We start from the raw sequence: 72,089 nt of genomic DNA, 5'->3' as shown, positions 1-72,089 counted from the left end.
GCCATGCTCCTCCCCTCACTACCCAGAGTAAACACTATGATCTCTACTGCTGGGCCTGTGTGGACAGACAAAGCACAGGGGTGATTCCTCATGAAACTAGAACCAAAAAAGTTCAGAAGTTTTGGGGATTTTCACAACGACATCGATGCACTTATTGATGAAGCCAATGACAGATGTGGGGTACTCCTCAATGCCATTGGAGCAGTCCCGAAACATATTCTAGTCTGTGCTAGCAAAACAGTCCTGTAGCTTGGCATCTGCTTCATCTGACCACTTTTTTATTGATCTAGTCACTGGTGCTTCTTGCTTTAATTTTTGCTTGTAAGCAGAAATCAGGAGGATAGAATTATGGTCAGATCCGCCAAATGGAGGGCGAGGGAGAGCTTTGCATTTCTGTGTGTGGAGTATGGCGGAATACAGCTCATTCAATGCTATCTTAGTCCCAGCCTCTTTGTCACACCCTGGCCATAGAGAGGCTTTTATTATCTATTTTGGTTAGGCCAGGGTGTGGCTAGGGTGGGCATTCTAGTTTCTTTATTTCTATGTTTTCTGTTTCTATGTTTTGGCCGGGTATGGTTCTCAATCAGTGACAACTGTCTATCGTTGTCTCTGATTGGGAATCATACTTAGGCAGCCTCTTTTGCCACCTTAGTTGTGGGTAGTTGTCTGTGTTAGTGGCCTGTATAGCACTAGTCAGCTTCATGGTCGGGTTGTTGTTTCTTGTTTTGTTGGTGACATTGATAACATTAAAAGAAAATGTACGCTCACCACTCTGCACCTTGGTCCGGTCATTTCCCTGACGACGTTCGTGACACTCTGACTGTAGTGTTATGTAAACAGCTACAAAAATATATTTGAGAACTCTCTCGGTAGGTAATGTGGTCTGCAGCTTATCATGAGAAACTCTACCTCAGGCGAGCAGTAGCTCGAGACTTCCTTAGATATCGTGCACAGCTGTTTACAAAAATAGATAGACCGTCGCCCCTTGTCTTACCAGATGTGCTGTTCTATCCTGCCGGTACATCGTATAACCAGCCAGCTGTATTTTGATATTGTAGTTGTTCAGCCATGACTGTGTTTAGTTTTTAATGTCCCGTTGTTAGTTTAATCTTCCCAATAACTTGCCCATTTTATTGTCCAATGATTGCATGTTTGCGAGCAGAATTGAGGGAAGTGGGGGTTTATTCGATCGCCTCCTACTCCTCAGAAGGCAGCCCGCTCTGGCCTCTTTCTCCGCCTCCTCTTCACACAGATCATGGGGGTCGGGGCCTGTTCCCGAGGGAGCCGTCTATCCTCCGCCTCGGGCTCGTCAGAGTCGTGAAAGAAGAAAAAAGATTCTGCTAGTCCATGGTGAGTAATCGCAGTCCTGATGTCTAGAAGCTAATTTCGGTCATAAGAGACGGTAGCAACAACATTATGTACATAAATAGTACAAAAATAAGTAACAAACAATGCAGATAAATAAACAAAAAAACACTTGGTTGGGGGCACGTAAAATGTCTGCCTTCTGCTCCGATGCCATTTGATTAATATTATGCTGTTTCTATTCAATGAAAAACTAAAAACCCTCTGGGTTTCTGTTAGGATGGAACGGAAAATATGGCGCTGTACAATGTGACGGTGTACAGTACTGGGCATACCTGAACCACACCTTTATTTGCCATGGAAGTACATGATTAGTGAATATATTCAATGTACAGGCTACAATGTGGGGAACTCATGCGTGGTAATAACTACAGTACATGCATATAGGACTTGTATCATTGGCACAAAGTTATTATATTCTACTCAATCCATAGGCTTCATTAATGCCATTCAGACTTGAAATTGATACAGCAACTATGATAGTTGAGGTTCATAGATTGGTATGAATATTAGTTCAGAAACTAACGTTTTAGGGTTCATACACAGATCGGCTATATACTATAGCGAGCTACACCTGAATAGGCATAGTGATTTTATCCTCCACTACACAATAAACAAGTAAATAGTTAGCTAGCTATGTTACTTCAGCTGCATTGCATGGCAAGACAAGCTTACACAAATGTACATTCAATTTACATTCATGTCATACCATGTAATTACACCAGCTGGCTAATGTTAGCTAGTCAGCTAACTTGCTAAATAGCCATTTGTGCCAATTATTTTGTCATAAAGTTAATTTACAAAATCATTTGTCGCTACATTTAACTAACATATTCCACTCAATAGTACGTTTTTTGCTTGACTCATTATGACGTTACAACTACTTACTTTTGCTTCCACCGTAATGTTTTGTCATCTTTGCTCAAGAAAGTCACCAGGGACCCGTTGCTTGCTTCAAATTCGTCATTGGAACCCAAATGCATAACGAGTGCTCTAACTCCCCCTTGTGGTGGTCTGGAGCAATGAAGCCGTGATGCTGGGTACCTCTAATTTTTTTATGTTTGTTTATATTTTTCAATATTCATAAATGTATGTAAGAAATGTGTTAATGAAATCAAAATACTACTCATTTCATAGAACAAGCGATAAAGGTCCATGTGAAACCAACTTTTACTTTGTAGCACCTACATACTTTGTCAACCAAGCATTTCGCTACACTCGCATTAACATCTGCTAACCATGTGTATGTGACAAATAAAATTTGATTTGATTATGGCGTCTTAAAGGAAGCCTTGGTAAGGCCAAAATACAAAACATATTCCAACTTCAGGTAATTATTTCTCAATCCTACTTTAAGGTACAAATCTCAAATACTGTATATTTTAACAATCCTTCCTCCAAAGGAACCTATGAATGAACTTTTTTTTTTTTTAACTAACAAAAAAAAACATGATCTGTTTTGTGAGGATCATCCACGGACTGACATCAATGACTAATATAAAACTACATTGGATTTATAAAGGAACATGCTAATGTTGTTGTGCTAGATCACTCCGTTATCTCAATTTAGAGCTCATTTTGTCACGCCCTGACCATAGTTTGCTTTGCATGTTTATATGTTTTGTTTGGTCAGGGTGTGATCTTGAGTGGGCATTCTATGTTGTGTGTCTGGTTTGTCTAGTTCTATGTTTGGCCTGATATGGTTCTCAATCAGAAGCAGGTGTTAGTCATTGTCTCTGATTGGGAACCATATTTAGGTAGCCTGTTTTGGTGGGTGATTGTCCTTAGTGTCCTTGTTCCTGTCTCTGTGTTAGTTTACACAAGTATAGGCTGTTTTCGTTACGTTCTTTGTTTTGTAGTGTTTATAATTGATTTGTGTTTTACGTTTGTTTATTTAACATGGATCGAAATCTACACGCTGCATTTTGGTCCGACTCTCCTACAACTAAAGAGAACCGTTAGTGTGAATGAAATGGCTTGTAAGACCAGGTTAGAGTAGAGTTGCAGTGTACCAAGACTAAAAAAATAATATATTTTAATTAGAATACAGTTGTAGACAGAAGTCAAATAACACTGATGTCTCTCCTGAGTTCTGCCCCGAACAATAGAAAGACAGCATCTTATATACCCGAGATCACACCTTATCCTATGTCAAACCCTGCATGTGCAGCTTAAAGAACAAGTTATTCTTAACACAAGGTTTCTGAGAACCTGTCTCAGCGGTATGCAAATCTGCCCTTGTTTCTGAGAAAAACAGAAGCTGTCTCTGTGTCTCGCTATCACCCTCAGTCCCTTTTCTCACAGACAGAGGCCTCAATATTCAGCTATACCGTGAGCGTAAGTACAATGGTACATAAGCAAATTAATAACAACATAATCAATGGTGGGGGCCTTTTAGAAGACCCCCAAAATCAACTTTAACCCTACAAGTCCATGAAAAGTGTGCAACATTTCTCATTATGAAGAATTTTACACTGCAAATCCCTCACTAAAACGTGTTATATACATGTTTAAACTACAAACATCAAATCACAAATGTCCCTTTTATTCCTCCTCTCTTCACTAATCGAATTGCCCTGTACAACACACTATTACATTCATACACCAACAAATCATAGATTATCATTCGATGTTTAAAAAAACCTTTGAACAAAAACATAACTTGCATTTGAAAATCATTGCCTGTGAACTAAAATAATGTTATTTATATAATATGTTATGAGGTACTAGGGTTACAGTAAGCTTGACTATTTTAGTATTCCTAGACCTTCCATCCATGTCCTGTTGCACTTTCATGACTCGTCCTCTGCATACACTGACCTGCTGTAAGAAAACACACACTACTTCATTTCCATACTGTCAATGGGATGCAAAACCTAACACTATACAAGGGAATCTAAAGAACAGACTAAACATTAGGAGGGTCATTTTCATGACTGTGACACAAAAAAAAGTGCTTAGAGGGCTTCTAAGTTTAACTGTTTTGCATTAAACGTCTCCATTCAGCAGTTCTCTCCGGCGTAGGATTTGGATTATGTTCCCATTCTTCATAAACTCCTTTCTGATCTGTGAGATGTGATCAAGCCAGCAGCCCTCCTATTTTAATCAAGCATCAGAGTTTAATAATGTGATTCATAGGAATATAAACTTGAGATCATATGAGAAGAGTGAAATGAGTGAGCATGACGTTGATTTCTGATGTGGGAGATGTAGGACTACTGTACCTGCTCCAACATCTGTTCCTTTACCACTGGGTCATTGAGGTCAGCTCCTGAGTTAGATTTCAGAGAGATCCTTACAATGGTCTGCTTCATTCTCTTCTAGAAGGACATAGGAATGATAAGATGAGACAGCCACTCAAATGATATTCAGCTTATTTACAATTAATAAGTTACTTTTCTTCCACTGTCCTTTTAAAGGCTGTAAATTATTTTTGGAACTGTAGTTCAAGCCTCTGTATTCTATGTTTACCAGTATGGAACTATTATCTCATAATAGAAATCACATGACCACATATCTGAAAGGTGGGGAGAGAAATGTGACTCGAGTAGTCTACATGTAGCAGTCAATCAATAATTGTAAACAAATACTGTATCATTTTGATCTCATGCATAGTCAGTCCATGAGAGAGGTGACATTTCTCTAGCCTTCAACTATTTATCCTTCAACTATTTACAGAAAGAAGTGGTGCGACCACCACCCAAACAGGCAACCCAAATACTCAAATAGATTATACTCTTTAACCACGTAGCTGAAGTAGGAACACCCAGGGTTCTGAGTGCAGGCAAGCAGGCAATGATGGTGGTCCCATTCATATGCCATCAGAATGTCGTTCCCACCAGAGTCTTTGTCAACCAGGAATCCCCGTGAGCAGTGAGCTGTTGAATAGGGGCACGTGGTTAATTTGGATAACATAAACTACCACAAGTGACAAATGGCTTTGTCCATGCTCAATATTAGATTGATTTACACTAAACGATGAAGGACACGTCACAAATGGCCACCGGACTACTACATTGACACCCCCTCCTCCATTTGTTTTGTATACTGCTGCTACTACTGGCTGACTATCTATGCATAAATCAAATCAATTTATATAGCCCTTCGTACATCAGCTGATATCACAAAGTGCTGTACAGAAACCCAGCCTAAAACCCCAAAAAGCAAGCAATGCATGAGTTGAAGCACATTGGCTAGGAAAAACTCCCTAGGAAGAAACCTAACGGAACCAGGCTATGAGGGGTGGCCAGTCCTTCTGGTTGTGCCAGGTGGAGATTACAACAGAACATGGCCAAGATGTTCAAATGTTCATAAATGACCAGCATGGTCAAATAATAGGTCTGGGACAGATAGCACGTTCGGTGAACAGGTCAGGATTCCACAGCCGCAGGCAGAACAGTTGAAACTGGAGCAGCAGCACGGCCAGGTGGACTGGGGACAGCAAGGAGTCATCATGCCAGGTAGTCCTGAGGCATGGTCCTAGGGCTCAGGTCCTCCGAGAGAGAGCGCATACTTAAATTCACACAGGACACCGGATAAGACAGGAGAAGTACTCCAGATATAACAAACTGACCCTAGCCACCCGACACAAACTAATGCAGCATAAATACTGGATGCTGAGACAGGAGGGGTCAGGAGACACTGTGGCCCCATCCGATGATACCCCCGGACAGGGCCAAACAGGAAGGATAACCCCACCCAGTTTGCCAAAGCACAGCCCCCACACCACTAGAGGGATATCTTCAACCACCAACTTACCATCCTGAGACAAGGCCGAGTATAGCCCACAAAGATCTCCGCCACGGCATAGCCCAAGGGGGGGGGACCAACCCAGACAGGAAGATCACATCAGTGACTCAACCCACTCAAGTGACGCACCACTCCTAGGGACGGCATGAAAGAGCACCAGTAAGCCAGTGACTCAGCCCCTGTAATAGGGTTAGAGGTAGAGAATCCCAGTGGAAAGAGGGGAACCGGCCAGGCAGAGACAGCAAGGGCGGTTCGTTGGTCCAGAGCCTTTCCGTTCACCTTCACACTCCTGGGCCAGACTACAGTCAATCATATGACCCACTGAAGAGATGAGTCTTCAGTAAAGACTTAAAGGTTGAGACCGAGTTTGCGTCTCTCACATGGGTAGGCAGACCATTCCATAAATGTAGGTTAGCAGTAAAACCTTGAAATCAGCCCTTTCCTTGACAGGAAGCCAGTGTAGGGAGGCTAGCACTGGAGTAATATGATCACATTTTTTGGTTCTAGTCAGGATTCTAGCAGCCGTATTTAGCACTAACTGAAGTTCATTCCTGTCAAGGAAGGGGCTTTATCTGGGTAGCCGGAAAGTAGAGCATTGCAGTAGTCTAACCTAGAAGTAACAAAAGCATGGATTAATTTTTCTGCATCATTTTTGGACAGAAATGTCTGATTTTTGCATTGTGACGTAGATGGAAAAAAGCTGTCCTTGAAAGAGATCAGGGTCCAGAGTAACGCCGAGGTCCTTCAGTTTTATTTGAGACGACGGTACAACCATTAAGATTAATTGTCAGATTCAACAGAAGATCTCTTTGTTTCTTGGGACCTAGAACAAGCATCTCTGTTTTGTCCGAGTTTAAAAGTAGAAAGTTTGCAGCCATCCACTTCCTTATGTCTGAAACACAGGCTTCTAGCGAGGGCAATTTTGGGGCTTCACCATGTTTCATTGAAATGTTCAGCTCTGTGTCATCCGCATAGCAGTGAAAGTTAACATTATGTTTTCGAATGACATCCCCAAGAGGTAAAATATATAGTGAAAACAATAGTGATCCTAAAACGGAACCTTGAGGAACACAAATTTACAGTTGATTTGACAGAAGACAAGCCATTCACAGAGAAACTGATATCTTTCCGACAGATAAGATCTAAACCAGGCAAGAACGTGTCCATGTAGACCAATTTGGGTTTCCAATCTTTCCAAAAGAATGTGGTGATCGATCGATCAAAAGCAGCACTAAGGTCTAAGAGCACGAGGACAGATGCACAGCCTCGGTCTGATGCCATTAAAAGGTAATTTACCACCTTCACAAGTGCAGTTTCAGTGCTATGATGGGGTCTAAAACCAGACTGAAGCATTTCGTATACATTGTTTGTCTTCAGGAAGACAGTGAGTTGCTGCGCAACAGCCTTTTCTAAAAATGTTGAGAGGAATGGAAGATTCGATATAGGCCGATAGTTTTTAAAATATTTTATGGGTCAAGGTTTGGCTTTATTACTGCCACTTTTAGTGAGCTTGGTACACATCCGGTGGATAGAGAGCCATTTATGTTCAACATAGGAGGGCCAAGCATAGGAAGCAGCTCTTTCAGTAGTTTAGTTGGAATAGGGTCCAGTATGCATCTTGAAGGTTTAGAGGCCATGATTATTTTCATCATTGTGTCAAGAGATATAGTACTAAAAGACTTGTGTCTCTCTTGATCCTAGGTCCTGGCAGAGTTGTGCAGACTCAGGTCTGAGCTTTGAAGGAATACCTAGATTTAAAGAAGAGTCCGTAATTTGCTTTCTGATAATCATGATCTTTTCCTCAAGTTCATGAATTTATTACTGCTGAAGTGAAAGCCATCCTCACTTGGGGAATGCTGCTTTTTAGTTAGCTTTGCGACAGTATCAATAATACATTTCGTATTGTACCTCAATTAAGTTGGAAAAAATAGGAAGATCGAGCAGCAGTAAGGGCTCTTCGGTACTGTCTTTCCAAGCTAGTCGGAAGACTTCCAGTTTGGTGTGGCGCCATTTCCGTTCCAATTTTCTGGAAGCTTGCTTCAGAGCTCGGGTATTTTCTGTATAGCATAGTCAATTCACCCCTACCTACATGTACAAATTACCTCAAACCTATGCCCCCCAACACTGACTCGGTAACGGTACCCCCTATATATAGCCTCGTTATTGTTATGTTATTGTGTTACTTTTTATATTTGTTTTACTTTTGTTAATTTGGTAAATATTTTCTTAACTCTTCTTGAACTGCACTGTTGGTTAAGGGCTTGTAAGTAAGGTCTACACTTGCTGTATTCCTCATATGTGACAAATAAAGTTTGATTTGATGTAGCATATACACTCACATGGTTCAACTGTTCTTGTGTCACTGAAGGACTCATCCAAGGACTGCTGGCTGAAGAAGAGGTCAGGGGCTGCACCTGGGCAAAGAAAAGTCTAAACATTCCCATACTGTACATTTCACAAGAAAGACCTGAAAAGGTATTGTTTGTTGTATCTGTTACACATGTATAACTTGTACATACATTGTCTTCAGAAAGTGTCTCTGGCAGCGCCGGACAGGCGGGCGACTCTGGAGGGAGGAGACTGAGAGACAGCCTGGTCCTTGGAAGCACAGGATAGACCGGGCCGTGGAGGCGCACTGGAGGTCTCGAACTAAGGGCCTGCACAACCCGTCCTGGCTGGATGGTGATTTTAGCCGGGCACGTGCAGGGCGCAGGCACAGGACTCACTGGGCTGTGCAGACACACGGGAGACACAGTGCGCAGCCCCGACGCAGGATATCCTGGCCCGAGGAGACGCACTAGAGGTCTGGAGAGCAGGGCTGGCACCATCCATCCTGGCTGAATCCTCACCCTAGCCCGGCAGATGCGGGGAGCTGGGATTTAGCGCACTGGGCTAAGAATGCTTACTGGAGACACTGTGTGCTCCACCGCATAACACGGTGCCTGACCAGTACGTTGCCCACCATGGGAGGCATGTCTTGGAGAGCTGTAGCGCCGAGCTGGCACAGGACGTGCAGGGCTAGGGAGGAGCACAGGAGGCCTGGTGCGTGGGGCTGGCACAGTCTTCACCAAAAGGCTAGCACGCACCTCAGGACAAGTATGGAGAGCTGACTCAGGTGACATCAAATCCCGGACACGCTCCGTCGGGCGGATGTTGTGCCTCATGTACCAACACAGCAACTACCTCATTACTCTCTCCTCCAATCTCCCCATTAACTCCTTCACTCTCTCTGCTTCGCTCCCTTCGCTCACCTCCAATTCCACCCCGACTGGCTCTGGTTCCATCCTCGGCTCCTTACGGTAAGCACGGGAAGTTGGCTCAGGTCTGAATCATGACTCTGCCGCATTCCCCGTGTGCCTCCCCCAATACATTTTTTGGGGATGCCTCTCGGGCTTCCTTGCCAGCCGTGCCAACTCCTTGTAGTATTGCCGCTCAGCCTTAGCTGCCTCCAGTTCCTCCCGTGGACGACGATACTCCCCAGTCTGTGCCCAGGGTCCCTTGCCTTCCAGTATCTCCTTCCATGTCCATTTCTCCAGATAGCGCTGCTCCTCCTTACCATGCTGTTTGGTGCTTTGGTGGTGGGTAGTTCTGTAACGGCCGTTGGTGGAAGAAGGTGAGGACCAAGGTGCAGCGTGGTACGTGTTCATGTTATTTATTAAACTGAACACTAAATACAACAAGTAACAAAATAACAACCGAAACAGCTCCGTCAGGGGCAAAACACACTAAACAGAAAATAACTACCCACACCGGTGGGAAAAGGCTACCTAAGTATGGTTCTCAATCAGAGACAACGATAGACAGCTGACTCTGAGAACCACACCGGCCAAACAACACAGAAATTCAGCAAATAGAAAATGAACATAGAATGCCCACCCTAGTCACACCCTGGCCTAACCAAAATAGAGAATAAAAACCTCTCTATGGCCAGGGCATGACAGAGAGGAAGTAAACAGCTCAGGGATTTCACCATTAAGCCAATGGTGACTTTAAAGCACTTACAGAGTTCAATGGCTGTGATCTGAGAGAACTGAGGATGGATCAACAACATTGTTGTTACTCCACAATACCAACCTAATTGGCGGAGTGAAAGAAGAATGCCTGCACGGAATAAAACATATTCCAAAACATGCATCCAGTTTGCAACAAGGCGTTAACGTAATACTGCAAGAAATGTGGCAAGCAATTAACTTTTGGTCCTGAATACAAAGTGTTATGTTTGGGGCAAATCCATTACAACACATTCCTGAGAAGCACTATGCATATTTTCAAGAATAGTGGTGGCTTCCTCATGTTATTGGTGTACTTGTAATCATTAAAGACTAAGACTAAAATAAATGGAATAGAGCTAAGCATGGGCAAAATCATAGAGGAAAACCTGGTTCAGTTTGCTTGGTTTTTCTAACAATGATCAACAAGAAATGTGACAGAACTTGAAGAATTTTGAAAATAATAATGGGCAAGAGTTGCACAGTCCAGGTGTGGTAAGCTCTTAGAGACTTACCCAGAAAGACTCACAGTTGTAATCGCTGCCAATGGAGAAGCACCTAATTATTGACTCAAGGGTGTGAATTCCTGTGTAAATGAAATATTTCTGTATTTCATTTAAAAAAAAATTCTCTACAATTTCTAAAGACCTTGAATTTCAAAATATTTTATGAAGATGTATAAGTAATAAGATGATATTAGGAATTTGTGATTGAGAAAAGAGATACTGAATGCAAACTGTTATGGAAAAGAAGTCTCTTGTGACAGCCTTAACATTGAGCAGCTGATTTAGTTCTGGGTGCTGAAATTAATGTAAAAGCTACGGTATGTAAAATAGCCAGTGTTTTAAATATATATATATATATATGCGTTGTTGTTTGTTGTTTTCTTCTGTCTTTTCCTTTTTTCTCTTTAGTTCATTCTCTTGGTTGTTGGTGCATTGGGTGCTTCTTGGGGGTGGGGAATGGAATTAATAGTATTTTCTATTTCTTATTTTTCTTCCTGGGGGGGGGACTGTGGGAGGGGTCTCGAATGGTTGAGGGACATCTATTGGGGAACTGTGGGGGGGATATTGGAGGGTTCGGGTTTACTTTTGTTGGCGTGGTGGTAGATCGGTCATCATGCCCTTGAGCAGGGCATTGGCCCTGGATGCTTCTGTGTGTCACTCTGAATGGGAATCTGTTGGATGACTGGTATGATGTAGTTGTTGAGCGGCTTCACTGCAAGTATTTTGTATGTTTCGAATATTCAATAAATACATTTTTAAAAATATATTTAATAAAATAGCCTGTGGATTTAACTAGGCAAATAGAGGATGTTATTCTGGCTCATTTGACAGGGAAAGAGTGACTGAAGTGGATGAATTCAACCTTTCTCCTCCCACTTCTCTTCTCCCAAAAATATGAAAAGTTTGTAGCGCTTTGATGCTTATAAATATTAATGTTATATAAAATCGTGGTTTGGATGATTTTCTGTGATTTCAGGACTAACTTGGCCATTGCTTGTCACATTTAACAGGAACATTCTTCCTCAGCTTGTTTTTTTTCTTGATTAATATCCCATTGTGAGAGCTACTGTGATCCAAACTAGACATATTTACTAGATAACAAATAATGCTTTTTGACACAAATATTGGTCATGATGTAAGATGTTATACAGTGAGAAAGGGCTTGAAATATCCCAGTAGTAAAATTAAATTAAAACATACTGTACCTTATTGGCTCCTCCTCTCTTTCTCTCCAAGGCTTGTTTGGTTTTGATGAGCAGACAGGTGGAGAAGTACTGTAGCTGGAGTGTTTATAAAGAGGATCTGCTCTCCTCCTTTGAACACACCCTTATGTCAGTCAACATCATCAAGCCTCCTCCCTGTTGCCTTGCTGAAAGATCCTTCTAGAAAGAGTGGACCCAGCAAGACTGTGTTAATGTCACTATATTGTAAATCAAACAACCTGAAAGGGAGACACCACTTATCCACATTGAGTAAATTATATGAAATAAATGTGTTGTAGTATAGTAAGTTATAATAATTTGATATATTGTTAGTTTAAAATTCTTAAGCATCTAAGTTGGAGAGGGGGGGTTCTAAACTGGGATGCTCTGGTTCGATGTGTACGACAACGTGTTCCAATTCCTGCCAATATCCAGCAACTACGCACAGCCATTAAAGAGGAGTAGGGACGACATTCCACAGGCAACACAGGCACTGCATGAGGCAAATGGTGGTCACACCAGATACTGACTGGTTTTATGATCCATATGCCTTGCCCTTTTTTTTAAGGTATCTGTGACCAACAGATGAATATTTGTATTCCCAGTCATGTGATTTCTTTATATGGATTTCTTTATATGGACTGTAACTCAGTAAAATCTTTGAAATTGGTGCATGTTGCGCTTTTTCAGTTCAGTAGATTGCAGCCCAAATGGTTTGGAATGTACAGACAAAAGTTGGCACATCAGTATTGCCAACTTCAGATGGGTCCTGTGGGGCTTGTGTGGGTTGTAGAGCAAAACAACATTGTGTTTGTGAGAGTGTCTCCTTTCTATGAAGTATTTAGTAAATGTTGATCTTAGGACGTTTTGATCCTATATGATCTTAACAATTATTTTATAATACATTATACCCCTAGAGCACAGGTGCGTCAAGTTAAGCTACATAATTTAAAAAATCCCATTCAAATATGTCAGTTTCAGCTAGAGATATCTGTTTATTTACATGTTCTGCATCTTAATCCACCTCATCCGCCTATGTCACACTTCCGTATCTGCGGTCATATTAGTTGTAGGCCTAACCGTTCAGATGCTACAGACATTTTTCATGAGAAAACAGATTTTCAGGATGTCTCCTGGACTGACAAACAGGGCTGTAGCTCTGCCACTTTCCACCACAGATATGGAAGTGTGACATAGGCGTGTGTGTGACACATAAACAGACATCTCTAAATTAAATACATATTTTGATGGTGATTTTTTTTGATTATGTTGCTTAACTTCATGCACCAGGGCTCTAGGTGGTATAATATCTTATAAAATAATTGTTAAGATCATGTAGGATCAACATAACCTAAGATCAACATTTCCCAAATACTGTACATAAACATAACAACTTATGCTTGGAATAATCCAATTACAATTAGCTATTCTTTGGATGGAATATGACCAAGACTAGAGTTCAAATCACCGTGGTGTTATACACTGAGTGTACAAAACAATAGGAACACCTGCTATTTCCATGACATACAGTAGACTGACGCGGTGAATCCAGGTGAATTCTATGTGCCCTTATTGATCTCACTTGTTAAATCCACTTCAGTGTAAATAAAGGGGAGAAGACTGGTTACAGAAGGATTTTTAAGCCTTGAGACAATTGAGACATGGATTGTATGTGTGTGCATTCAGTGGGTAAATATGCAGCGCAAAACATTTAAGGGTCTTTGAACAGTGTCATTAATTGTCACGCTGCTGGGTTTTTCATGCTCAACAGTTTCCTGTGTGTATCAAGAATGGTCCACCACCCAGAGGACATCCAGCCAACTTGGCACAACTGTGGGAAGCATTGGAGTCAACATGGGCCAGCATCCCCTGCTTTCAACACCTTGTAGAGTTGAGGCTGTTCTGAGGGGAAAAGGGGGGGTGGGAAATCAATATTAGAAAGTTGTTTCTAATGTTTTGTACACTCAATGTAGACAACTTGATATGTCCTGCTCCTCGTTTGATTGGTAAATCAAGGCTTTGGCTCAGGGAAATGATAGGTAAATCTCAATTGACAATTTTCATGCCAGTTCTCCCCCTGTAATGGAATTAACCCTAAACCTGTCTTTCTGGGAGAGGTACACTGTTTGTGGGCCCTCTTGGCTAATTTTCCTTTGGAGACTCTATTGAATAACTTAGCAAGCATTCATAGCCATTTTCATTTGCCTTTTAAGACCATGGACACTCATATTGAACAACATGATAACCACATATTGCATTACAATCATAACTCAAACCTCAGTGTTTAGAGAAGCTAGGTGAGGTGAAGCATGGGCCCCAGCCAGAGCAATCAATCAGAGTAGATATCTTCGGTCTGAAAAATATTTACCAGTATTTTGAATATAAAAGAGAGGGAGTTCAAGATCAGAGGTCAGTTGATCAAGATATTTCATAATTAGACAGCAGTAGCCTGTACATAGTACAATAAGAGCATACTGCATAGCATAATGCAGTATAATTACAACTACCCCTGTCTATGCATTTGGCTAGAAACATGCTGTTTGAATATAGGAGTATCATAGTATCCAGTGATCATAAGTAAAGTCCTGTTTTCTATGCGGTACCTGCAGAGCTATGGCAGCCTAATACCCAACTGTGTTAACAAAGTGAAATGTCATTCTGGACGTACAAAAGCCTATAGTTCCTGATATCCTATTTAGTTGGAGTTTAGTGTCATAAGTAGTTAGGATGTGCTTTTACTTCCCTGTCTTTATGTCAATTTAGATAAATGCTAAATAACAACATGATACATTAAATGTAGGTTGTCAAATCTTAGTGAAGGTACAAACTGATCTGTGGTGTTTGGTTTATCAAGGTGATTAATGTATAACAGCCATCAACTACATGAATAAGGGCAAGAACCCCACACCTCTCCCCTGCTATCCATGAGCCAGTGTTTATGACTGTAATAGCTGACACAGTCAACAAACCATGACAAAAGGGAAAATTATGATATACAAACGTTGATTAGCTTGATAACATGGATAGTGTCATTCTGTCACACCCACAACATTCTCTCTGTCTCCTTCTTTACAGTTCTCTGAACCATGCCACCTGGAAGTGGGCACATAATTCTACATTGTTGTGATTTGTGTCCCCATCTCACCATTCTTGCTGGAGGGTGAAAATAATGGTAATACTGATGCCACTAATTAAAACATATTTTATTTAAGAATGTCGGCAGTTACATCCATGAGTGAGTGTGTAACATCATTATGAAGAATTATACAATGCAGATCCCTCACTAAAAGGTGTTACTATGCATGTTTAAACTACAAACTTCTCTTCATTAATCAAATTGACCTCATGTACAACAAACATTATTACATTAAATTCATACACCAACAAGTCTAATTTGATTTTACAATAGTAAAACATTGTAGAGTTTAAAACTAGCCTAACATAACTTGACATCTTATTTCTAAGACAATGTTATTGACATACGGTCATATATTATGAGGTACTAGGATTATTTACAGAGAGCTTGACTATTTTAGTTTTCTTGGACCTTCCATCCCTCTCCTGTTGCATCATCATGGCTGGTCCTCTTCATCCAGACCCACACTGACCTAAGAAAACAAACACAACAGTACAAAGACCCTCACTGGTATTAGTTCATGAACATCTTGCTTGATTTCCATACTGTCAATGGGATGCAAAACCTAACACACTGTACAAGGGACTCTGAACAGCATACTAATCTTAAAGAGGGTCATTTTCATAACTGACAAAAAAAAGTGTTTACCTTCTTCAGGGCTTCCAAGTTCAACTATTTTGTGAAAAACTTCTCCATTCGGCAGTTCTCTCCAGCGCAGGTCTTTGAGGAAGTTCCCGTTCTTGGCAAACTCCTTTCTGATCTGTGAGATATGATCAAACCAGATAATGTCAGCAGCCCTCATTTTAATACAGCATCCTAAATGTAATTCTATGTGATTTTAGTTTTATTCCTAATCATGAGAAGAGTGAAATGAGTGAGGATGACGTTGATTTCTGATGTTGGAGATGTAGGACTACTGTACCTGCTCCAACATCTGTTCCTTTACCACTGGGTCATTGAGGTCAGCTCCTGAGTTAGATTTCAGAGACATCCTTACAATGGTCTGCTTGATTCTCTTTTCTAGAAGGACATAGGAATGATAAGATGAGAAAGCCACTCAAATGAGATTCATCTTATTTGTCAATAAATAATTAACTTTTCTTCCAATGTTCTTTAAAGGCTGTAAATTACTTTGTAACTGTGTAGTAGCAATCCTCTGTGTTCTATGTTTACCGGTATGGAACTATCATATCATATTAGAAACCACATGAACAAACATTTGCATTTGTTCCTAGTGAGAGTGGGGAGAGAGAGGTGGCTGGAATAGGCTACATGTAGCATCTCAATGTCCCATGTGACAGTGTTTACTGCAGTGGGACCCTACTGGGGCAAAAATGCCATGAGATGGCAGTCTTGTGGTCTGTCTGGTCTAGTGGTAATGCCACAGCCTCTGGAACACATGTTTATGGTGTCAGAATAGGTTTGAATCCAGTCTAGTGCCCTTTGACTCAACCTCTGCCTGTATTATCCTCTCTCTATCTGTTCAATAAAAGATGTCAGTCTTACTTCCAGTGCAAAGGAACGGCCTCTTCAGAGAGCAGTCTATCTTGTCCAGGGAAGCGTGTTCAGTCTGTCCATGGCCCTGACGGGTCAGGGAGCAGCAGTTACTAGCACCCAGTTGAGGCTCAGACACACAGTATGGGAAGAGGTCCCCATTGGACCACTGCCACATTCTGGTAGAAGTCTTCCAGTAGAGTCCAATCCACATATCATACTGCTGTGTCTCTTTTATGCTTTGGAATGCTGTGTAATCCTCTTGGGTGAGGATGCTCGCTAAGTCATCTCCATTGTCTCGGCAAGCCGTCTGTGCCCGTTCCCACGTCAATGAACCTTGACCCATGTAATATTTAAGCTCTGAGGAATTTTTTGATTGTGTGCCTAAGGACAGAATATACACAATTGTCCTAAAAATGTCTGAAAGACACAGACATTGATGTTAAATAAATGTACCTAAACAGTTGTCAAAGGATACATTATTTGAAATGTACTATGTACCTTACCAAGGTGTTCTGAATGAATAACCCCCTTCAAGTAAAGTGTTTACATTACTTTGGAGTAATAGTTTACAAATATCAGACAAGGGAGAGAATGGATGCAAAATCAACTTACTTTTCTGGCACACAAATTGACATGGATTTGTGCAATCTCTCAAACCCCATACTTTTGCACTTTGTTCATGAACAACACACTTTGCATATGGTGGATTCCAATAGCCCACTCTGGGACAAAAAGCATTGTATTGGGAGTGGACCCAGACAGCGTCAGTGAGACTCTGTGCTGACACTGCTCTCAGAGCTGCTATCTGGTCCTCAGCATTGAAGATGGTGGCCAGTTCCTCGTAGTACTCCCTGCAGAACTTCTGGGCTTCCGCCATGCTCCTCCCCTCACTAACCAGAGTAAACAATGGTATCTCTACTGCTGGACCTGTGTGGACAGACAAAGCACAGGAGTGATTCCTCATCAAACTAGAACCAAATAAATACTGAACCTTTGGGGATTATCACTAAATATAATCCATAGAATGGTCCGTTAGAGGAAGGATTTGTTGCCATAAACTGAGTGTGCAAAACATGCTCTTTCCATGACAGACTGACCAGGTGAATTCAGGTGAAGCTATGTTCCCTCAGTGATATCACCTGTTAAATCCACTTCAATCAGTGTAGATGAAGGGGAGGAAGTTAAAGAAGGATGTTAAAGCCTTGAGACAATTGAAACATGGATTGTTTGTGTGCAATTTAGAGGGTGAATGAATGGGCAAGACAAAATATTAAAGAAGGATGTTAAAGCCTTGAGACAATTGCAACATGGATTGTTTATGTGTGCCATTTAGAGGGTGAATGGGCAAAACAAAATATTGAAGTGCCTTTGAACGGGGTATGGTTGTAGTTGCCAGGCACACCTGTTTGAGTATGTCAAGAACAGCAAAGCTGCTGGGTTTTTCAAGCTCAACAGTTTCCATGTGTATCAACATTGTTTATCACCCAAAGGACATCCAGCCAACCTGACACAACTGCGGGAAGCATTGGAGTTAACATGGGCCAGCATCCCTGTGGATCGCATTCGACACCTTGTAGATTCCACAACGAATTGTACCGACGAATTGAGGCTGTTCTGAGGGCAAAATGGGGTGCAACTCATAATATACTCTACGTCCACATCAAAGTTCCAGACTGGGGTCTCTGTTACTTTTAGCGTTATGGGATTCTTAAATTTTGTTAAACTATATTATTGCACAAAGAGTGAGTCCATGTAATTTATTATGTGACTTGTTAAAGACATTTTTGCTCCTAAATTTATTTAGGCTTGCCATAACAAAGTGTTTGAATACTTATTGACTGAAGACATTTCAGCTATTCATTTTTGATTAATGTAAAAAAAAAATCTATAAACATATTTCCACTTGGAGTCTTAAAGGAAGACTGAGTAAGGTTAGAATGTCACAAATATTCCAACTTCAGAAAGATACTTCTCAACTCTGCTTCAAGGTACAAATGCCAAATACTGTTCAATTCAACAAACCTTCCTCTAAAGGACACCTCTATGGATGAAACTTTTGTTTGGGTTTTGGTAGGAATCACCCACGACCTGACATCAATGTTAATATAAAACTACTTTGGATTTAAAATGGAGCTGAAGTTATTTGAAGCTCAATAAACCTCATTTCATACTAATGTTGTTGAGCTAGATCACTCCATCATCTCAATTTAGAGCTAATTTACAACTCATCGACAATGTGAATGCTGAAAACATGTTTAAGAATTGTAAGTAATATGTGTACAGTTTGTTATATTGGTCCATACCTTCACTGCAGTCCTTCCTAGTGTAACCAGATATGATTCCTGGATTGTTTGTCATAGTTGGTTGACCAAAGGAATACTTTTGATAGCAATGGAATCTGTTTTGAAAGTAAAAGACAAAACTGATGCACTTCCTATGTCATTTCTATTTTACATTTAAAAAAAGTTGTAATCAATGTAGCTGTAAACAAATACTGTATATCATTTTCATCTCATGCATAGTCGGTGCACGAGAGAGGTGACATTTCTCTAGCCTTCAACTAATTTATCCTTCAACTATTTACAGAAAGAAGTGGTGCGACCACCACCCAAACAGGCAACCCAAATACTCAAATAGATTATACTCTTTAACAACGTAGCTGAAGTAGGAACACCCAGGGTTCTGAGTGCAGGCAAGCTGGCAATGATGGTGGTCCCGTTCATACACCATCAGAATGTCGTTCCCACCAGAGTCTTTGTCAACCAGGAATCCCCGTGAGCAGTGAGCTGTTGAATAGGGGCAAATGTGGTTTTCAATTAGATTACAAGTAAATTAAAAAGACTACCACAATAGTGACAGAAATGGCTTTGTCCATGCTCAATATTACAATTGTAGATTGATTTACACTAAACCATGAAGGATATGTCTTATCTTATAAAGCATATTAGCATGTTCACTCACATGGTTCAAATGCTCTTGTGTCACTGAAGGACTCATCCAAGGACTGCTGGCTGAAGAAGAGGTCAGGGGCTGCACCTGGGCAAAGAAAACATTCCCACACTGTAAATTTAACAAGAAAGATCACAAAAAGTAATGTGTATGTTGTATCTGTTACACATGTATAACATGTACGTAGATAGTGAGATCTAAAACCATGGATATGTATCACAGTAGAGCAAATAAGGTAACTATATCAGCATACTGTGGTCAGTGTACATGTTCTAAATGATGTTTTTAGTTTAAAGATGTTGGAGAAAAGGGAAGACAATTCTTACCCAGAAACACTGCCAACACTGTTGGGAGCCACATAGCTACTGAAAAGATGTAAAAGGGGCAAGAAGGTGTTTGCCTGTTTTAGAAAATATTTTATAAATATGTAAAAGAAACAAGATGATAAATAAGGATTTTGTGATAGAGAAAAGAGATGCCGAATGCAAACTGTTATGGAAGAGAAGTCTCTCGTGACAGCCTGAACATTGAGCAGCTGATTTGTTTCTGGATGAACAAGATGAATGTAAAAACTACAGTATGTAAAATAGCCAGTGGATTTAACTAGGCAAATAGAGTATGATACTCTGACTAATTTGACAGGGAAAGAGTGACTAAAGTGACTTGATTCAACCTTTCTCCTCCCCCTTCTGTCCTCAAGAAATATGAAATGTTTGTTGTGTTGTGATGCTTTTAAATATTCATATTATGACATAAAATGTACTGTTTTGGATGATTTTGAGTGAAATCAGGAGTAACTGTACCTTTGCCTTTCACCTTTAACAGGAAAATGTCTGTTTTGCTCAAATTTTACCTCTGAATCTTTTGGAAAAAAGTATTCTGTAATGAGGCATCAATCTATTAATGCCAATATTTGACAAAGTGACACATAATCTTGTGTGTCATTGTAGTGGGTTTAGCTGCAGACTGTGTGAGCCAAATTGTATGTAGGACTAAGTGCTGACCCCTGATATATGAGTTCAATTCCACCCAAGCTGGCTAGGTGTCACGTCCTGACCTTAGTTCCTTTTGTATGTCTCTATTTTAGTTTGGTCAGGGCGTGAGTTGGGGTGGGCATTCTATGTTTTGTGTTCTATGTTTTCTATTTCTATGCGTTTGGCCTGGTATGGTTCCCAATCAGAGGCAGCTGGCAATCGTTGTCTCTGATTGGGACCCAAAGTTAGGCAGCCTGTTTTTCCCACTTGAGTTGTGGGTAGTTGTTTTCTGTCTCTGTGTCTCTACCAGACAGGACTGTTTCGGTTGTTCTTTTGTTTACTTTGTTGTTTCAGTGTTCAGTTATCAAATAAATCTAACATGGACACTTACCACGCTGCATCTTGGTCCTCTCCTTCCAACAGCCGTTACACTAGGGATCATAAATTAATGCTCTGTTAACTATTTAAGTAAAACAATACATTTTGCGGACAGAATCCCTTTTTTTTAACTTGAGCTATATAGATTAGAAACAAACAGTACTGTATGTCATTGATCAAGTTAAGTGATATGATAAAATTATAGCTGGCATGCTGGTGCAGTATTACATGCCATTACATAATTCTTTTTAAACAACAAATTTTCTGACTTACTCTCTGCTTGATAAATATTCCATTATGAGAGTCACTGTGATCCGACCTAGGCATATTTACTAGATAACAACTTTAAAAGAATGCTTTTTGACGCCAAAATATCGGTCATGAGGTGAGATGTTATAGTGAGAAAGGGCTTGTAATATCCCATTAGTTAAAGTCAAATAAAACATACCTCTATGGCTCCTCCTCTCTCTGCAAGGCTTGTTTGGTTTTGATGAGCAGACAGGTGGAGAAGTACTGTAGCTGGTGTTTATGAAGAGGATCTGCTCTCCTCCTCCTTTGAACACACCCTTGTGTCAGTCAACATCATCAAGTCTCCTCCCTGTTGTCTTGCTGAAAGATCCTTCTAGAAAGAGTGGACCCACCAAGACTGTGTTAATGTCCCTATATTGTAAATCAAATGACCTAAAAGGGAGACTCCACTTATGCACATTGAGTAAATTGTATTTAATAAATATTTTGTAGTCTGTAATAGATTGATTTTTTATTTTTTGTGTCACTTTATACAATTTTTAAGTTCTGGTAGGAGCCAAAACATTTGAAAAATTCCAACATTTACATGAAGATAACAATTTATTTTTGGTTGGCATATGACCAAGACAAGAGTTCCAATCCCCAAGGAGATATACACCGAGGGCACAAAACATTAGGAACACCTGCTTTTTCCATGACATAGACTGACCAGGTAAATCCAGGTGAAAGCTATGATCCCCTTATTGACATCACTTGTAAATCCACTTCAATCTGTGTAGATAAAGTGGAGGAGACAGGTTACAGAATTATTTTTAAGCATTGAGACAGTTGAGACATGGATTGTGTGCCTGCCATTCAAAGGGTGAATGGGCAAGACAAAATATTTAATTGCCTTTGAAAGGGGTACGGTAATAAGTGCCAGGCACACCGGTTTGAGTGTGTCAAGAACTGCAACTCAATATTAGGAAGGTGTTCCTAATAATTTGTCCACTCAGTTCAGATAACCTGATATGTTCTGCTCTTCATTTGATTGGGAAATCAAGACTTTGCGCTTGGGGAAATGATGGGTAAATCTCAGTAGAAAGTGTTCATGTCAGTTCTTCCCCTGTAATGGTATTAACCCTAAATCTGTCTTTCTGGAAGAGGTATACTATTTTTTGGGCCCTCTTGACTAGGTTAGGTTTCCTTTAGTGACTTTAAATAACATATCAAGCATGCATGGCCATTGCCATTTGCCTTTTAAGGCCATGGACAAACATATTGAACAATATGATAACCACATATTACATTACAATAATAACGCACACCTCAGTGTTCAGAGCGTCTAGGTGAGGGAAAGCATTGGGGCCCCAGCCAGATCAATCAATCAGATTTATTTACTAGAGGGAGGGAGTTCAAGATCAGAGGTCTGTTGATCAAAATTAGACAGCAGTAGCCTGTACATGCTACAATAAGAGCATACTGCATAGCATACTGCAGTATAATTACAATTACCCCTGTCTATGCCAATAGCTAGAAACTTGCTGTTTGAATACATGAGTATCATAGACCTTCCAGTGAGTGTATATTAAGTCCTGTTTTATTTGTGGTACCTGCAGGGCTATGGCAGCCTAATACCCAATTGTGTTAACAAAGTGCTATGTAATTCTGTATTTTCCAAAGCCCATAGTTCCTGATAGCTTACTTAGTTGGAGTTTAGTGTTACAAGTAGTTAGTATATGGTTTTACTTCCCTGTCTTGTTGTCAATTTGGATATATGCTAAATGACTACATCATTCAAGAAATGTAGGGTGTCAAATATTTTGAACCTTCACTAACTGATTCATGGTATTTGGTTTATCAAGTTGATTAATGTATAACAGCCATCAACTACATGAATAAGGGCAAGAACCCCACACCTCTCCCCTGCTATCCATGAGCCAGTGTTTATGACTGTAATAGCTGACACAGTCAACAAACCATCACACCAGCGAAAACTAATGAACATACAAACGTTGAATGGATTCTGTCATTCTGTTACACCTACAAGAGTTTGTCTGTCTCCATCTTTCTCTGAACCATGCCACCTGGAAGTGGGCACGTAATTCTACATTGTTGTGATTTGTGTCCCCATCTCACCATTCTTGCTGGAGGGTGAAAATAATGATAATACTGATGTCACTAATGAAATGTATTTTATGTCAGAATGTCAACAGTTACATCCATGAGTGAGTGTGTAACATCATTATGAAGACTTTTACACTCTGACAATTCTTCACTGTCACTATGCATGTTTTAACTACAAACTTAAAAATCCACTTCTCTTCACTAATCAAATTGCCCAACAAGCTTTTTTATCACAATACGTTCAAATACCAACAAAACATCTAGATTATAATTGTATGTTGCATTAGTAAAATATAGTCAAATCTAAATCTAGCCTCACTGTGACGGTTGTCTTCGTCGCCTGACGAGTATGAAATATCGGACCAATGCGCAGAGTGGTATGTGTTCATGATGATTTATTACTGAACACTGAAATACAAAATAACAACTGAAAAAAACGAAACAGTCCTGCAAGGTGCAGAAAACACTAAACAGATAATAATCACCCACAACTAAAATGGGGAAAACAGGCTACCTAAGTATGATTCTCAATCAGAGACAACAAACGACACCTGCCTCAGATTGAGAACCATACCAGGCCAGAAACATAAACACAACATAGAGAAAAGAACATTGACCACCCACCCCAACTCACGCCCTGACCAAACTAACACAAAGACATAATAAGGGAACTAAGGTCAGAACGTGACACTTACTTAATATTTTTGTTTCGTATTTCATGAGAGAAAGCTAACTTTCACAACTTGAATAACGTAAACTAAAAATAATTTAATATATTATTTATTATGGACTATTTTAGTTCTTTGACCTTCCATCCCTCTCCTGTTGCATCATCATGGCTGGTCTTCTTCATCCAGACCCACACTGACCTAAGAAAACAAACAGTACAAAGACTCTCACTGGAATTAGTTCATGAACACCTTAATTTTCATACTGTCAATGGGATGTAAAACCTAACAACACACTGTACAAGGGAATCGAAAGAACAGACTAAACATAAGGAGGGTCATTTTCATACCTGACACAAAGTGTGTACATTCTTCAGGGCTTTCAAGTTCAACTGTTTTGCGAAAAATATCTCAATTAGGCAGTTCTCTCCAGCATAGGTCTAGGATGAAGTTTCCGTTCTTGGCCAGCTCATTTCTGATCTATGAGATATGATCACACAATATAAAGCAATTTTAATTGAGCCTCCTAAATGTAATACTATGTGATGTCAAGTTTCTGTTCCTAATCATGAGAAGAGTGAAATGAGTGAGCATGATGTTGATTTCTGATGTGGGAGATGTAGGACTACTGTACCTGCTCCAACATCTGTTCCTTTACCACTGGGTCATTGAGGTCAGCTCCTGAGTTAGATTTCAGAGACATCCTAACAATGGTCTGCTTCAATCTCTTTTCTAGAAGGACATAGGAATGATAAGATGAGACAGCCACTCAAATGAGATTCAGTTTATTTACAATAAATAAGTTGCTTTTTTCCAATGTCCCTTAAAGGCCGTAAATTACTTTGTAACTGTGTAGTTCAAGCCTCTGTATTCTATGTTTACCAGTAAGGAACTATTATCTCATAAAAGAAACCACATGAGCACACATTTCCATTAATCCCTGGTGAGTGTGGGGAGAGAGATGTGGATTAGGCTACATGAAGCATTCCTGTCCGACATCTGACAGTACTTGTTAATGTGGGACCCTATTGGTGCACCTATCTTACAGATATAAACCATAATAACCCCAATAAGATGGCAGTCTTGTGGTCTATCTGGTCTAGTGGTAATGACACAGCCTCTGGAACACATGTCTATGGTGTTGATAAGGTTTGAATATGGCCTAGTGTCCTTTGATGCAACCTCTGTCTCTTTCCCTACTGTTATCCTCGCTTTCTATCTTTTTATAGAAAATTATACGTAAAATAACAAAAGATAGTCTTACTTCCAGTGATCTCTTCAGAGAGCACTCTCTATTGTCCAGTGAGGAGTGTTCAGTCTGTCCATGGCCCATATGGGTCAGAGAGCAGCAGTTAGTTGAGACTGATTGTCTGTGCTCAATATTACAATATTTGTCACGGTCGCCATATGGGGGAGACCAAGGCGCAGCGTTGTAAGCATACATACTTATTTTAATGAAGAAAAAATTCGGAACAAAACTACACAACAAACCGTGCAGCTAATATGAGAAATGCAGAACAGGCAACTAAACAGACTAAGAACCCACAAAATACCCAAATAATATGGCTACCTAAATATTGTCCCCAATCAGAGACCATGATAAACGGCTGCCTCTGATTGAGTGCCAATTTAGGCAACCATAGACATATAAACACCTAGACTACCAAAACCCCTAGACATGCAAAAACCCCTAGACAATACAAAAACCAAACAAACCACCCTCATCACACCCTGACCTAACCAAAATAATAAAGAAAACAAAGATAAATACAGTCAGGGCTTGACAATATTAGACTGATTTACACTAAAGCATTAAGGATATAGAATATCAGCATAAACACTCACATGGGTGGACTGCTCAGGTGTCACTGAAGGACTCATCCAAGGACTGCTGGCTGAAGAAGAGGTCAGGAGCTGCACCTGGAAAAAAATGGATTTGACTTTATGGTTTGGAGAGCAGTGTTGCATAAATACAGCCCATCAGTGCAATTGTGTGTCAACATTACATTTGTCACAAACATCTCACCCCCATGATAATCAAAAGACAGTATTAGGTCCAAATATGTTTTCTAATATGTTAGGTTCATTGTCGTTGACAGTTGAGATGGACTCCATCAATCCTGCTGAAAATATTGATAAAGTCGATTTAGACTAGACCACTTAAATCTTAGGGTTGGATTATTCGGGGCGGCAGGTGGCCTAGTGGTTAGAGCGGTGGGCCAGTAACCGAAAGGTTGCTTGATCGTATCCTTGAGCTGACAAGGTAAAAATCTGTTGTTCTGCCCTTGAACAAGGCAGTTAACCCACTGTTCCTAGGTGTCATTGTAAATTTGAATTTGTTCTTAACTGATTGTGTAGTTGCAAAAATAATTAATTAATTGCTTTTGATTCATCACTCAATGTAATTTCTATGAAGAAGGAAATTCCACACTGATCAAATGCTAAATGGATGTTTATTCAGAACAAAGTTGAAAGGAAGTACAAAATATCAATAATTACATTCTAACTAAATAGCGTTCTCAAACAGTACAGATCACACAGGAGTTAAATAGTACATTTTCAGTTAATAACTTTTACTCTACCTTTCTTTACTCTACTTTTAAACAATCAAAGTAGTACAGTAAATTATAGGTCAAATAACAATGCTAATGAGTCAGTCTATTTAAGTGCAGTATCATTAAGTAATATCATGCAATAGAGATGATAATAATAAGAAAAGTAATAGTAATAGTAATAATAGTATTATTAATAATAGTAGTTATAGTGGTGTAATGATATAATGATTTGAATGGAAGGTTCCTTACAGACCATGATTGTGGTGGTCTATCTGGCAGATCAGTGTGGTGTCTGTCTGCAGACTGTCATAGGTTGTCATGGAGAGCCCTCTAGTGGAGGTCTGTTGAAACATCATATACATGTCATCATGTCATACATGTCATCATATACAAGAGGACATGGATGAGAGGACATCAATGTACAGTATTGTATATAATGATAGGCCTTGCCGTTATGTTTTGGCTCATATAATCAGAGCATTGCATAAAGTAATACATTGAATTGAGCTGAAATGAGTCAAGACAGTAAATCTCTATTCCACAGTAAACCATGACAGTTCTATGTCATAATTGCTCATCTGCAATTTTCGGAATGTTCCACCCCTCTGAACAAGCCCAAAACAAAATCTCCAAAGTTGAACAACGCACCTTGACAGATGAAGGGTAATTCCTGATGACAGGAAGCATCCAGCCACTTCAGTTCTCCGTTACCAACCCGGACCATCTTACCACAATGGTAATTGATGGGGTTGAGGGGGGAGCAGCTGTGCCACTCACTGTACTTCAACACCTTATCAACATCACTACTGGTCCACTGCCAGGGGGCGCTCCACTCAAAGACGGACTGCTCTAGACCAATCCACACATGGCAGCTCCACATTGGCCAGGAGCTCGGCCAAGTCACGGTCTGGTTGGTGATGTGCACCAGGTTGGAGCTATGTCTTTCACAGAACGCCAGGGCATTGATCCAGCTCTTGGACTCGTTGAAATAGTGCAGGTAATCTCCATGGAAAAGACACAAACTCACATGTAATGGCATACATGTTAATGCATGTTCACTAACACAAGACCACAAACACTCTCAAGGACTTGTCTGTCATTAAAAGCCCAACAACTGTCACTTGTATTCCATTGTGCAGATTGGTACAGAATGTAGCTCCATGTCTGACACTCACCAGGATGGAGTGGAGAAGGTGTACTACTGGGGGAGGGTGTGGGCTTCCTGTCTGGGGAGGTGGGAACTGATTAGGTCAGTTGTCCACTGGAAGTTGTAGGATTGTGGTCTGGTGGATTGTCCAGTAGTGGTAGTAGGTGAGGAGGTAGACTGTCCAATAATAGTGGTAGTTGGTGAGGTGGTGGGCTGTCCATTAGTAGTGGTAGTTGGTGAGGTGGTGGACTGTCCATTAGAAGTGGTAGTTGGTGAGGTGGTGGACTGTCCATTAATAGTGGTAATTGGTGAGCTGGTGGACTGTCCATTAGTAGTGGTAGTTGGTGAGGTGGTGGACTGTCCATTAGTAGTGGTAGTTGGTGAGGTGGTGGACTGTCCATTAGTAGTGGTAGTTGGTGAGGTGGTGGACTGTCCAGTAGTAGTGGTAGTTGGTGAGGTGGTGGACTGTCCATTAGTAGTGGTAGTTGGTGAGGTGGTGGACTGTCCATTAGTAGTGGTAGTTGGTGAGGTGGTGGACTGTCCATTAGTAGTGGTAGTTGGTGAGGTGGTGGACTGTCCATTAGTAGTAGTAGTTGGTGAGGTGGTGGACTGTCCAGTAGTAGTGGTAGTTGGTGAGGTGGTGGACTGTCCATTAGTAGTGGTAGTTGGTGAGGTGGTGGACTGTCCATTAGTAGTGGTAGTTGGTGAGGTGGTGGACTGTCCAGTAGTAGTGGTAGTTGGTGAGGTGATGGACTGTCCATTAGTAGTGGTAGTTGGTGAGGTGGTGGACTGTCCATTAGTAGTGGTATTTGGTGAGGTGGTGGACTGTCCATTAGTAGTAGTAGGTAGTAAAGTGGTAGGTGTTGTGGTGGACATCTTGATAGAGGGAGGTCCAGTTGAAGTAGGGCTGGTGGTTTCAGGGGTCACAGGAGTGGTCAAATCTCCAGCGGTGCTAAGTGGATGTTCATCTGTAAGAATGAAGTAGAATACATACACATTTAAGTACATTTGAAGTTTCCTGTCATTTTTATGATTGATACAAAAACAAAGTACTCCTAGTAAACTAGGATTTTCTTTGTGGAGATTATATACAATTTAGTCATATGATAGACTGTTTGAAAAGTTTGAAAACATTCTTACAATGTTGAACTCACCTCCATAGCAAGGGAAAGCACTTTGATTAGAGAAATCTGTTGATGTCCATTTTCTGTCTGAGTTCAGCTGTACACGGTTTCCACCTCCCCAGGTCGGTTAGCATTGCTGAAATGGTTCCCGTTTGACCATTCCCATAGCTTGTACTCATGCTTTAGTCCAATCCAGGTGATCCCTTTAGTCACCTCAAAGACATCCTGCTCTTTCTGGTTACAAATACTCGCCAGTTCACTGCCTTTGTTTGTCCTGCAGTCTTTCAAAGCATCCTGCTGCGTCTTTGTCCCAGGTATCAGCTCATACACCTTCTCTGTTGTTCCATTACCATGATGAACTTCTAGGAGGGAAGGGGAAAAGTTGCGCATCAGATTTCATGAGACAGTTAATGACTTCACACAATAAGAAATAAGAAACTTGGAAGTTACAGGTGATAACCTAATTAGTAAAGTGCTTGAGATCTGATTACTTGAGGAATACAGGTTTTGATTAGGTGTTGTGCAATCAATCAATCAATCCCATTTGTTAAATGACAAATTGGATTTTCCATTGATAAAAAGAGACAGTGAGTGATTCAGTCCTTACCTCGTTGACACATATACTGTCTTTGAGCTGCACAAGCCACTGGTTTCCAGTGAGATGAAATAGACAACACAGTCATGACCCACGGCGTGGACACCAAAACCATTTACCCAGTTAAAGAACATGAAGTCCTCTCCATCAGACCACTTCCACTTTTCAGTTGGACCAGACCTATGGAGCACAATCCACTTATCACCAATGAAATTACCCAAAGATGTTTGAATTGCCTTCCAATCTTCTTCTATGTGTATGATGTACAGGTTTGTGTAGTGTTGGCTGCAGTACTCTTGTGCTTCGGTCTAGTTTAACTCCTCAAGGAGAATGCTGTACTTTTTGGCTGAGTAGGTGACTGTTTCAATTACAGAGGAAAATGATTTTCATACTGCTTGCTGTGTTGAGTGGCAAACATTAACATCTTTAGCTTCCGCTATCTATTCTAAAATATAGGCAACACAATGTTCGATAGCAGAGTAATAGAAGCATGTGATAGAGGCAAATTCATACATTTGCAAACTCATTCAAACCTCCAACCAATTTGTTTTATGAATATGGATTTGTCCTCTGCATCAATGACGAATAGTGAATAAATAGTAGTGATAGTACTGTATTCTACTCTATAGACTACAGAATATAGACTTTACACATCATTGGTCTGTAAAAGCTCTCTTTAAAGAGCTCTGATGCTTGATTGAAGACCTTCACTAAGTTACACCTTCGACAGTTGGTGGTTGAAGATATCCCTCTAGTGGTGGGGGGCTGTGCTTTGTCAAAGTGGTGGGGTTATATCCTTCCTGTTTGGCCCTGTCTGGGGGTGTCCTCGGATGGGGCCACAGTGTCTCCTGACCCCTCCTGTCTCAGCCTCCAGTATTTATGCTGCAGTAGTTTATGTGTCGGGGGGCTGGGGTCAGTTTGTTATCTGGAGTACTTCTCCTGTCCTATTCGGTGTCCTGTGTGAATCTAAGTGTGCGTTCTCTAATTCTCTCCTTCTCTCTTTCTTTCTCTCTCTCGGAGGACCTGAGCCCTAGGACCATGCCCCAGGACTACCTGACATGATGACTCCTTGCTATCCCCAGTCCACCTGGCCGTGCTGCTGCTCCAATTTCAACTGACCTGAGCCCTAGGACCATGCCCCAGGACTACCTGACATGTTGACTCCTTGCTGTCCCCAGTCCACCTGACCGTGCTGCTGCTCCAGTTTCAACTGTTCTGCCCTATTATTATTCGACCATGCTGGTCATTTATGAACATTTGAACATCTTGGCCATGTTCTGTTATAATCGCCACCCGGCACAGCCAGAAGAGGACTGGCCACCCCACATAGCCTGGTTCCTCTCTAGGTTTCTTCCTAGGTTTTGGCCTTTCTAGGGAGTTTTTCCTAGCCACCGTGCTTCTACACCTGCATTGCTTGCTGTTTGGGGTTTTAGGCTGGGTTTCTGCACAGCACTTTGAGATATCAGCTGATGTACGAAGGGCTATATAAATACATTTGATTTGATTTGATTTGACAGAGATGATGGAATAAACAGAAACACAACATGACAGAGGTAGATATCCATGTCTATGTTATCCTGTTTAAGAGGGCCTATTAGTAAAGTCTACCTCTGTAATTATTAGATATTGACTAGATATTCAATTGACAAAATAAATGACAACTCAAATATACATTAACTGTATGTACTCGCCTTTACCACTGCAGTGTCTCAGAGAGTACCCTGAGGTTGCATGTTGGAGGTGCAGTATTGTAATTTCGGGTCTATCATCAGTCCTTCAGGAAACATTTGTTTCTGTTTGATAAATATCACAATGAATGTGGTAGTAGTTATCAGAATGGTGCTGATTCAAAAATGATATTGCTGCCTTTATTTGCCCAAGCATAAAAAATATACTTTTTTGAGCATGTACCTGTGGACTATTATTCCTGCCGTTTCCCCAACAAATGTGAACAACTGACACGTGTCATTTTTGGTGCATTCCTGCCTGCACTGACTTGCATTTTCGGTTGTAAATGGCTGATTCACAATATTAATTCCCAGAATATTGACTTTGTCCTGTAGGTCCCTCTCACAACCTGTAACCAAGACATACTGGATTTCACCACACTGACCATCAGAAAGGGACACAGGATAAAGCACAACTTGGCAAATAATATTACCAGTAGTGCAGACTTTGTTAGTGACAGAACAAACTGATACTCAATAGTGATGCAGAAATACAACAATACAACTATACAACAATTTATACATGGAGATGAAGATGTTGAACCTTCATGTTCCTTCCTACTGTAAGGTAACATCTGCACTGAGCAAAACCCATTGATAACCTATAGTATGAAGTGAGCAACACTTACCTTTAACTACCCTCACGCTGTAGGATTGTTTAAGATCATTGAACCATCCAGGGACTCTGCAGCAGTAGCTCCCACGGTCTGTCGGCTGTAGTTTTAAAGTGGTGAGTATCATTGTTGCAACTTCAGCGTTCATTTTTTATTTGGATTGATCTTCCATTATGGGATCAGTACACTTAAAGTTCTGCCCCAACATTGTCTTAAAATCTCTCAGGGATAGGCGTCCCGCTAGCGAGACAACTTCCGGTGAAACTGGAGGCCGCGCAATTCAAATAAATATTCATAAAAATGATAGATATTAAACCTTTAGGTACATACAAGTGTCTTATATTGGTTGAAAGCTTAAATTCATGTTAATCTAACTGCACTGTCCGATTTATAGTAGACTTTACAGCGAAATAATACCATGCGATTGTTTGAGGACTGCGGCCCACATCAAAATATTTTTCCATCGGCACGGGTTTCATGAATTCACCAATAGTGATTAAATATTCACTCACTTTTTGAAACTCTTCCTCTGATTTGTCATCCAAAGGGTCCCAGTAATAACATGTAGTGCCACTTTGTGAGATAAAATCCTTCTTTATATCCCAAAAAGTCTGTTTAGTTGATTCAATTTGAGTAATCCACTCGTTCAACATGCAGAGATAGGAATTTGAAAATCTACCCCTAAACTTAGTTTCAACAAGTCTAAATATATTTCTATTTAATCCTCAGATACCCTAAAATGTAATCAAACTATAATATTTCATACGGGAAAAAAGTATGTTCAATAGGGAACCGATTTTAGCAGGTCTACAAGGTGCGTTCAAACACGGATTTCCAAGCTGGTGTGCCTGTTCTAAAACTGTTATTTCTTATTCGTTATTCAAGTTACAAGCCTGAAACCTTGAACAAAGACTACGGACACCCAGGGAAGCCATAGGAATTGCATCCTGGGAACTAGAATTCATTTTTTCTCTATACTTTCCATTGTAAGAGCATGTGCTCTCAAAAAAAATTATGGTTGGAATTTTCTTTGAATGTTCTACTACCATATCTATTGTGTTATTGTCTCCTACATTATTTAAACATTTCTAAAAACGTCAAAGGGTTTTCTTTCCAATGGTACCAATTATGCATATCCTTGCTTCAGGTCCTGAGCAACAGGCAGTTTACTTTGGGCACGTCAGTCAGGCGGAAATTGAGAAAAAAGGATCCTATCACTAAGCTTTACATCCCCAAGGTATTTGCAGACAAGGGTCACAGAGGTTCCCTCCAGTACTGATTTCTCAGTCCCAAACACTGGTGAGGACATGGCTGCTGTGGGGGATAAATGTCACATCAGAAAGATGTTATTTTTGGGATGGTCAATCTCTTTCTCTGTTTAGATTGTGATGCTGACATCAACTTTAGGACTAGCATTTCAACTTCATAATCACCGTACTGAAATATGAATGTGTCCACTCAAGGAAACCACTATCCAACTACATTGAATACATGGTCAACTAGATAGGTCATACCGGGTTGGTTTATAATACCAAGAGAGGAATATTCATCCCATCTGATCTCTTACCCAGTAGAAGGAGCAGAAGTACTGGCTGTGTTATTGCAGCCAGCAGCATACCACCCTGCATATCACTGCTGGCTTGCTTCTGAAGCTAAGCAGGGTTGGTCCTGGTCAGTCCCTGGGTGGGAGACCAGATGTTACTGGAAGTGGTGTTGGAGGTCCAGTAGGAGGCACTCTTTCCTCTGGTCTAAAAAGTATCTCAGGGCAGTGATTGGGGACAACTGCCCTGTGTAGGGTGCTGTCTTTTGGGTTGGGATGTTACACAGGTATCCTGACTCACTGCAGTCATTACATATCCTATGGCACTTATTGTAAGAGTAGGGGTGTTAACCCTGGTCTCCTGGCTAAATTCCCAATCTGGCCATCAAACTATCACGGTTACCTAATAATCCCCAGTTTATAATTGGCTCATTCATCCCCCTCCTCTCCCCTGTAACTATTCCCCAGGTCGTTGCTGCAAATGAGAATGTGTTCTCAGTAAACTTACCTGGTAAAATAACAGATAAATAAAATCATGGCCACTGTGAAGAGATTATGCTTTAATGCTCCCAACCCTTATATTGTAACTCAAGATAAGGATTGTTGTTGTGAAGAAATGTTAAAACACAATAATTTATCAATACAGACGTGTTTGAAAGATTTCATGTAGAAGGAAATGTCTAAGAATTGTCTGTGTCTGAGTGCATTTTGAAGTATGAATAATGTGCACAATTTCCTTCTGAGAGTAAACAGGCTGTGTTGTACCTTTCCATCACCAAGTTATGATAAGATGATTTGACTACCAAAGTAGCATTGCAGTTACTATGGAAACACTACATGGAATAAACTTTCATTAACCAAACATGCACTTTGAATGATGCACAAAATATACAGTCTAAGGGCTACGCGCAATGCTGCCGGGGGTACGCCAAATGAAAATGTGATTCACATTTTTTTTAAATAAAAAAAATACAAAATAAAGAAACGAATTAACATCCAATCACATTAACCGTTACTCTCTTGCGGGAATTCCACTAATGGTCCATATGTAGCCGAATGTAACTGCTGCTCATGTTGGTATCTGTACTGATGGATCAAAAGCCATGACAGGGAGACATAGTGGAGTGGTAACGCTATGCTCCCGACCCTACATGGGTACACTGCAGCATCCACCAAGAGGTTCTTGCTGCCAAGGGAATGCCTGCCAGCTTGAAAGATGTTTTGGACACTACAGTGAAAATGGTTAACTTTGTTAAAGCAAGGCCCCTGAACTCTTGTGTATTTTCTGCATTATGCAATGATATGGGCAGCGACCATGTAACGCTTTTACAATGTACAGAAGTGCGCTGGTTATCAAGGGGAAAAATATTGACACGTTTTTTTAAATTGAGAGACAAGCTTAAAGTTCTCTTTACTGACCATAATATTCACTTGTCTGACCGCTTGCATGATGATGAGTTTCTGACATGACTGGCCTATCTGGGTGATGTTTTCTCTCGCCTTAATTATCTGAATCTAGGATTACAGGGACTCTCTGCAATTAGATTCAATGTGCAGGACAAAATTGAGGCTATGATTAAGAAGTTGGAGCTCTTCTCTGTCTTCATTAGCAAGGACAACACACAGGTATTTCCATCATTGTATGATTTTTTGTGTGCAAATGAACTCAAGCCTACGGACAATGTAAAAAGTCCTATAGTGAAGCACCTGAGTGAGTTGGGTGCGCAACTACGCAGGTACTTTCCCGAAACGGATGACACAAACAACTGGATTCATTATCCCTTTCATGCCCTGCCTCCAGTTCACTTATTGATATCAAAAACAAGAGTCTCATCGAAATTTCAACAAGCGGTTCTGTGAAAATTTAATTTAATCAGAAGCCACTGACAGATTTCTAGATTAGGCTGCACTCAGAGTATCCTGCCTTGGCAAATCACGCTGTTAAGACACTGATGCCCTTTGCAACCACGTACCTATGTGAGAGCGGATTCTCGGCCCTCACTAGCATGAAAACTAAATACCGGCACAGACTGTGTGTGGAAAATGATTTAAGACTAAGAATGTCTCCAATACAACCCAACATTGCAGAGTTATTGATAGAAGAATTTGTATGTTTAAAGTAATGACTAAAGTATTCCACCCTGAAACTGTATAACTGTGTGAAATGTATTAGAATCATAAAACTATAATCTGATGATGTGTGTAGTTTTAGTCAGAATTAGAACCAGGACACTTTGTTCCTGTTTAGCTATGTAAGCAGGGTGCAAGTGTGAAACAAAAGATAAGAGGAGCTATCGACAGACAAGTTGTGCTACTATGAAACCAATAACAGGACATTCTGTCCCCACATGAACACACATTTGCATTAATCCCTAGTGAGAGTGGCGAGAGAAAGGGCATCTGACAGTGGATTAGACAACACGAAGCATCGCTGTGTCCAGCATCTGACAGTAATTGTTCATGTGGGACCCTACTGGTGCTATAATGCCATCCCTGCACCTGTCTTACAGATATAAACCCCAATAAGATGGCAGTCTTGTGGCCTGTCCTGTCTAGTGGTAATGCCACAGCCTCTGGAACATGTAAGGTGTCACCGTAGATTTGAATCTGCCCTAGTGCCTTTTGATGCAACCTCTGTCTATCTTAACAGACTGTCATCCTCTGTTTATAAAATAAATGTAAATGGATGTTTAATCAGAACAGAGACGAAAGGAAATACAAAATAACAATAATTACATTCTAACTAAATAGTGTTCTGTAACAGTACATATCACACAGGAGTTAAATACTACATGTTCAGTTAATACCTTTTACTTTACCTTTCTTTACTCTATTTTTAAAAAATCAAGGTATTACAGTAAACTATAGGTCAAATAACAATGCTTATGAGTTAGTATATGTAAGTACAGTATCATTAAGTAATATCATGTAAAATATGACAATAAAAAGTCCTAATAATAGTAATAGTTATATTGGTGTAAAATATAATGAATTGAAATGCTAGTTCCTTCCAGACCATGAGTGTGGTAGTCTCTCTGGCAGATCAGTGTGGTGTCTGTCTGCAGACTGTCCAGGGTGCCATGTAGAGCCCTCTAGTGGAGATCTGTTAAAACATCTTATACAGGATTAGAGGACATTGATGTATTTTATATGACCAGGTCTTACCATTATGTTTTGGCTCATTCTAAAGACTATTACTAGTAGAGTGAGTCTAGACTGTAAAAGGGAGGGAGTTAAAGGGAGGAAAGAGCAATGCAGATAGTAGCCAACTGTAGAAAGGGGGTTTCTGAGATGTGGGTTGAGCCTTATTCAATAGGGAGGAATAATCAGAGCATTGCATAAAGTAATACATTGCATAGAGATGACATGACAGTCAAGACATCTCTATTCTGCAGTAAACCATGACAGTTCTATGTAATATTTGTCTATCTGCAGCGTTTTGAATATCCCACCTCGCAGAACAAGCCCTAAAATAGGAGCTCCAAAGTTGAGCAATGTACCTTGACATATGAAGGGTAATTCCTGATGACAGGAAGCATCCAGCCACTTCAGTTCTCCGTTACCAACCCGGACCATCTTACCACAGTGGTAATTAATGGGGTTGAGGGGGAAGCAACTATGCCACTCGCTGTACTTCACCACCTTATCAACATCACCACTGGTCCACAGCCAGGGGGCGTTCCACTCAAAGATGGACCGCTCCAGACCAATCCACACCCCCCCACATGCCAGCTCCACATTGGCAATGAGCTGGGTCACGTCAACATGCACAGTCTGGTTGGTGATGTGCACCAGGTTGGACTTGGAGCCACGGCTTCTGCAGAACTCCATGGCATTGATCCAGCTCTTGGACTTGTTGATGTAGTGCAGATAATCTGTATGGACAAAACAAACACATGAAATTGCAATTGTTAAAATTTAAGTTCATAAACAAAAAAACACACAGTGGTGTAAAGTACCTAAATAAAAATACTTGAATATACCACTGTCGTGGCAATTTCCTGTATTACCAAATGATGAGAGAGCAAACCACACACCAGTCAGTTATTTAAACTTCATCTTTAATTATATGAGCTTCACCATAGCCCTGTGACTCTCAGATCAATTCAGTGTCTATAAATGAATTCTCTGAGAGTGCTTACAAAAACCCCTCTCAACTCACATGACGAACCACAGATCTTAGGAACTTCACAAAGGGCCTTTTACTTGAAAGATGAGTATCCCATAGCCAGATAGCATTAGCTATAAATTATCGTTCAGTTTGGTCTCTTAGACGAGGTTCTACTTCTCGTTCTTGGTACTTCATATTACCAAAACATTACCTCATCCAATGGCATATATCAATTGTCAATTCTAGATACTCCCATCTCAAATATACCCTCTCCTGGGCAAGTTCACAGAGGGGAGTGAGCCTCTAGGTCATATACTAGGTCAAGATTCATGCAACATCAGAGGGGTAACACAATGGTTCCAGACACTGCCATACTCCTCCCCCCCAATGGTAAAAGAGGGAGTGACTGGAGTACAAACATGGTGGAGCCCTTCACATGGTTTAGGAATAGTTAGACACATTCAAATATGAAGACAATCCTGACCTCTCCCCTCTCTGGGCCCCAAGTGACTATCTCACATAAGAATATTATGAGAGTAAATAAAACATCTTATTTATCAATGCTACCGAACTAATTCTGATTCAGCTATGACATTACTTAAGTAATTTGTGTTGGGTATCTGTACATTAATTTACTATTATAGTTTTGACAACTTTTACTTCTCTACATTGCTAAAGAAAATTATGTATGTTTTACTCCTTACATTTTCCATTGACAACTATAAGTACTTGTTACAATTTGAATGCTTAGCTGGACAGAAATGGTCAAATTATCATCCCTGGTCATCCCTTCTGGATCTGATCTGGCAGACTCACTAAACACAAATGCTTCATTTGTAAATTAGTGTTGGAGTGTGCCCCTGACTAAAAAAACAACAAAACCTTTATAAGGAATTTGAAAAAATATGTACTTTTACTTATGATACTTATGTATATTCAGAACCAAATTATTTTACTCAAGTAGTATGTTACTGCCAGACTTTCACTTGAGGAATGTTCTATTAAGGAATCTTTACTCTTAACCAATTGTCATCTTACCTGATGACAAATGGGTACTTTTTACACCACTGAATACAAATACACTCAAGCTCTTATCTGCCATTAAATGTACAACGACTGCCACTTGTGCACCTTTGTGCAGATTGGTAGAGAATGTCCATGTCTAACACTCACAAGGATGGAGTGGAGAAGACAGACAACAGGGAGAGGATGTGGGATCCCTGTCTGTGGAGGTGGGATTTGATGAACTCAGTTGTCCACTGGAAGTTGAGGTTGGTGGTGAGGTGGTGGACTGTCCATTAGTAGTAATAGATGGTGAGGTGGTGGACTGTCCATTAATAGTGGTAATTGGTGAGCTGGTGGACTGTCCATTAGTAGTGGTAGTTGGTGAGGTGGTGTACTGTCCATTAGTAGTGGTAGTTGGTGAGGTGGTGGACTGTCCACTAGTAGTGGTAGTTGGTGAGGTGGTGGACTGTCCATTAGTAGTAGTAGGTGGTGAGGTGAGGGACTGTCCATTAGTAGTGGTAGTTTGTGAGCTGGTGGACTGTCCGTTAGTAATGGTAGGTGGTGGACTGTCCATTAATAGTGGTGTCCATTAATAGTGTTTGTGAGGTTGGGGACTGTCTATTAGTTGTGAGGTGGTGGACTGTCCATTAGTAGTGGTAGGTTGGTGAGGTGGTGGTGGACTGTCCATTAGTAGTGGTAGTTGGTGAGGTGGTGGACTGTCCATTAATAGTGATAGTTGGTGAGGTGGTGGACTGTCCATTAATAGTGATAGTTGGTGAGGTGGTGGACTGTCCATTAGTAGTGGTAGTTTGTGAGGTTGGGGACTGTCCATTAGTTGTGGTAGGTGGTGAGGTGGTGGACTGTCCATTAGTAATGGTAGGTGGTAAGGTGGTGGACTGTCCATTAATAGTGGTAATTGGTGAGCTGGTGGACTGTCCATTAGTAGTGGTAGTTGGTGAGGTGGTGTACTGTCCATTAGTAGTTGTAGTTGGTGAGGTGGGGGACTGTCCATTAGTAGTGGTAGGTGGTGAGGAGTTGGACTGTCCACTAGTAGTGGTAGTTGGTGAGGTGAGGGACTGTCCATTAGTAGTGGTAGTTGGTGAGGTGGTGGACTGTCCACTAGTAGTGGTAGTTGGTGAGGTGGTGGACAGTCCATTAGTAGTGGTAGTTTGTGAGGTGGTGGACTGTCCATTAGTAGTGGTAGTTTGTGAGGTGGGGGACTGTCCATTAATCGTGGTAGTTTGTGAGGTGGTGGACTGTCCATTAGTAGTAGTAGGTGGTGAGGTGAGGGACTGTCCATTGGTAGTGGTAGTTGGTGAGCTGGTGGACTGTCCACTAGTAGTGGTAGTTGGTGAGGTGGTGTACTGTCCATTAGTAGTGGTAGTTTGTGAGGTGGTGGACTGTCCATTAGTAGTGGTAGTTTGTGAAGTGGGGGACTGTCCATTAATCGTGGTAGTTGGTGAGGTGGTGGACTGTCCATTAGTAGTAGTAGGTGGTGAGGTGAGGGACTGTCCATTAGTAGTGGTAGTTGGTGAGCTGGTGGACTGTCCGTTAGTAATGGTAGGTGGTAAGGTGGTGGACTGTCCATTAATAGTGGTAATTGGTGAGCTGGTGGACTGTCCATTAGTAGTGGTAGTTGGTGAGGTGGTGGACTTTCCAGTAGTAGTGGTAGTTGGTGAGGTGGTGGACTGTGCATTAGTAGTAGTAGGTAGTAAAGTGGTAGGTGTTGTGGTGGAGGTTTTGGTAGAGGGAGGACCAGTTGAAGTAGGGCAGGTGGTTTCAGGGGCAACAGGAGTGGTCAAATCTCCAGTGGTGTTAAGTGGACGTTCATCTGTCAAAAATAAGTATTTTTCATCTGTCAAAAATAAGTACCCTGTTTATTAGGACCTATTAACAATCTCTGCTCATTAGGTACCGTATACTATATGGATCTAGTACATGTCTGTAGTCACCTTTACCACTGCAGTTTTTCAGGGAATAGCCCGAGGTTGCATTTTGGAGGCGCTGTATTGTAATTCTTGAGTTCAACAGATCACCAGTTGAGGCCTTCAAGGAACATTTGTTTCTGAGGAATAAATATCACAAAATGTGGTAGTAGTTACAAAGACGACTGGTGCTGATCTAAAAAGTATATGGCTGTCCTAATTTGCCCAATCACAAAGGGGAAAATCTTTGAGCATGTACCTCATTTCTGTCTCCTCCCAACTGAATGTGAAGTACTGGCACTTGTCAATATTGGTGCATTCCTGTCTGCACTGACTTGCACTTTGGATTGTGATTGGATGATTCTCAATATCGTTGCCCAGAAATTCCAATCCGTCCAGTAGATCCCTGTTGCAACCTGTGTGACCTGGAAGTATTTCACGACACAGACCGTCAGGAAGGGACAGGATAAAGCACGACTAGGCACCAGCAAAATTACATTACCAGCAGTTCCGACTTTGTTAGGGAAAATGCAACATTCATACATAGAGATGAAGACACAAATCATTGACTTTTGCCTTTTTTGATGGAAGTGGTAGGTGTGCTCAAACATTCAATACACACAAAATGTTAAGATTCAATCCAAATTCAGTAACAGACAGCATTGACCATGAAGAGTTTTGGCTTGTGCACCTCACAATACACACAAGCTGTCCTTCATGTTCCTTCCTACTTTATGGTGACATGTGCACTGAACAAAATCCATTGACAACCAGTAGTATGAAGTGCAACACATACCTTTCACTACCCTCAGGCTGTAGAATTCTGAAGGTTTATTTAACCCTGTAGAGATCGCTGCGCTGCAACAGTAGTTCCCACTGTCTGCAGGCTGAAGGTTTAAAATGGTGAAGTTCACCATCTCAACTCCAGTTATACATCTGTATTTGTTTTCTTGTGTGATGGTAGGTATTGTTGTCACAGCTATGGGATTACAACAGGACCACCTTTTGCAAGGACTGGTTTCACTCAAGGTTGTATAAAGTATGTAATTCTTCTCACTGGGAAATCTGCAGACAAGGGTCACAGAGGTTCCCTCCAGTACTGATATCTCAGTCCCAAACACTGGTGAGAACCTGGCTGCTGTGGGGATAAATGTCACATCAGTTATTTTTGGGACCGTCAATTTGGGACCTCTTTTTCTGTTTAGATTGTGACACCGACATCAACCTTAGGACTTATATTTCAGTTCAGTGATTATGAAGTTGGAATACAACTGTGTCCACTCAAGGAGAGAGTTCTGTAAATGTCCTAAATGTTGGTTAAACTGAGACTCATTAGAGGAGGTTGGTTGATCATACCAAGAGAGGAATATTCATCCCATCTGATCTCTTACCCAGTAGCAGGAGTAGAAGTACTGGCTGTATCATGGCCACTGTGAAGAGATTACATGGTTCAAAGATAGAAGCCATAATTGAAACAAGAACTAAGTGTCCACCCCGCCTCTGTTTTGGTTAAAAGCTGAGGTATGGGCGTGGATACTGCAACCACTCCAATTCATAGACAGAGTTATGGATGCAAGGACTGACCATCCGTGATATAACAATTATATTTTTAACCACGTTTTATGGCTATACAGTGTTTGTTTACATTTACATTGTTAACAAACAGAGTAAAGCATGCTTATATTATGGGTTCTGATGGGGGAAAACGGTTGAACTAAGCTCATAAGTTGTATTCTTCAGGAATCGATGGATATACAGTGCCTTTAGAAAGTATTCACACCCCTTGAGTTTACACATTTTGTTGTTACAGCCTGAATTTAAAATGTATTCGTTTTTTGTCACTAGCCTACACACACACACACACACACACACACACACACACACACAACCCCATAATGTAAGTGGATTTTTTTTTTTTTACAAATTAAGCTGAAATTTCTTGAGTCAATAAGTATTCAACCCTGTCGTTAGGGCAAGCTTAAATAAGTTCAGTAGTAAAAATGTGCTTAATAGGTTGCATGGACTGTGTGCAATTATATAGTGTTTAACATGATCTTTGAATGACTACATCATCTCTGTACCACACACACTCAATTATCTGTAAGGTCCCTCAGTCGAACAGTGAATTTCAAACAGATTCAACCACAAAGACCTGGGAAGTTTCCCAGTGCCCTGCAAAGAAAGGCACCTATTGGTAGATGGGTACACATTTTTAAAGCAGACATTAAAACAGTTTGTTTTCTCCTATCACAGCCATTAAACTCTAAGGATGGACCAACATTGTAGTTACTCCACAATACTGACCTAATTAATTGACAGAGTGAAAGGGAAACCTGTACCAAATAAAAATAATCCAAAACATGCATCCTGTTTGCAACGAGGCACTGAAGTAATACTGCAAAAAAAAAAAAAAATCCTGAATTCAAAGTGTTATGGTTGGGGCAAATCTAATACACCACGTTATTGAGTACCACTCTCCATATTTTCAAGCATAGTGCTGGCTGCATCATGTTATGGGTATGCTTGTAATCGTTAAGAACTGGGAGTTTTCCAGGATAAAAAATAAACAGAATGGAGCTAAGCACAGGCAAAATCCTAGAGGAAAACCTGGTTCAGTCTGCTTTCCAGCAGACACTGGTAGATGCATTCACCTTTCTTCGGGACAATACTCTAAAACACAAGTCCAAATCTACACTGGAGACGAAAACCAATAAGACAGTGAATGTTTCTTAGTGGCCGAATTGTTACAGTTTTCACTTAAATCTGCTTGAAAATGTTATGGAAGAACTGAAAATGCTTGTCTAGCAATGATTAACAACCAATTTCACAAAGTTTGAAGAGTTTTGAAAATAATCCTGGGAAAATGTTTCACAATCCAGGTTTGGAATGCTCTTAGAGACTTACGCAGAAAGACTCACAGCTGTAATCTCTGCCAAAGGTGATTCTAACATGCATTGACTTGTGGGGTTGAATATAAATTCAAATGTTAGAATTTTTCTTCCACTTTGACAGAGTATTTTGTGCAGATAGTTGACAAAAAATTACAGTTAAATCAATTTGAATCCAACATTGTAACACAACGAAATGTGGAACAATTCAATGGGTGTGAATACTTTGTGAAAGCACTGTAATGTCATTCATTTCTAAATCCAAAAATTGATGTAGCAATTTTTTTTTCCACCTTTATTTAACCAGATAGGCAAGTTGAGAACAAGTTCTCATTTACATCCGCGACCTGGCCAAGATAAAGCAAAGCAGTTCGACACATACAACAGAGTTACACATGGAGCAAAACAAACATACAGTCAATAATACAGTAGAAAAATAAGTCTATATACAATGTGAGCAAATGAGGTGAGAAGGGAGGTAAAGGCAAAAAAAGCCATGGTAGCAAAGTAAATACAATATAGCAAGTAAAACACTGGAATGGTAGATGTGCAGTGAAAGAATGTGCAAAGTAGAAATAGAAATAATGGGGTGCAAAGGAGCAAAATAAAAATAAAAATACAGTAGGGGAAGAGGTAGTTGTTTGGGCTAAATTATAGATAGGCCATGTATAGGTGCAGTAATCTGTGAGCTCCTCTGACAGCTGGTGCTTAAAGCTAGTGAGGGAAATAAGTGTTTCCAGTTTCAGAGATTTTTGTAGTTCGTTCCAGTCATTGGCAGCAGAGAACTGGAAGGAGAGGCGGCCAAAGGAGGAATTGGTTTTGGGGGTGACCAGAGAGATATACCTGCTGGAGCGCGTGCTACAGGTGGGTGCTGCTATGGTGACCAGCGAGCTGAGATAAGGGGGGACTTTACCTAGCAGGGTCTTGTAGATGACCTGGAGCCAGTGGGTTTGGCGACTAGTATGAAGCGAGGGCCAGCCAACGAGAGCGTACAGGTTGCAGTGGTGGGTAGTATATGGGGCTTTAGTGACAAAACGGATGGCACTGTGATAGACTGCATCCAATTTATTGAGTAGGGTATTGGAGGCTATTTTGTAAATGACATTGCAGAAGCCGAGGATCGGTAGGATTGTCAGTTTTACAAGGGTATGTTTGGCAGCATGAGTGAAGGATGCTTTTTTTATAACTTTTTATTGATTTATTTCACCTTTATTTAACCAGGTAGGCTAGTTGAGAACAAGTTATCATTTGCAACTGCGACCTGGCCAAGATAAAGCATAGCAGTGTGAACAGACAACAAAGAGTTACACATGGAGTAAACAATTAATAAGTCAATAACACAGTAGAAAAAAAGAGAGTATGTACATTGTGTGCAAAAGGCATGAGGAGGTAGGCAAATAATTACAATTTTGCAGATTAACACTGGAGTGATAAATGATCAGATGGTAATCTACAGGTAGAGATATTGGTGTGCAAAAGAGCAGAAAAGTAAATAAATATAAACAGTATGGGGATGAGGTAGGTAAAATTGGGCCATTTACCGATAGACTATGTACAGCTGCAGCGATCGGTTAGCTGCTCAGATAGCAGATGTTTGAAGTTGGTGAGGGAGATAAAAGTCTCCAACTTCAGCGATTTTTGCAATTCGTTCCAGTCACAGGCAGCAGAGAACTGGAACGAAAGGCGGCCAAATGAGGTGTTGGCTTTAGGGATGATCAATGAGATACACCTGCTGGAACGCGTGCTACGGGTGGGTGTTGCCATCGTGACCAGTGAACTGAGATAAGGCGGAGCTTTACCTAGCATGGACTTGTAGATGACCTGGAGCCAGTGGGTCTGGCGATGAATATGTAGCAAGGGCCAGCCGACTAGAGCATACAAGTCGCAGTGGTGGGTGGTATAAGGTGCTTTAGTAACAAAACGGATGGCACTGTGATAAACTGCATCCAGTTTGCTGAGTAGAGTATTGGAAGCTATTTTGTAGATGACATCGCCGAAGTCGAGGATCGGTAGGATAGTCAGTTTTACTAGGTTAAGTTTGGCGGCGTGAGTGAAGGAGGCTTTGTTGTGGAATAGAAAGCCGGCTCTAGATTTGATTTTAGATTGGAGATGTTTGATACGAGTCTGGAAGGAGAGTTTACAGTCTAGCCAGACATCTAGGTAATTATAGATGTCCACATATTCTAGGTCGGAACCATCCAGGGTGGTGATGCTAGTCGGGCTTGCGGGTGCAGGCAGCGAATGGTTGAAGAGCACGCATTTGGTTTTTACTAGCGTTTAAGAGCAGTTGGAGGCGACGGAAGGAGTGTTGTATGGCATTGAAGCTTGTTTGGAGGTTAGACAGCACAGTGTCCAAGGAAGGGCCAGAAGTATACAGAATGGTGTCGTCTGCGTAGAGGTGGATCAGGGAATCGCCTGTAGCAAGAGCAACATCATTGATATATACAGAGAAAGGAGTCGGCCCAAGAATTGAACCCTGGGGCACCCCCATAGAGACTGCCAGAGGCCCGGACAACAGGCCCTCCGATTTGACACACTGAACTCTATCAGAGAAGTAGTTGGTGAACCAGGCGAGGCAATCATTTGAGGAACCAAGGCTATCGAGTCTGCCGATGAGGATGTGGTGATTGACAGTCGAGTCGAAAGCCTTGGCCAGGTCAATGAATACGGCTGCACAGTATTGTTTCTTATCGAGGGCGTTTAAGATATTGTTTAGGACCTTGAGCATGGCTGAGGTGCACCCATGACCAGCTCTGAAACCAGATTGCAGAGCGGAGAAGGTGCGGTGGGATTCGAAATGGTCAGTAATCTGGTTGTTGACTTGGCTTTCGAAGACCTTAGAAAGGCAGGGTAGGATAGATATGTCTGTAGCAGTTTGGGTCAAGAGTGTCCCCCCCTTTGAAGAGGGGGATGACCGCAGCTGCTTTCCAATCTTTGGGAATCTCAGACGACACGAAAGAGAGATTGTTTTAGTTAACAAAATGATAAAGCCCAATAATGTGCCAATCCAGACATGTTTGAGAGATTTCATGTAGAGGAGAATGTCTATGAATTAACTGTGTCTGTGTCTGTGTGTGGGATCAATGTGCACAATTTACTTCTGTAAGTACACAGGCAGTGCTGTACCTTTTAAGGGGAAACAAAAAGGACAAGGAAGTGATGAAATTTGACTACCAAAGTAATATTGCAGTTACTATATGGAACAGATACATAGACTTTGAAAATAGCAAATAAATGTATAATCTAAGTTGAGTTAAAAGATGTGATGGAGATTTAATTTCAACATCTATTGATTCCCACATTGTCTATGATATGCATTTTATATATACACACACTTTGATCTAATATTAGAATTGACGTCTTATCATTTAAATACACAGAATATTAAGCAAAGAGCACCATTCAAATAATTTAAGAGATACTGTATGAAACAGTTACAAAAGGTTTTTAATCATATGTGAGTGTCTCTTCAAAGAAAAGCAAAGAGTGCAAGTCATTTGATGTTTTAAATTTATAAATGTATAATGTAGCTTGGCATGATGGCACACCTACCCAGTTAGCAGTCCTCTTCCCTCCCTACAGTTTGGTTGTGGAACAGGCAGACAGGGAAAAGAGAGATTAGTTTATAGAGGTATCTTTCTCTCCTCCCTCTCTGCTGACCAGGTAACCAGGGGTGCGTTCATTTTGATTCAACGTTTGCTACATTGCATGAAGGTTTGTAAATATCAGACCTCAGGATAAGACCCAGATGCAGACAGTTCGAAGTAATAAAAGTTTATTACAAAAACAAGGGGCAGGCAAACGACAGGTCAAGGGCAGGCAGAGGTCAGTAATCCTGAGCGGAGTCCAAAAGGTACAAAACGGCAGGCAGACTCAGGGAAGGTAGGATGGTCAAAACTAGAAAACAGGAACTAGCTCAACAACAAAAAACAGGAGTATGGGAAAAATACTGGTAGGCTTGACAAGACGAACTGGCAACAGACAAATCGAAAACACAGGTATAAATGCACAAGGGATAATGGGGAAAATGGTCGACACCTGGAGGGGTTGGCGACAAGCACAAGACAGGTGAAACAGATTAGGGTGTGACAGTACTCATCGACCTGTTTCCCAAAATGGTGTGCACCATTCTTCAACAGCCTTTGAGGCACATTTTCTCCCATTAGGTGGGTGTGGTGAGGTGTGGCCTAATCAATATGGCTGTGACCATTTGAAATCACAAAATGAATTCAGCACACCATATGGTACTTGCCCTCTGGGCAACAGTAATCACAACGTTTTTCAACTGTTCCGTACAGTACCATTTCCGTTGAATTCAACGTTGCACACCGTTCTTGTCACACCCTGACCATAGTTTGCTTTGTATGTTTTGGTTGGTCAGGGTGTGATCTGAGTGGGCATTCTATGTTGGATGTCTTGTTTGTCTATTTCTATGTCTGGCCTGATATGGTTCTCAGAGGCAGGTGTTAGTCATTGTCTCTGATTGGGAACCATATTTAGGTAGCCTGGGTTTCACTGTGTGTTTGTGGGTGATTGTTCCTGTCTCTGTGTTTTGCACCAGACAGGGCTGTTTTTTGGTTTTCCACGTTTATTGTTTTGTAGTGTTCGTGTTTATCTTTGTTTATTAAACATGAATCAATATAATCACGCTGCGTTTTGGTCCGCCTCTACTTCACCCCAAGAGAACCGTTACAGTTCTATCATACTGAATGCACCCCGTTGATGCTGAAAGTTCCAACCCCTCCCTCCATGTAAAACACTGACCAATAGGCCTCATTTATTTTCTCTGTATTTAGTGAACTTTTTACATACAAAAAAAAGGCAGTACATCTAAGTTGCCTAAACGAATGTACATTTCTGTCAGTGTATCAAGTTTACATTTGTCATTGTAATATGCAGTACATTTGGGAACCACCAATCAATTCATTGTGTTTGCACTGGACATGGGCTTCACAAAAAAAACTGCATCATACAGTACAATGTACACTGACCTCTGATTAATGAGATGTTTTTTTTAAACGAACCACAGATATCGTTTTTAACCTGTGTCAGTGAGTTCTCCCAGCACCATGCAAAGCAGGCCGTCTTCCAACAACCCAATGCAAAGTTTTTAAAAATACACTTTTAAAAGGCTGCTTGTATGTGGTACTGCACGACTGTATAATAATAACTTGGTGGTGCTTATACTTGTCCTGTTACACACTTGTATGAGTATGTAATGGAAATGTGTTTCCCAACATGCATGCGTTTCTTGCATATCCCCGATACTGACAGTCGAATGCCCTAATGTGTAAACAAAGTGCAATGTACTGTAAATCTGGATGTGTAAAAGCTCATTGTTTGAGTATGACCACTTTCTAGTCCATACAGGTAGCTTGGTTATAGCACAGTGCTACCAGTGGTCAGGATCTGATTTTAGTATGTCTATTTAGATACATGCGTTTGCTAAATAACTACATTGTAAATCAAATATATGGTGTCAAATACTTTGAATCTTTGCTAAATGATTCATGGTGGTTGATTTATAAAGTTGATTCATGCATAACAGCCATCAACTACAGGAATAAGCAAGAACCCCACACCTCTCCCCTGCTATCCATGAGCCAGTGTTTATGACTGTAATAGCTGACGCAGTCAACAGACCATGACACTAGGGAAAATTATAATATACAAATGTTGATTAGGTTCATGACATGCATATCTGTCATACGGTCACACTCATAACGGTGTGTTACCGTACTAGTGGTTAAAAGCGTTGGGCCAGTAACCGAAATGTTGCTGGTTTGAATCCCTGATCCAATTCGGTGAAAATCTGTCAATGTGCCCTTGAGCAAAGTACTTAACCCTAATTACACACCAGGGTCGCTGTCAATAATGGCTGATCTCCGGCTGTGACCCCACTCTCTGAGGGTGTCTCAAGGGGAGTGGGATATGCAAAAACAGCATATTTCCAATTCATTTATGAAACAGGACAAATGTAGGCACCTAATTATTATAATGATGTTACAACAGTCTCCATCTTTACAGTTCTCTGAAACATACCACCATGATGTGGGCAAAAAAAAACACTGTTTCAATTAGTGCCTCCATCTCACCATTCATGCAAGAGGGTGAAAATAATGGTAATACGGTTGTCACTAATCAAACATATTTCTTTTAAGAATGTCAACAGTAACATCCATAAGTGAGTGTGAATGAAATAACTGATGAAGTGGCTTGTAAGACCAGGTTAGAGTAGAGTTGCAGTGTACCAAGACGTAAGACTAGTTGTTGGATGCTAACAGCCAATTGGGTTCCAGATAGACAGTGAGGTGGGCAAGAATGCAATTTATTGTAGCACCAAAAACCATCTCAGCAGAGGGCAAAACACATCAATAGAGAACTGGCAAAGTATGTTTTTGTCATGAACTCATACTGGATGCGAGTCCTCTGATGTCTGCCGAACCAAAGATTGCTTGGGGTGCTCGGCAGTCACCTTTATAGGGTAGGTTACCTGACCGGGAGGCCATCTTGGTTCAGGAAATGTCATTTGATAGTGTATTCACGTCAATGAATTCATGAAATGTGTAACATATTTCTCATTATGAAGAATTCTACACTCTGCAAATCCCTCACTAAAACATGTTACTAAACATGTTTTAACTACAATCTTGAAAATTCACAAATATCCTTTTTAATACCCTTCTCTTCACTGTACAACAAACTTATTATACCCTGTACAATGAACATATTATAATACTACATTCATACTCCAAATTTTCTGTCTGTTGCCGGTTTGTTTTGTTTCGTTAAACCTACCAGTGTTTGTTCGGTCTGTCTTGTTCCTGTTATCTAGTCCTTCCCAGTTTTGACCGTTCTGCCTGCCCTGACCCTGAGCCTGCCGTTCTGTACCTTGCCCCACTACTCTGGATTATTGACCCCTGCCTGCCCTGACCCTGAGACTGCCTACCATTCTGGACCTTTTGCACCCTCTGGTTTACTGACCTCTGCCTTTCTTTGACCTGTCGCTTGCCTGCCACTGTACTAGAAATAAACTTGTTTTTTTGACACAGTCTGCATCTGGCTCATACCTGAAACTAATATAAAATGTGCTTTCATAAGCAAAAACCTAACTATTTTATAAACTTTGTCTGAACTAAAATAATGTTATTTATATAATATGTTATGAGGTACTAGGGTTACTTACAGTAAGCTTGAATATTTTAGTTCTCTTGGACCTTCTATCCCTCTCCTGCTGCATCATCATGACTGGTCCGCTTCATCCAGACCCACACTGACCTTAGAAAACAAACACTACTTCATTTCCATACTGTCAGTTGGATGCAAAAACTAAAAACACACTATTACAAGGGACTCTGAACAACAGACAACATAATGGGGGTGATTTGCATAACTGACACAAAAAGGCAGAGGTGGGACCAAGTCATTGTTTTACAAGTAAGTCTCAAGTCAAGACCGTCAAGTCTCAAGTCCTAAACTTTGATTTTCGAGTCCTACACAAGTCATGTGTTCTTCACCAAATGAAATACCATTTCATATTTTTAACAAGAGTAAGTTGGTATATTACATTTACGCAAATCATGAATGCATTTAAAAATATCTATATATTTATTACTTTCAAATAAACGTTATACATTTCCATGGAAATACATGGGTAGCCATGAGAAAGGCTGATTTCTGATGTGGGAGATGTAGGACTACTGTACCTGCTCCAACATCTGTTCCTTTACCACTGGGTCATTGAGGTCAGCTCCTGAGTTAGATTTCAAAGACATCCTTACAATGGTCTGCTTCATTCTCTTTTCTAGAGGGACATAGGAATGAGAAGATGAGACAACTACTCAAATGAGATTCAGCTTATTTACAATAAATAAGTAATTTTTCCTTTTAAGGCTGTAAATTACTTTGGAACTGTGTAGTAGCAATCTATCTCATAATAGAAACCAGATGAATATATCATTTCATTTAATCCCTCAACAGTGGTGTAGGATACATGAAACATTCCTGTCTGGCATCTGACAGTGCTTGTTAAAGTGAGACCGTACTGGTGCTAAAATGCCATCCCTGCACCCGTCTTACAGAAATAAACCAGAATAACCCCAATAAGATCTTGTGTCCTGTCTGGTCTAGCGGTAATGACACAACCTCTGGAACACATGTCTATGGTGTCAGTGTCGGTTTGAATATGGCCTAGTGCCATGGTGCAACCTCTGTCTCTCTTTCCCTACTGTCCTCCTCTCTTTCTGTTTATAAAAAATATATACGCAAAACAAAAAAAGATTAGTCTCACCCCTGTGCAAAGGAACAATCTCTGTTTCCTCCAGCATCTTCACAATGTCTTTTGCTGTTGTTCTATGATTGATTTGCACATTACACACCAAAGTACATTCATCTCTAGGAGACAAAACGCGTCTCCTTTCTGAGCGGTATGACGGCTGCGTGGTCCCATGGTGTTTCTACTTGCGTACTATTGTTTGTACAGATGAACGTGGTACCTTCAAGCATTTGGAAATTGCTCCCAAGGATGAACCAGACTTGTGGATGTCTACAATTGTTTTTCTGAGGTCTTGGCTGATTTCTTTTGATTTTCCCATGATGTCAAGCAAACAGTATGAAGGTAGGCCTTGAAATACATCCACAGGTACACTTCCAATTGACTCAAATGATGTCAATTAGCCTATCAGAAACCTCTAAAGCCATGACATAATTTTCTGGAATTTTCCAAGCTGTTTAAAGGCACAGTCAACTTAGTGTATGTCAACTTCTGATCCACTGGAATTGTGATACAGTGAATTATAAGTGAAATAATCTGTCTGTAAACAATTGTTGAAAAAATGACTTGTGTCATGTACAAGGTAGATGTCCTAACCGACTTGCCAAAACTATAGTTTGTTAACAAGAAATTTGTGGAGTGGTTGAAAATCGAGTTTTAATGATTCCAACCTAAGTGTATGTAAACTTCCGACTTCAATTGTAGTATTTAACCATAAACACTTACATGTGTCGACTGCTCAGGTGTCACTGAAGGACTCATCCAAGGACTGCTGGCTGAAGAAGAAATCAGGGGCTGCACCTGGGAGGAATTGATTGAGTTTATGTTTTGGAGAGCAGTGTTGCATAAATACAGCCCATCAGTGCAATTGTGTGTCAACATTACATATGTCACAGACATCTTGCCACCCTAAAAATCTAATGGCAATATTAGGTCAAAAGTTGTTTTCTGAGATGTCAGGCTCATTGTCGTTGACAGTTAAGATGGACTACTTCAGTCCTTCTTGAATTATGGATTAAGTCAATTCAGTCTAGACATCACTGAACACCTCTCAAATCTTAGGGTTGGATTATGACCATTTTAACTGCTTTTGATTCATCACTCAATGTACTTTCTATGAAGAATGACATTTCACACTGATCAAACTCTAAATGGATGTTTATTCAGAAAGTACAAAATAACAACAATTACATTCTATCTAAATAGTGTTATCAAACAGTACAGATCACAGTCAGATACATCATTTTCAGGTAATAACTTTTACTTTACCTTTCTTTACTCTATTTTTAAACAATCAAAGTATTACAGTAAATTATAGGTCAAATAACAATGCTTATGAGTCAGTATATATAAATATAGTATCATTAAGTAATATCATATAATAGAGAGTATAATATTACTATATTATAATATTACTAATATTATCAAAGTTAAAAAAACTAATATTATAAAAGTACTACTAATAATAATATGAATAATAATAGTGGCTTAATACTATAATGAATTGAAATGCAGGTTCCTTCCAGACCATGAGTGTGGTAGTCTCTGGCAGATCAGTGTGGTGTCTGTGTGCAGACTGTCCAGGGTGCCATGGAGAGCCCTCTAGTGGAGATCTGTTAAAACATCTTATACACAAGATAAGAGGACATTGATGTATCTTATACGACCAGGTCTTACCATTATGTTTTGGCTCATTCTAAAGACTATTACTAGTAGAGTGAGTCTAGACTGTAAACGGGAGGGAGTTTAAGGGAGGAAAGAGCAATGCAGATAGTAGCCAACTGTAGAGAGGGGGTTTCTGGGATGTAGGTTGAGCCTTCTTCAATAATGATCTTAATGATCTCACAAAACAATACACTTTTGACATGATTATTGTTTGGATCCCAACCAACCATTTCCCATATTCTTTACGTTAGAAATATTGTTTTAATGTTCAATCTTTTAATGTTAAAGATTTTGCCAACTGTCTCTCTGGGGGGGGGGGCTATCTTTGATCCTCACCCAGGAGTGAGAGTCATGACAAGGTGTTGTGCAATCAATCAATCCCATTTGTTCAATGACAAGCTGGATTTTCCATTGATGACAGAGGGAGTGAGTTAAAGACAGTATGTCCTTACCTCATTGACACACACAGGACCTTGGAGCTGCACACACCACTGGTTTCCAGTGAGATGAAATAGACAAGACACAGTCATGACCCCAGTTATGGCCGCCAAAACCTTTTTCACATTTAAAGAACATGAAGTCCTCTCCATCAGACCACCTCCACTTTTCAGTTGGACCAGACCTATGGAGCCCAATCCACACATCACCACTGAAAATACTCAAAGAGGGTTGAATTGCCTCCCAATCCTCTTCTATGTGTATGATGGACAGGTTTGTGTAGTGTTGGCTGCAGTACTCTTGTGCTTCGATCCAGTTTTTCTCCTCAAGGACAAGGCTGTACTTTTTGGCTGAGTAGGTGACTATTTGAAATACAGAGGAAAATGCTTATCAGACTGCTTGTTGTGTTGAGTGGCAAACATTACCATCTTTAGCTTCCGCTGTTTCTATTCTAAAATATAGGCAACACATATTGTTTGATAGTAGAGTAACATAGAGCATGTGACAGAGGCAAATTCATACATTTGCAAACTCATTCAAAACTCCAACTAATTTATCTCATGAATATGGACGTGTCCTGTGCATCAATGACTAATAGTGAATACTGTAATGAACACTCATGGAGAAAAAGGTTTAGATTCACTCGCAGAGCGCGGCAGATGTTTATAAAGCCTTCGCAGAAGGTAGGAATCGTGGTCACAGGCAGGCAATGGTCAAACACAGGTAGGCATGTCAAAAACAAACAATACCTCACAAGCATACAAACAGAAAGAACTGAACTAAATCGGGAGCTGATGAGACCAGTTGAGAAACGAACACAGGCGAAATCAATTAACAAAAATGAAAGACAGGCTACGTTCCAGAACACAAAGAAACAGGGCTACGTTCAGGAACACAAAGAAACAGGGCTACGTTCAGGAACACAAAGAAAAAGAACACAAGGAACCTTACAAATACATAGTAGTGACAGTACTGTATAGTACTTTATAATAGACTACAGAATATAGAGTTCACAGGAAATTGGTCTGCAAAGGCCCTCTTTAAAGAGCTCTGATGCTTGATTGATGACCTTGATGTAACTAAGCTACACCTTCAACAGAGATGATGGAATAAACAGAAACACAACATGACAGAGGTAGATATCCATGTCTATGTAATCCTGTTTAAGAGGCCCTATTAGTAAAGTCTACCTCTGTAATTATTAGATATTGACTAGATATTCAATTGACAAAATAAATGACAACTCAAATATACATTAACTGTATGTACTCGCCTTTACCACTGCAGTGTCTCAGAGAGTACCCTGAGGTTGCATGTTGGAGGTGCAGTATTGTAATTTCAGGTGTATCACCATTCGAGGCCTTTAAGAAACACTTGTTAAATATCACAAAGAATCTCATAGTAGTTATCAGAATGGTGCGGATCTAAAACTTATATTGCTGCCTTTGTTTGCCCAAGCATAAAAAATAAGCTTCATGAGCATGTACCTGTCTATTTTTTCTACCTTTCCCCCAACAAATGTGAAGTACTGACACGTGTCATTTTTGGTGCATTCCTGTCTGCACTGACTTGCATTTTTGGTTGTAAATGGCTGAGTAGCAATATCGTTTCCCAGAATATTGACATTGTCCCGTAGGTCCCTCTCACAACCTGTAACCAAGACATACTGGATTTCACCACACAGACCATCAGAAAGGGCATAGGATAAAGCACAACTAGGCAGCTAAAGGACACTAACAGCAGTACAGACTTAATGAGAGAACACAATGATACACAATAATAATGTAGAAATACAACAATTTATACATGGAGAAGAAGATGTTAAACCTTCATGTTCCTTCCTACTGTAAGGTAACATCTGCACTGAGCAAAACCCATTGATAACCCATAGTATGAAGTGAGCAACACTTACCTTTAACTACCCTCACGCTGTAGGATTGTTTAAGATCATTGAACCATCCAGGGACATAGACTCTGCAGCAGTAGCTCCCACTGTCTGTTGGCTGTCGTTTTAAAGTGGTGAGTTTCATTGTTCCAACTTCAGCGTTCATTTTTTATTTGGATTGATCTTCCATTATGGGATCATTACACTGAAAAGTTCCACAAGTTCCTCCCTAGCGTGTCTCAAGCTTTATATCCCCAAGGCATCTGCAGATAAGGGTCACAGAGGTTCCCTCCAGTACTGATTTCTCAGTCCCAAACACTGGTGAGGACATGGCTGCTGTGGGGATAAATATCACATCAGAAATAAGTTATTTTTGGGATGGTGAATCTCTTTCTCTGTTTAGATTGTGATGCTCACATCAACTTTAGGACTAGCATTTCAAATTCATAATCACTGTACTAAAATATTAATGTGTCCACTCAAGGAAAGAGTTCTGTAGATGTCATCTTAAATGTTGGTTGAACTGAAGCTCATTGTACATAAATAGATGTTGAAAGGTTCTGAACCACTACCCAACTACTTTGAATACATGGTCAACTAGATAAGTCATACCGGGTTGGTTATAATACCAAGAGAGGAATATTCATCCCATCTGATCTCTTACCCAGTAGCAGGAGTAGAAGTACTGGCTGTATCGTGGCCACTGTGAAGAGATTATGGTTTAATGCTCCCAACCCTTATATTGCAACTCAAGAGAAGCATTGCTGTTGTGAACTAAAGTTAAAACACAATCATTTATCAATCCAAACCTTTTTTAAAGATTTCATGGAGAATAAAATGTCTAAGAAAGAATTGTCTGTGTCTAAGTTAGTTTTGAAGTCTAAACTCATGTGCACAATTTCCTTCTGAGCGTTAACAGGAAATGCTGTGCCTTTCCAGTTAAACAAAATGACCAAGTTATGATAAGATGATTTGACTACCAAAGTAGCATTGCAGTTACTATGGGAACACTACATGGAATAAACTTTCATTAACCAAACATGCACTTTGAAAGATGTCAAAAATATATAGTCTAATTTCAGGTAGATGTGATGAGATGTAAAAGCATGTCTCAAGTCTCTCTAAATCTATGGATTTTCACAAATGTACTAAATTTACTATCAGTAAATCTACTGACTTTCACTGTCTATATTTTTACTCACACTATTATCAGACATTAAATTTTACTTCTACACCTAGAAAAATGTTGCTATCTAGAACCTTAAAGGGTTCTTTGGCTGTTCCCATAGGAGAACCCTTTGAATAAGCCTTTTGGGTTCCATGTGGAACCATTTCACAGAGGAAAATATTATTCTATGAACAAAAACTGTTATTCAAAAGATTATCCTATGAGGACAGCTGTAGAACCCTTTTGGAACCCTGTTTTTCTAAGAGTGCAGGGGCGGACTGGGACCAGTATTCGTCCATGGGCATTTCTAAAACACTGGCACATTTTTTTTACCTTGAGGCCCCCATTATTAGCCAGATAATGATAATTTTCCACAAATAAAATAACTAGTTAGACAGGCCCACTTGGCTAAAAGTGGACCAGCCCAAAGCATTCCAGGCAAATGATGGCCAGATGGCTTGTCCGCCACTTTAAGAGTGTAGTCCGTCTCAACTTCATAAAAATACACAGAGTACTAAGCAAATGGCACCATTCAAATAATTTCAAACAGAAACTTACAAAAGGTGCTAAACATTTCTTCAAAGAAAATCAAATTGTTTCAATATATCATAATTATTCTTTTATAGTGCAGCTTAAAATGATGGCACACCTACCCAGTTAGCTGTCCTCTTCCCTCCCCATAGTTTGGTTGTGAGATTCCGAGACAGGGGAAAGAGAGATGAGTTTCTAGAGTTTCTCTCCTCCCTCTCTGCTGACCAGGTGAACACACCCAGGAGATGCTGAAACTTCAGCTCCAACCCCTCCCTCCACATCAACAACACCGACCAAAAGACCCAATGTATTTTCTGTTATTACATTGAACTTTAAACAGTGTTAGACATACAGTACATCTATGTTACTTGATCACATGTACATTTCTGTTAGTGTATCAAGTTCACATTTGTGACAATAATTTGCAGTACATTTGGTAAATAGGAATCAATTCATTATTATTTCCACTGGACAAATGGGCTTCACTAAAGAGGCTGGTTCAGTAATATATCCACTGACCTCTGATTGACGAGACGTGAAGATATGTGGTTAAAGAAACATTGAAAACACCAAATATATAATTGTAACCTGTGTCAGTGAGTTCTCCCAGTGCCAGGCAAATCAGTTCACCTTCATACAGCCCGATACAAATTAAACAAAGTATATGTGGTACCTGCAGAGCTATGGCAGCCTAATCCCAAATGGTGTTAACAAAGTACAATGTAATTCTGGACGTACAAGAGCCCATAGTTCCTGATATTGGACACGTTGTAGTCCATAATGATAGCTTATTTGGTTGGAGTTTAGTGCTACGGTACAAGTCGTTAGGATGTGGTTTTACTTCCTGGTCTCTATGTGTCACGCCCTGACCTTAGTATTCTTTGTTTTCTTTATTATTTTGGTTAGGTCAGGATGTGACAAGGGTGATTTATGTGTTTTTGTCTTGTCTAGGGGTTTTGTATGTTTATGGGGGTGTTTACTAGTCTAGGTGTTATGTACTGTATGTCTATGGTTGCCTAGATTGGTTCTCAATTAGAGGCAGCTGTTTATCATTGTCTCTGATTGGGAACCATATTTAGGCAGCCATATTCCTTAGGTTCTCTGTGGGTTATTGTCTATGGTTAGTTGCCTATGTCTGCACTATTATATTATAGCGTCACATTCGTTTTTGTAAGTTTGTTTAGTGTTTTCTTCATTAAATAAGTATGTATTCACATCATGCTGCGCCTTGGTCTCCTCCATATAACGAACGTGACAGAATAACCCACCATAAAAGGACCAAGCAGCGTGAATGGGAGGAACAGCGCTTAATGGAGAAATGGACCCGGGAGAAGGATGAGTGGGTAACAACCTGGGAGGAGATTGAGAGGTGGTCGATCGATCCAGGGAGAGTGCCAGAGCCTGCATGGGATTCTTTGGAGCAGTGCGAGGAGGGACACAGGAGAATGGAGGAACGGCGACGATATAAAGGTACACGGCTAGCACGGAAGCCCGAGAGGCAGCCCCAAGATTTTTGGGGGGAGGCACACGAAGAGATTGTTTGAGTCAGGAGGGAGACCCAAGCCAATTCCTCGTGCTTAACGTGGGGAGAGTGTAACTGGTCAGGCACCGTGATATGCAGAGATGCGCACGGTGTCTCCAGTGCGCTATTCTAGCCCGGTGCGCTCTATTCCAGCTCCTCGCATTGGCCGGGCTAGAATGGGCATCCAGCCAGGAAGGAGGTTGACAAATCAGCGCTCCTGGTCACCAGGATAGGATAGGATATATATATCCTATATAGGATATATATATCCTGCACCGGCTTTGTGTACTGTGAGTCTGCACAGCCCAGTGCGTCCTGTGCCAGCGCCCTGCATTTGCAGGGCGAGTATAAACATCCAGCCAGGACGGGTTGTGTCAGCTCTACACTCCATACCTCCAGTACACCTCCTGTGCCTGCTCCCCGTACTCACCCTGAGGTGTGTGTTCCCAGCCCAGTACCACCAGTGCCAACACCACGCACCAGGCTTCCTGTGCGTCTCCAGAGCCCTGTACGCCCTGTTCCTCCTCCCCGCACTCGCCCTGAGGTGCGTGTCCTCATCCCGGTACCACCAGTGCCGGCACCACACACCAGGCCTCCAGTGCGACTCCAGGGTCCAGTACTCCCTGTTCCTGCTCCTCGCACTCACCCTGAGGTGCGTGTCCCCAGTCCGGTACCACCAGTGCCGGCACCACACACCAGGCCTACACTGCGCCTCGCCAGTCCAGAGCTTCCGGCGACAGTACCCAGTCCAGAGCGTCCGGCGACAGTACCCAGTGCAGAGCGTCCGGCGACAGTACCCAGTCCAGAGCGTCCGGCGACAGAACCCAGTCCAGAGCGTCTGGCGATAGTCTACAGACCGGAACCTCCTATGACGGGCCGCAGACCAGAACCTCCTACGACGGGCCGCAGACCGGAACCTACCACGACGGGCCGGAGACCAGGACCTACCACGACGGGCCGCAGTCCGGAACCTACCACGACGGGTCACAGTCCGGAACCTACCACGACGGGTCACAGTCCGGATCCGCCAGAGTCTCCCTCCAGTCCAGATCTGCCAGAGTCTCCCTCCAGTCCGGATCCGCCAGAGTCTCCCTCCAGTCCAGAGGCGCCACTCACTCCAGACTCGAACATCAGTCCAGTAGCGTCCTCTAGTCCGGGGTCGGCGGTGAGGCTTCCCGCTCCAGAGGCATCATTTAAGTGGGCCGAGTTAGAAGTGTCTCTCACCAGAAACGCCACCGCGGAGTTATGCCCACCCAGACCCTCCCATATAGGCTTAGTTGTGTGACCGGGAGTCTGCACCTTTGGGGGGGTTACTGTCACGCCCTGACCTTAGTATTCTTTGTTTTCTTTATTATTTTGGTTAGGTCAGGGTGTGACAAGGGTGATTTATGTGTTTTTGTCTTGTCTAGGGGTTTTGTATGTTTATGGGGGTGTTTACTAGTCTAGGTGTTATGTATGTCTATGGTTGCCTAGATTGGTTCTCAATTAGAGGCCGCTGTTTATCGTTGTCTCTGATTGGGAACCATATTTAGGCAGCCATAATCCTTAGGTTCTCTGTGGGTTATTGTCTATGGTTAGTTGCCTGTGTCTGCACTATTATATTATATCGTCACGTTCGTTTTGTTGTTTTTGTAAGTTTGTTTAGTGTTTTCTTAAATAAGTATGTGTTCACATCACGCTGCGCCTTGGTCTCCTCCATATAACAAACGTGACACTATGTCGATTTGGATAAAAGCCTTTGCTAAATAACTAGGCCTACATGTTGACTTGGTTTAGCAAGGTGATTCATGTATAACAGCCATCAACTACACGAATAAGGGCAAGAACCCCACACCTCTCCCCTGCTATCCATGAGTCTGTGTTTATGACCGTAATAGTTGACACAGTCAACAAACCATGACACCAGGGGAAACTCTAATGATATACAAAACTTGATTAGGTTCATGACATGGATACTGTCATACTGTCACATCCTCGAGTCTGTCTGTGTGTCTGTCTCTATTTACAGTTCCCTAAAGGTTGCCACTTGCATGTGGGCACAATTCTACATTGATGTGATTACTGCCCCCATCTCACCATTCTTGCTGGATGCTGAAAATAATGGTAATACTGTTGTCACTAATCAAACATATTTTATTTAAGAATGTCAACAGTTACATCCATAAGTGAGTGTGTAACATTATTTTCCTCATGAAGAATTATACATTCATACACCAACAAAAATCTTAGATTATAATTCAATGTTACATTAGTAAAACATTGTAAAGTCTAAATCTATTCTAATATAAATTACTTCATATATTTCATAACTTGAAAAGCAATGACTAAAATAATATTGTATTATGTGTTATAAGGTGTTACAATTATAAAAGTGTCAGTCAAGTTTGAACACCTACTCATTCAAGGGTTTCTTTTTAAAACAATTTTCTATACTGTAGAGTAATAGGTAAGACAAATATGAAATAACACATGGAATTATGTATATATATGAATACAAGTGATTAAAAATCATGTGGTTTTCTTGGACCTTCTATCCCTCTCCTGTTGTATCATCATGGTTGGTCCTCTTCATCCAGACCCACACTGACCTAAGAAAACAAACACAACCGTACAAAGACTCTCACTGGAATTAGTTCATGAACACCTTACTTCATTTCGATATTGTCAATCGGATGCAAAACCTAACACACTGTACAAGAAACTCTGAACAGACTAAACATAAGGAGGCACTTTTATAATTGTAACACATAAGTGCTTACCTTCTTCAGGGCTTCCAAGTTCAACTGTTTTGCGAAAAACATCCCCATTGGGCAGTTCTCTCCAGCTTAAGCCTTGGATAAAGTTCCCGTTCTTAGCCAACTCCTTTCTGATCTATGAGATATGATCAAACTAGATGAAACATTTGAGCATCCTAAATGTAATACTGTGAGATGTCATGAGAAGAGTTAAATGAGTGAGGATGACGTTGATTTCTGATGTTGGAGATGTAGGACTACTGTACCTGCTCCAACATCTGTTCCTTTACCACTGGGTCATTGAGGTCAGCTCCTGAGATAGATTTCAGAGACATCCTTACAATGGTCTGCTTGATTCTCTTTTCTAGAAGGACATAGGAATGATAAGATGAGACAGCCACTCAAATGAGATTCAGCTTATTTACAATAAATATTACTTTTCTTCCTGCAGGAAAGGAAAATCTACCTTCTCCCTCGCACGCCGAAAGACTGATTTGCTTCAGGTGATGCCCTAACGAAAACTCAAAATACTTGTTTGTTTTTCAAAAAAGAAGCCTGAAACCTTGAATAAAGACTGTTGACGTCTAGTGGAAACCATAGGAATTGCAATCTGGGTGACAGAGTTACATAGAAACAATAGGTTTGCATAACAAGAGCAAGGGAGCTAAAAAAATATATATATTCTGGTCGGATTTGCTTCGGATTTTCGCCTGACATATCATTTCTGTTATAGTCTAAGACACTTTAACAGTTTTCTATCCAATGCTACCAATTATATGCATATCCTGGCTTCTGGGCCTGAGTAACTGTCACGATCGTCGTATGGAGTAGACCAAAGGATAGAATACATTCGTGGTTAGAATACGTAGAATGCGTGGTTAGAATACATTCTTCTTTATTTAATGAAGAACGCGAAGAACCCTTAAACAAAAACAACAAAACGAATAAGACGACCATGACCGTGATATAAACAATGTGCTAACGTATAACATAGACAATAACCCACGAAATACCCAAAGAAGATGGCTGCCTAAATATGGTTCCCAATCAGAGACAACGATAAACACCTGCCTCTAATTGAGAACCAATCTAGGCAACTATAGACAAACATAAACACCTAGATGAAAACAACCCCATAAATCTACAAAAACCCCTAGACAGTACAAACACCCTAGAATAAGACAAAAACACACATATCACCCATGTCACATCCTGACCTAACCAAAATAATAAAGACAACAAAGAATACTAAGTTCAGGGCGTGACAGTAACAGGCAGTTTACTTTGGGCACGTCAGTCAGATGGAAATTCAGGAAACAAGACCATAGCCCTAAGAAGTTTTAAAGGTTCTACATTTCTATGGAACTGTTTATTATCAAGCCTCGGTGTTCTATATTTACCAGAATGGAACTATTATCTCAAAATAGAAACCACATGACCACATATATATCTGAAAGATGGGGAGAGAAATGTGGTCGGAGTAGGCTACATGTAGCCTCTCTGTGTCCGACATGTGACAGTGTTTGCTGTAGTGGGACCCTGTTGGGGCTAAAATGCCATCCCTGTCCCTGTATTAAATCCCCCAATAACCCCAATAAGATAGCAGTCTTGTGGCCTGTCTGGTCTAGTGGTAATGCCACAGCCTCTGGAACACATGTTTATGGTGTCAGAATAGGTTTGAATCCAGTCTAGTGCCCTTTGACTCAACCTCTGCCTGTATTATCCTCTCTCTATCTGTTCAATAAAAGATGTCAGTCTTACTTCCAGTGCAAAGGAACGGCCTCTTCAGAGAGCAGTCTATCTTGTCCAGGGAAGCGTGTTCAGTCTGTCCATGGCCCTGACGGGTCAGGGAGCAGCAGTTACTAGCACCCAGTTGAGGCTCAGACACACAGTATGGGAAGAGGTCCCCATTGGACCACTGCCACATTCTGGTAGAAGTCTTCCAGTAGAGTCCGATCCACATATCATACTGCTGTGTCTCTTTTATGCTTTGGAATGCTGTGTAATCCTCTTGGGTGAGGATGCTCGCTAAGTCATCTCCATTGGCTCGGCAAGCCGTCTGTGCCCCCTCCCACGTCAATGAACCTTGACCCATGTAATATTTAAGCTCTGAGGAAATGTTTGATTGTGTGCCTAAGGACAGAAAATACACAATTGTCCTAAAAATGTCCTGAAAGACATGGACATTGATGTCATATAATGTACATAGACAGTTGTCAAAGGATACTGTAACTCATAAAGATGACATTATTTGAAATGTACTATGTACTTTACCAAGGTGTTAAGAATGAATAACCCCCTTCAAGTAAAGTGTTTACATTACTTTGGAGTAATAGTTTACAAATATCAGACAAGGGAGAGAATGGATGAAAATCAACTTACTTTTCTGGCACACAAAGTGCCATGAACTTGTGCAATCTCTCAAAGCCCATACTTTTGCACTTTGTCCATGAATAACACACTTTGCATTTGGTGTATTCAAATAGTCCAGTTTGGGCCAAAAGGCATGGTATTGGGAGTGGACCCAGGCAGCGTCAGTGAGACTCTGTGCTGACACTGCTCTCAGAGCTGCTACCTGGTCCTCAGCATTGAAGATGGTGGCCAGTTCCTCGTAGTGCTCCCTGCAGAACTTCTGGGCTTCCGCCATGCTCCTCCCCTCACTAACCAGAGTAAACACTGGTATCTCTACTGCTGGGCCTGTGTGGACAGACAAAGCACAGGAGTGATTCCTCATCAAACTAGAACCAACAAAGTTCAGAACTTTTGGGGATTATCACTAAATATAATCCATAGAATGGTCCTTTAGAGGAAGGATTTGTTGCCATTTATTTTTTATTCATTTAACTAGGCAAATCAGGACAGATTTTTATTTACAATGACTGCCTACACCGGCTAAAGCCAGACGACGCTGGTTCAATTGTGCGCCGCGCTATGGGACTCTCAATCACTTGATACAGCCTAGATTCAAACCAGGGTGTCTGTAGTGACACCTCTAGCACTGTGATGCAGTACCTTAGACCGCTGCACCACTCGGGAGCATAATCTTAACGTACAAAACATGCTCTTTCCATGACATAGAAGGACCAGGTGAATTCAGGTGGAAGCTATGATCCCCTTCAATCAGTGTAGATGAAGGAGAGGAGACAGGTTAAAGAAGGATGTTAAAGCCTTGTGACAATTGAAACATGGATTGTTTATATGTTCCATTTAGAGGGTGAATGGGAAAGACAAAATATTGAAATACCTTTAAACGGGGTATGGTTGTATTTGCCAGGCACACCTGTTTGAGTATGTCAAGAACAGCAACGTTGCTGGGTTTTTCAAGCTCAGCAGTTTCTATGTGTATCAACAATGTTTATCACGCAAAGGACATCCAGCCAACCTGACACAACTGCGGGAAGCATTGGAGTTAACATGGGCCAGCATCCCTGTGGATCGCTTTCGACACCTTGTAGATTCCCCAACGAATTGTACCGACGAATTGAGGCTGTTCTGAGGGCAAAATGGGGTGCAATTCATAATATACTCTACGTCCATATCAAAGTTCCAGACTGGGATCTCTGCTACTTTTAGCGTTATGGGATTCAAAAATCATGTTAAGCAATATTATTGCACAAAGAGTGAGTCCATGTAACTTATTATGTGACTTGTTAAGGACATTTTTGCTCCTGAATTTATTTAGGCTCGCCATAACAAAGTGTTTGAATACTTATTGACTCAAGAGATTACAGCTTTTCATTTTATATTAATTTGAAAAAATGACGATATACATAATTCCACTTGGAGTCTTAAAGGAAGCCAGTGTAAGGCCAAAATGTCATAAATGTTCAAACTTCAGTAAGATATTTCTCAATTATGCTGCCAAATGCAAATGTCAAATGTCAAATACTGTTTATTTCAACAATTCTTCCTCCAAAGAACCCCTCTATGGATGATTTTTATTTTTATTTAAAAAGGTTTTCGTTTTGGGTGGATCCACCCACGACCTAAGATCAATGGTTAATATAAAACTACTTTGGATTTATAAGGGAACTGAAGTTATTTGAAGCTCAATAAACCTAATTTCATACTAATGTTGTTGAGCTAGATCACTCCATCTCAATTTAGAGCTAATTTACAACTCCTTGACACTGTGAACACTGAAAACATGTTTAAGAATTGTAAGTAATATGTGTACAGTTTGTTATATTGGTCCATACCTTCACTGCAGTCCTTCCTAGTGTAACCAGATGTGACTCCAGGATAGATTGTCATAGTTGGTTGACCAAAGGAATACTTTTGATAGCAGTAGAATCTGTTTTGAAAGTAAAAGACAATACGGATGCACTTCCTATGTCCTTTCTATTTTACATTTAAAGAAATGTAATCAATGTCATTGTAAACAAATACTGGTCATAATTTTGATCTCATTCATTGTCAGTCCTTGAATCCATAGCTCTGCATTTGAGAGCAGTGATATTTCTCTAGCCCCAACCTTCAACTATTGACCAAAACAAGTGGTGCGACCACCACCCAAACAGGCAACCCAAACACACAAATAGATTATACTCTTTAACCACGTAGCTGAAGCAGGAACACTGAGGGTTCTGAGTGCAGGCAAGCTGGCAATAATGGCAGTCCCGTTCATACACCATCAGAAGGTCTTTCCCACTAAAGTCTTTGTCAACCTTGATTCCCTGTGAGCAGTAAGCTGTTGGATAGGGGCAAATGTGGTTTTCAATTAGATTACAAGTCAATTATTAAAAAGATAACCTACCACAAAAGTGACAGAAATGTTCTTGTCCATGCTAAATATTACAATTTTAGATTGATTTACACTTAACCATGAAGGATAAGTGTTATATAGCATATAAGCATGTACACTCACATGTTTCAAATGCTCTTGTGTCACTGAAGGACTCATCCAAGGACTGCTGACTGAAGAAGAGGTCAGGGGCTGCACCTGGGCAAAGAACACAGTCTAAACATTATAATCCTGTAAAAAGAATGATCACAAAACATAATGTGTATGTTGTGTCTGTTACACATGTATAACTTGTACATAGATAGTGAGATCGAACAACATGGACATGTGTCACAGTAGAGCAAAAAAAGGTAACTATTGATGGGCTGTTTTTAGTTTAAAGATGTTGGGGAAAAGGGAATACAATTCTTACCCAGAAACACTGCCAACACTGTTGGGAGCCACATAGCCACTGAAAAGATGCAGAAGGGTCCTCAAGGTGTTTGTCTGTTTTAGAAAATATTTTATAAATATGTATAAGTAACAAGATGATATTAGGATTTTATGATTGAGAAAAGAGATCTTGAATGCAAACTGTTATGGAAAATAAGTCTAGGGCCACCCGAGTGGCACTAGCTGTGTCATTACAGATCCTGGTTCGATCCCAGGCTGTGTTGCAGCCAGCCGTGACCGGGAGACACATGAGGCGGCCCATACGCATTTGGGTTAGGGGAGGGTTTGTCCGGTGTCGTGGAAATTGCAAGATTATGTTATAATACTTGTATTGTATTATAATGGTTGTTTTACTCGACAGAATATAGTATGTGTGTGTGTTTTACTGAGGAGGGCCTCGATGAGATAACACTGACAGAGGAGATTTACGATGTCTTTGGGTGATAAAACCTAAAGAGCATTCCAGATAACATGAGGCAATGTTTTTGTGCTATACCGTACCAGGTTGAGACGGTTCCAGTTTGGAGTAGGAGGATCAGACACTGGTCTATACAATGAAAACCGTTGACATAGCAGTTGACATAGCAGTTGCTGTCTGCTATGTGTTATAGATACTTTTCATACAAATCTTAACCTTGTGACCATTCTATGTATCTGTTGTTCGTCATGTAGGTTGAGAGGGGTGTATCTTGGCTATTAAAGATCTTTGTACTTTTGTGTTGTCACTTTCAGTGGTTCATTAGAAATGGCGCATCATTGAAAGTCATTGCTGTTGCAAAGCACTTATTATTAAAGATGTAGTTTAAGTTTAACTCTGACTGGTGTGTGAAGTTTGTCTCTCTCCTCATTTGGTAACACAGAAATTAACCACCACAACGGACGGGACATCCTTGTCCCATCGCACTCTAGCGACTCCTATGGCGGGCCAGGCACATGCACGCTGACACGGTCGCCAGGTGAGCGGGGTTTTCTTTTTTTTTTCTTTTTTTTTGGCATTTTCCAATTAAGAACATTCAAAACAAAAGTAAAACGATATTAGACAACGATAGGACAAAGTGACAGTAACAGACGAGCGTCACAAAAAATATATATATAATAATTATATAAACAAACATACAATAAGAATAAAAATAATAACGAGACATTGGATCACCTGATCATCAATCAATGAGATGTGGGGGGAGATTCTCCATATAGTCAATAAAAGTTTGCCAAATTCTGTAAAATGTCTTTAACTTATTCCTCAAGCAGTAAGTGATTTTCTCCAAAGGGATACAACTATTAACTTCCGATAGCCACATTGCAACTGGCAGGGAGGAATCCAATTTCCATTTCAAGGCAATACATTTCTTGGCAATCGCTAGCAATATTTCTGTTAGCTTTATAGTATGGCTTTGCCTAAGATTGGTGTTAGTAAAGTTACCCAGTAGACAGACCTCCGGGTCTAAAGGGAATGCAACCCCGTGAATTGAGGATATGGTATCGCATACCCCCTGCCAGAAACCGTGTAGTTTTGAACACTGCCAAGTGGAATGGAGGAATGTTCCTTCATCTGAGCCACATCTAAAACATAGGGAGGAGTCTAGATAGGGTGATATAGAGCTGATGGAGGAAATTAAACTGGATCAGTCTGTATCTGGAGTTCAATGTGGATGTAACACTGTTCCCTGCATAGGTCACTCCATAGATCCTCATCAAGATCAATACCCAGATCTTTTACCCATCTAAGTCGGGGTTTATCTAGCCCAGGCAGTGTTAGTCCTGACATAAGAGCATCGTATACACGGGAAATGGTCTTGAAATGTGGTTGGTCTGCGTGGCAGAGTTGTTCAATAGGTGACATCTTAGGTAGGTTCCATTGTCCCTTGAGAGTCACCCTAATAAGGTTTCGTAGTTGTAGGTAGGTAAAGAAGTCCCTGTTAGGCAAGTGGTATTTCTGTTTCAGCTGATCAAAAGACATAAGAACTCCTTCCTTGTAACAATGTTCCAGAAGAGTGATCCCCTTATCAGACCATGGTCTAAAGTTACTATTCTGGAAAAACATAGGGATCAATCTATTGTTCCATAAGGGGGTTTTAGGGGAAAGGAATCCCCCTCGTCCGAACAGCTCATGCAGTTTGCACCATGCCAGGACAGAATGTATGATTAAAGGGTTGTCTGTGATGGTTTTTATAGATTTTCTGTCCCATTTGTAAAACAATTCTGCCCCAGTGTTATCATTTACCTCAAGCTTTTCAATTTTCAACCATGAAGGAGAGGGACCATTGTCAAACCTCTGAGCCAGAAACCTAGATTGTGCAGCCCAGTAGTACATTCTAAAATTGGGGAGGTTTAAGCCCCCTTGACTGTAATCAAGGGTCAGTATATCCAGGCCATCCCTAGGGGTTTTGCCGTGCCAGATAAACCGTCTGGTCAGCTTGTCGAGAGAGGAAAAAAATGCTGCGGGAACAGGGATAGGGAGAGATTGAAACAGATATAGAAATCTGGGCAGGACATTCATTTTAATTACATTGATTCTACCCAGTAGAGTGAGAGGTAAGTCCATCCATTTACAAAGGTCAACCTCCACCTTCTGCAACAAACTGGCCAGATTGAGTTTATAGAGGTTGTTCAGATTACCATCCACCATTATGCCCAAATATGTGAAGCCCATAGGCGACCATCTAAAAGGAAACTTGTGCTTGATGGTATGATGGTCAAAGACAGACAACGGTAAGATTTCGCTTTTATGAAAATTGACCTTATATCCAGAGAAAGAACTATAACACTGTAGTAGGATCTGCAAGTGAGAGAGGGAGTGTTCTGGGTTTGTTAGAAATAAGATAAGGTTGTCCGCAAAGAGTGATAATTTATGGGTATGGGGGCCCACCTCAAAGCCATGTATGTCAGGGCACGTTCTAATAGCCTCAGCCAACGGTTCGATGGCGAGGGCAAAGAGGTGGGGGCTAATTGGGCAACCTTGCCTGTTCCCCTGATCTCTGATAGATCATCGCTTGATTGGGAAGTGTAGAGGTCTTCATAGTATTTCTTAAAAGTATTATTCATTTCAGTAGGGTCGAAAGATATCTCATTAGTAAGAGTTTCTATGGCATTAATTGTCCTCTTACTTTCCTCTGCTTTCAGTTGCCATGCCAATGCTTTGTGAGCTTTCTCTCCAAGCTCGTAATAACGTTGTTTTGATTTAGTGATGGCCCTCTCAGCTTTATATGTGTTCAGAATATTATATTTAAGTTTTTTATTTACCAAAAGCCTGTATAGATCTTTAGTCGGGCCTCTTTGGTAGGTTTTCTCTAGCTCGGAGATTTCAGATTCAAGGGCACTCAGTTCCGCACCGTGTTTTCTCTTCAGCCCTTTAGTATAGGAAATATTCTGTCCCCTCAGATAGGCCTTTAATGTGTCCCAAAGAATGAAGCTGTCAGGAGCAGAGGGTTTGTTTGTCAAAGTAAAAATATTGATCTGCTCTTTGATGAATGCACAAAATTCAGGTTGCTTTAGGAGTGTAGAATTTGGTCTCCATCTATATGCTCCATTTACCTTGGTAGGAATGGAGATTGATAATACCAGAGGAGAATGGTCACTAAGCAATCTGGGGAGATACTCGACATCTAACACTCTATGAAACAGTTGTGTCGAAAGTAAAAAGTTATCTATGCGTGTGTGTGTCTTGTGTGGGTGTGAATAAAAAGAGTAGTCCCTATCCTGTGGGTGCAACTGTCTCCAGATGTCTAGAAAATTGAGATCTTTCATGAATGACATGGTGAGCTTGCCGGCTTTGGTAAGAAGTGAGGGTTTATCAGAAGACCTATCAAGAACTGTATCTAAGCAAAAATTAAAATCTCCTCCAACCAGTAGCCATCCTGGTGGTGCTTGAGCGACCTGAAGGAAGACATTCTGAATAAACATATGGTCATCGAAGTTAGGAGCATAAATATTCAATAGGATCCAAGACTCTGAAAACATATGCCCCTGCACCAAAACAAACCTGCCAGAGGGATCAGAGATGGTGTTGTTGACGCAGAAGGGGATGTGTCTACTTATCAAAATTGCAGTTCCTCTTGCTTTGGAGTTAAAAGAGGATGCAAAAACTTGTCCTACCCATTCCCTCTTCAATTTCTTGTGTTCACTGGCTGTAAGATGTGTTTCTTGTAAAAACACAATGTCAGCCTTTATGTATGTATAGACTCTTTTCCTTTTAATCGGGCTGTTAAGACCTTTTACGTTGAATGTGACATATTTTAGTGGATTAAGCATAGGTTGGGTTTCAAATATGTAACTGAATAGAAATCTATCATATGCAGATAATTAGGAAACGTTTCAACTTTGGTTTGAGCACAAAAGTGACCCGTGTGTCTCTTTAGGAAGGAAACAATAAACATAGAAAAAAGGAAGAAATAATAATAAAAATCCCACCCACCCTGATTGTCAGACTAAAACAACAATCCCAACAATCAAACATGAATACACTTGTAGAGATACGTTGCTGCTCGCTTTCCATCTTGCTCTTACTATCTAAACCTTGGCGTAAACTAAAACCTGCGAGCTCTAAGTTGAAAACAAACGTTGTGAATAGATATTTATGGCTGAATATTTACTGACCACGGTAAGGGCTGCTTGAGTCTCTTTTCAAAAGATTAACATACATGAGGGGGAAAGCAGTGGGCCTAAGCCCACTTATTGCTTCGCCCAGTGGATATGGACTAAACCAAAATATGCTCTCCTGTAAATGTAATAGAACTCACCCCGGAAAGATACGGTTAGTTGAAAATGTACAAATCAATTATAGTGACCGGGAGATACCAGCAGTTCAATCCAGATAAGAGTAAACAAACAAACTGCATTTTATCCCCCAGAGAGACCGTCCTGGCTCAGACGTTGCATTTTATCCCCTAGAGAGACCGTCCTGGCTCAGACGTTGCATTTTATCCCCCAGAGAGACCGTCCTGGCTCAGACGTTGCATCTTATCCCCCAGAGAGACCGTCCTGGCTCAGACGTTGCATTTTATCCCCCAGAGAGACCGTCCTGGCTCAGACGTTGCATTTTATCCCCCAGAGAGACCGTCCTGGCTCAGACGTTGCTCAGTTCTTTGAGAAAAGTGTGCACTTCTCCCGGTGTGTCGAAGAGATGGCTTCGGCCTTTGTACTGAACTTTCATCCGCGCAGGGTGGATGAGGTAGCCGGTGATGTTCTTCTCCTTCAGTGCTTTGGCGGCAGGTCTGAACTGCTTGCGACGTCTGGCGAGATCCGCGCTCATATCTGGGAAAAGGCTGACCCTCTTTCCATCGATGGTGATGTCCCCTTTGGCTCTTGCGAGTTGCAGTATCTTCTCTCTGTCTTGGAAACGGAGGAACCTGATCAGGACGGCTCGTGGGGGCTCATCTGGCCGGGGTTTCGGCGCTGATGTTCTGTGGGCGAGTTTGATTTCCAGCGGCTTGATGAAGTTGATTATGCCTAGGACCTCCGGATTCCATTGAGTGAAGAAACGGACCGGGTCACGGCCCTCGCTGTCCTCTTTCAGTCCCACCACACGGATATTACTACGTCTACTCTGGTTCTCCATCTGATCTACCTTGTTTTTGAGGTAGGCATTGTCCTTTTGCAGTTGTATCAAGACCTGGTCATGTCTAACGATGGTATCTTCAACTGTGCTAATGCGCAACTCTGCCTCAGTCGTTCTCAAAAGGAGATCATTCATGGAGGA

General features: G+C 40.9%; 3 protein-coding genes and 1 long non-coding RNA gene across 6 annotated transcripts; all 4 read right to left on the bottom strand.

The window, feature by feature from the left end:
• Positions 1-15,008: 15,008 nt before the first annotated feature.
• Positions 15,009-19,796, bottom strand: LOC112217268. The gene is made up of 9 exons (XM_024377530.1): positions 19,720-19,796; positions 19,406-19,480; positions 19,089-19,230; positions 18,748-18,842; positions 17,057-17,371; positions 16,454-16,825; positions 15,870-15,967; positions 15,596-15,707; positions 15,009-15,419 (listed from the first exon to the last, which is right to left on the bottom strand). The coding sequence occupies exons 1-9, from the start codon at positions 19,751-19,753 to the stop codon at positions 15,400-15,402; spliced, it is 1,263 nt and encodes a 420-aa protein (XP_024233298.1). The 5' UTR covers positions 19,754-19,796; the 3' UTR covers positions 15,009-15,399.
• A 15,773-nt stretch (positions 19,797-35,569) lies between these two features.
• On the bottom strand, positions 35,570-41,969 carry LOC112216969. Of its 3 annotated transcripts, none has more exons than XM_024377139.2 (6): positions 41,503-41,969; positions 40,908-41,249; positions 40,371-40,536; positions 40,139-40,251; positions 36,571-36,945; positions 35,570-36,185 (listed from the first exon to the last, which is right to left on the bottom strand). In XM_024377139.2, exons 1-6 carry the CDS (start codon positions 41,576-41,578, stop codon positions 36,163-36,165), a joined length of 1,095 nt encoding a protein of 364 aa, XP_024232907.1. In that variant the 5' UTR covers positions 41,579-41,969; the 3' UTR covers positions 35,570-36,162. The 3 variants fall into 3 exon arrangements, with proteins under 3 accessions (XP_024232907.1, XP_024232908.1, XP_042156257.1); XM_024377140.2 differs by having other exon boundaries at positions 35,570-36,173; XM_042300323.1 differs by lacking the exon at positions 35,570-36,185 and having other exon boundaries at positions 36,197-36,945.
• Positions 41,970-52,413: 10,444 nt separating this feature from the next.
• LOC112217266 lies at positions 52,414-57,163 on the bottom strand. Its single transcript, XR_002948453.2, has 4 exons — positions 57,081-57,163; positions 55,924-55,962; positions 55,287-55,595; positions 52,414-55,024 (listed from the first exon to the last, which is right to left on the bottom strand). It is a non-coding gene; the product is annotated as an uncharacterized LOC112217266 (long non-coding RNA).
• Positions 57,164-60,758: 3,595 nt separating this feature from the next.
• Positions 60,759-63,333, bottom strand: LOC112217187 (rheacalcin-2-like). The gene is made up of 4 exons (XM_024377472.2): positions 62,977-63,333; positions 61,482-61,579; positions 61,240-61,351; positions 60,759-61,068 (listed from the first exon to the last, which is right to left on the bottom strand). Exons 1-4 carry the CDS (start codon positions 63,308-63,310, stop codon positions 61,049-61,051), a joined length of 564 nt encoding a protein of 187 aa, XP_024233240.2. The 5' UTR covers positions 63,311-63,333; the 3' UTR covers positions 60,759-61,048.
• Positions 63,334-72,089: the final 8,756 nt, after the last annotated feature.

The sequence above is a fragment of the Oncorhynchus tshawytscha genome, linkage group LG17 (assembly GCF_018296145.1).
Source record: "Oncorhynchus tshawytscha isolate Ot180627B linkage group LG17, Otsh_v2.0, whole genome shotgun sequence".
Classification (NCBI taxonomy): Eukaryota; Metazoa; Chordata; class Actinopteri; order Salmoniformes; family Salmonidae; genus Oncorhynchus; species Oncorhynchus tshawytscha.
The sequence above is the reverse complement of the archived record's forward strand: the minus strand, read 5'-3'. Positions and strand labels throughout refer to the sequence as shown.

Bases quoted from the DNA above. Each gene is read 5' to 3' on its own strand.
- LOC112217268 (XM_024377530.1), bottom strand. From the start codon at position 19,753: ATGTGGCTCCCAACAGTGTTGGCAGTGTTTCTGG. The intron at 15,968-16,453 runs GTAAGACTGACA...ATGTCCTTCTAG, and splicing joins GCCGTTCCTTTGCACTGGAA to AAAAGAGAATCAAGCAGACC. The intron at 15,708-15,869 runs GTACAGTAGTCC...CATATCTCACAG, and splicing joins AGGAACAGATGTTGGAGCAG to ATCAGAAAGGAGTTTGCCAA.
- LOC112216969 (XM_042300323.1), bottom strand. From the start codon at position 41,578: ATGGCTTCTATCTTTGAACCATGTAATCTCTTCACAGTGGCCATGATA. The intron at 40,537-40,907 runs GTATGTGTTGCA...AAATACTTCCAG, and splicing joins CAGCCTGAGGGTAGTGAAAG to GTCACACAGGTTGCAACAGG. The intron at 36,946-40,138 runs GTGACTACAGAC...TTGTCCATACAG, and splicing joins GAAAAACTGCAGTGGTAAAG to ATTATCTGCACTACATCAAC.
- LOC112217187 (XM_024377472.2), bottom strand. From the start codon at position 63,310: ATGGGTCAAGGTTCATTGACGTGGGAGGGGGCACAGACGGCTTGCCGA. The intron at 61,580-62,976 runs GTAAGACTGACA...ATGTCCTTCTAG, and splicing joins GCCGTTCCTTTGCACTGGAA to AAAAGAGAATCAAGCAGACC. The intron at 61,069-61,239 runs GTAAGCACTTAT...TTGTTTTCTTAG, and splicing joins ACTTGGAAGCCCTGAAGAAG to GTCAGTGTGGGTCTGGATGA.